This window comes from Notolepis coatsorum (assembly GCF_963971535.1).
Source record: "Notolepis coatsorum genome assembly, chromosome: 8".
In the NCBI taxonomy this organism is placed as follows: Eukaryota; Metazoa; Chordata; class Actinopteri; order Aulopiformes; family Paralepididae; genus Notolepis; species Notolepis coatsorum.
In genome coordinates, this window is record NC_140172.1 from 140009500 (window position 1) to 140081588 (window position 72089).

The 72089-nt window shown below is 43.8% G+C and overlaps 2 protein-coding genes across 2 annotated transcripts; one reads left to right on the forward strand and one right to left on the reverse strand.

The window, feature by feature from the left end:
* Positions 1 to 250: 250 nt before the first annotated feature.
* LOC311233608 (uncharacterized protein) lies at positions 251 to 12052 on the forward strand (the record flags this gene model as incomplete). Its single annotated transcript, XM_084320575.1, has 3 exons — positions 251 to 447; positions 6481 to 6688; positions 11813 to 12052. 3 exons carry the CDS (start codon positions 251 to 253, stop codon positions 12050 to 12052), a joined length of 645 nt encoding a protein of 214 aa, XP_084176701.1.
* Positions 12053 to 21512: 9460 nt separating this feature from the next.
* Positions 21513 to 56386, reverse strand: LOC311233609 (V-set and immunoglobulin domain-containing protein 1-like; the record flags this gene model as incomplete). The annotated part of the gene is made up of 7 exons (XM_084320576.1): positions 21513 to 21633; positions 22375 to 22516; positions 23660 to 23776; positions 27051 to 27206; positions 41349 to 41556; positions 52762 to 52925; positions 56113 to 56386. The coding sequence occupies 7 exons, from the start codon at positions 56384 to 56386 to the stop codon at positions 21513 to 21515; spliced, it is 1182 nt and encodes a 393-aa protein (XP_084176702.1).
* Positions 56387 to 72089: the final 15703 nt, after the last annotated feature.

Below are 72089 nucleotides of genomic sequence, written 5' to 3' on the forward strand. Positions count from 1 at the left end.
AGCTGGGAAGTTGACAATGGTGATGGAGGTGGGGGTGGAGACAATTATCCCTGGAGAGAGACAGCAGGGGCTAAAAGGAGTCATTTACGGGGTTTGCGGTGAGTTGACCGAGGAGGACATTAAGGGTCATATCAAGGGAGGAATTGTCAGTGGTGTCTATAGATTCAAGGCAAGGGAGGGGAGCTCAGGAGCGCCAGTAGTGGTAACATTTGCAGACGCAGTGTTACCAGTCAGGGTGTATATAGGGAGCATGTCGTACGCCGTGAGAGAGTATGTAAGGCCACCGCTGCGCTGCTATAAGTGCCAGAAGTTCGGGCATATTGCAGGGGCTTGCAGGGCGAAACAGAAGTGTGCGAAGTGTGGCGAGGGTCATGAGATCAAGGAGTGCAATGCAGAGGTTCCCAAATGCTGTAACTGTGGAGGGGAACACCATGTAGCGTTTCGTGGGTGTGCATATGTTGCTCAGGCCAAGGAAGTGCAATCTGTGAGGGATCAGTACAAGGTGTCATATGCCGAGGCAGTTAAGTCAGTTGCGACTGTGAAAGAGAAGGAAAGGAGACAGGGGGTGAACAGGGTGCAGCAGGGGAGTCAGCAATCTGCTCCAACTCTGTCAGCCGCGCCTCCTATTATTTCCGATGCGTCTCGGTCTGGACCTGGTCTGCCAGCCGCGTCTCAGGATGAGGTGATGATAATGACCAAGACAGCGTTTCTGGCTTTCATGGTAGAGGTGGTGGCGGGAGTGAAGGACAGTGAATCAAAGTCTAACGTCTGTCTAACGGTGGCTAATGCAGCTGAGAGGTTTTTGGGGGTAGGGATAAGGCCAGAAGAAATCCATACTGTACTGGAGAGTGGGGTGCTGGGTGAGGGTGGGCAGCGGCCGGGCAAGGGTGCTGCACTGGGGGCAAAGGGGAAGGAGAGGAAAAGTGGGGTTGAATGGCAGAAATGCAGGAGTGGAGGGGCAAAGGAGAGGGAGAAGAAGGAGAATGAGAAGAAAAGTGGGGGTGAACAGTCGTGTGCACTAGGGGCAAAGGAGAAGGGGAAGATAAGTGGGCAGATAGGCAGGGGGCGGACGACAGACAGGGAGAGTGAGGGGGACAGCAGTATGGAGGAAGAAGAAAGAGGATTAGATCACTGATGTTCTGTATTCTTCAGTGGAATGCCCGGAGCCTGATCGCTAATGGACAGGAGTTAAAAAGATTTGTGGAGGAAGTCATAGTGAAACCTGAGTTAATTTGCATTCAGGAGACGTGGCTGAAACCTAGCCTTGAGTTTGTTATTCCAGGATATGAGTGTTTAAGAAAAGACAGAGTTGGTAGAAGAGGCGGAGGGTGTGCAACTTTCGTTAGAGAAGGGATCCAGTATAGGGCATTGGACATAACATCTAACCTTGAGTGTGTGGCAGTGGAAGTTTGGAGTAATCAGAGCCATAGTCCCATAACGGTGCTTAATTTATATAATCCGTGTAAACAACTTATTTTGCCTGAGTTTGATGAAATTATGCAGAAGGTGAGAGGTCCAGTTATATGGGTCGGTGATTTTAATGCTCGTAACCCATTGTGGGGAAGCAATAGTAAGGACAGTAATGGAGTCGTGGTTGAGGAGATCCTGGATAAGCATGAGCTAGTTATGATAAATGATGATAGACCGACTAGGTTTGATGTCACAAGGGATACTTGCAGTCACATAGATTTGTGTTTTGCCTCCTCGGGTTTGGCTAGGGTTGGAGAGTGGGAAGCGCTGGATAGTAATACTATGGGAAGCGACCACTGTCCTATTCTGTGCAAATTTGGAAGGGATCTGATAATAGAAATCGAGGAGAGGGTGCCCAGGTATAATTTTTCTAAAGCTAATTGGGAAGAGTTCTTGGAGGCGGCCCGAAAGTGGGTAGGAGAGATTGACTCTGAGGGGAGTGTAGACGAGTGGAATGCTTCTCTTAGTGAGATGATACATAGGGCAGCGCAGGGCACAATCCCTATGAAGGAGGAACCCAGAGCTAGAAGGATGGTTCCCTGGTGGAATAAAGAATGTGACGTAGCTGTAAGGAATAGGAATAAAGCATACAAGAGGGTGAGACAGTATCCAGGGTTGTGCCAGTCAGTAGAATATAAGAGGTTAAGGGGAGTAGCACGAAGAGTTATTAAAGATGCTAAAAAGAGTAGTTGGAGGAAGTTCTGTGAAACACTAGGCCCTGAGACTTCTGTGAGGCAGATGTGGGCAGTCGTACACAGAATGGCTGGAATATATAAAAAAAGCTCGATTCCAGTGATTCAGAAGGGGGGGGTAGAAGCAGTAACCAATAAAGAGAAGGCAGACATGCTGGTGGAGGCATTTCAGGCAGTGCATAACTCTGGGAGTCTGGGGGAGGAGAGAGGGAGAAAGAGGTCTGAACTGCTATCGCAGAATGAGTGGAAGTTGAGAAGAAGCTCAGAAAATAATAATCTGATTAATTTGTACTTTACAATGAAAGAGTTAGGGGATGCTATCCAGGCTGGTGCAAATACGACGCCTGGCAGAGATGGATTATCCTATGAATTATTTAAGAATTTGGACGAATTTGTAATGATTGAAATACTGGGTTTGTTTAATAATGTGTGGCTAGAAGGCTGCTTGCCAAACGAGTGGAAGCATGCCGTCATCATTCCTATTTTGAAGCCAGGTAAAGTAGCGGCTGACCCAGGGTCTTACCGACCCATAGCCTTGACGTCTGTATTGTGTAAAATTATGGAAAGGATGATTACTAATAGATTAGTTTACTTTTTAGAAAGTAAGGATCTTTATGTTGGGTATCAGAATGGGTTTAGAAATGGCAGGTCTACAATGGAATCAGTAGCTGTTCTAGACCAGGACATTAGACAGGCTTTTGACAATAAGTGTATTTTTGGATATTGAGAAGGCGTATGACTCTTTGTGGAAAGAGGGGCTGCTTTTGAAATTGTATGACCTAGGAGTTAGAGGGAGATTGTTTAATTGGATAAAGGATTTTCTATTAGACAGGACGATCCAAGTACGTGTGGGGGGGCAAACCTCAAAAACTGTAAAAATAGAAAATGGCACCCTGCAAGGAAGCGTGATTAGCCCGGTCCTCTTCGATGTGATGATTAATGACATTTTTGGGCAAATTGGAAAAGGATATGGGTTGTCTTTATTTGCGGACGATGGGGCCATATGGAAAAGAGGGAAGAATGTTGAGTATTGTTTAAAGCAGGTACAAAGAGCTCTGGGGGATGTAGAGGAATGGGGAGACAAGTGGGGTTTTAAAATATCCGCCTCTAAGTCTAATTATATGATTTTTGGTTTTAGAAAGAGGGTGCCTAGGGGAAGGCTGGTTATGTATGGATCTCCCTTAGAGAGAGTAAAGGTGTTTAAATTTTTGGGAGTTTGGTTTGACGAAAGATTGAATTGGGCTGTTCATATAGAGAAAATCCTGGCAAAGTGTGAAAGAATAGTGAATGTGCTGAGAAGTTTGGCTGGGAGTGGGTGGGGAGCGGATAGAGAGACCACGTGCATGATATACCAGGCGATGATCAGGTCAACAATTGATTATGGTTGTTATGTGTACGGCTCTGCGGCCAAGTTTAATTTGCGAAAGCTGGATGTGCTTCAGTGCAAGGCTTTGAGAATCTGCTGTGGAGCTTTTAAGACCACCCCTGCTTCAGCACTATTGGTGGAAATGGGGGAGTTGCCCCTAAACCTGAGGAGAGTAAAGTTAGGGCTACAGTACTGGGCAAAATTGAGTGGGACAAGTCTGTCCTTCCCAGCTAGGTGTTTACTTTCAGGAGATGGGGATAAGTATAAACCTTTTTTGGCCAGTATTGATCAGTGGGCCAGGAAGTTGAGACTGCATCAGGGGGGAGTGGCGGAGCACACTCGGTGGCTATCAGTGCCATTTTGGCTATTGCCTGATCGAGTCATTGAACTTAGGTTCTTGAAGGAGGAGGATAAGGGCGAGATTGTGGAGGAAATAGAGAGGTTCCTTCTGGAATCAGGGGCTCTGGAGGTGTACACTGATGGCTCTGTGGATCCTGAAAGTGGGAGGGCAGGATTTGGGTGGTGGGTGCCTTGGTTAGGGATCGGTAAGGGACAAAGAATATCCGATGGCAGCTCAGTATTTGTGACAGAGTTGCTTGCCATCCTCTGGGCATTGTGGTGGGTGGAGGAAGTGGGACCAAGCCAGGTGATTATATGCTCTGACTCGGCTGCTGCACTGATGGCTCTGAGTGCAGGTGGGTCTAAAGCTCGCCCTGATCTCATTCAGGAAATAATGTTGGTTTTATATAGGATTGCGAAGGCAGGCTGGTCAGTGGAGTTTTGTTGGGTCCCGGGACACGCTGGGATTGCGGGGAATGAGATGGCTGACTCCCTTGCCAAACAGAGCCTGGGAAGGGAGGAAGAGATAGGTATTTCAATGGGAAGAGTAGAACTCAGAGATAAGATAAAGAAAGGAGTTGAGGCTGAGTGGCAGGATGAGTGGGAAAGGGGGACCAAGGGAAGGCACTATTTCTCTCTGCAGCCTCGGGTCAAGATCAAGGTGGAGGGATATGGGTCAAGGAGTGATAGGGTGAAGATGTGTAGACTGAGGCTGGGGCACTGTGGGTTGAACAGTAGCTTGTTCATTGTGGGCAAACATCCAGATGGGGTGTGTGAATGTGGAGAGACTGAAACTGTCGGGCATGTCTTCCTAAAATGTGAAAGGTATAGGAAAGAGAGGGAAATCTTTTATAAAAGTCTGGTAGAGCTGGGAGTATCTTCCTTCTCTCTTAAATCATTCTTTGGCATGGATAATGAGAACCACCAGTTGATCACAGAGGCAGTGCTGACATTTCTGCATGCTTCAGAGTTGTACCAGAGGATATAGCGTTAGTGTATGTATTAGTATTGGACAGGCAAGAGGAGCAGAGAAGAAGGAGAAAGTGTGAGTTGAAGAGGCCTAAAGATGGAACACCACTAGTGTAGTATAAGAAATCCCGCGGAGGGGGGCTCAGACAGGAAGTAGCAGCAGTAGCTGCACTCCAATGGACAATGTAGGTGATGACAGGGTCCAGTAGAAGAAGAAAAAGAAGGAGAAGAAGGAGAAGAAGAAGAGCCCATAAAAAGAATTGCAGAGGGCAGTAATACGCCTCGATGCGTCTACTCTGCCGGAAATTCAAATAATAAGAAGAAGAAGATAGATGGAGGGTTCCCCCTCTTGGGGGGGCCCTCCAAGAGAGGAGATGATGTTTGTATTGTGATTGTATGACAAGAAGAGCAGAGAAGAAGGAGACAGAGACGATAGAAATGTGTTTTGAAGATGAGAAGAAGAAGAAGAGGAGTGTAAACTTTCTCAAGTGTGGACGAAGCAAGAATTGTGGAGGGCAGTAATACGCCACGATGCGTCTACACTGCCGGAAATTCAAAGAAGAAGAAGAAGAAGATAGTCCACAATGGAGGGTTCCCCCTCTTGGGGGGGCCCTCCAAGAGAGGAGATGATGTTTGTATTGTGATTGTATGACAAGAGGAGCAGAGAAGAAGGAGACAGAGACGATAGAAATGTGTTTTGAAGATGAGAAGAAGAAGAGGAGTGTAAACTTTCTCAAGTGTGGGCGAAGCAAGAATTGTGGAGGGCAGTAATACGCCACGATGCGTCTACACTGCCGGAAATTCAAATAAGAAGAAGAAGAAGAAGAGCTCAGTGTGCATCTTGAAACAGTGCTGAGCACTACTGAACAGATAGACTAAACAACATAATTGAAGCCTGCATTTCTAGACCAGGGTGCCTTGCCTACCGTTTTGCTGTGGAAAGAGCCGGCAAGTTGATTTACGGCTTTCAGGTGTGGAGGAATTTTGTCATGTGTCGAGTCGGCAGTGATTTTGGAGACTGGGAAAATACAGTTTTCTTACCTTTTAGTAGTGACGTGAATATTTAGGAAAATAGCTTTAGGATCACTTCTGTAAAGAAAGACTTCGCTGTGGAAGAGAAATAAATCATTTGGATATCTTTGTTTTACACCGGAGCGGCTGTGCACATTATTTGTCTTTATCAATGAACGTACTACTAACGAGTAAGCAACTTTAACCAGTAGAGTGGAACGTCTGCCCTCATAATCAGTGTAAAAGACGCCTGCTGTAAAAGACTCCAGATAAAACCCACAGCTCATACTGAACGAGTAGGACTAGCTCTAGACAAACACAGGAAGGACTAGTGATCAAACAGTGACTTCAACCAGCTGCTGACTGAATCTAAGTAAGTTTATAACAAAAGTTAAAGTAAACTTCAGGGAGCTTTCCAGAGGAGGGAGTGTTACTGAGTGACTAAATGGCTTTGTCTCATTGTGAAAAGGATCTGTCTTGTCCCGTGTGCTGTGACATCTACACAGATCCTATTGTCTTGATGTGTAGCCACAGCTTCTGTAAAGCCTGTCTGCAACAATACTGGAGAGACAGAGAAGACAAGAATTGTCCACTTTGTAGGAAAATCTCTTCAATGTCAAATCCTCCTCGTAGCTTGGCATTGAAGAACCTGTCTGAGGCCTTCAGGGAGAGAAGCCAGGGCGCTCCAGCAGGTTCTGAGGTGCTCTGCAGTCTGCACGGTGAGAAACTCAAGCTCTTCTGTCTGGATGACCACCAGCCCATCTGTGTGGTGTGTCAGTCCTCCAGAAAACACAAGAGCCACAACTGCTGCCCCATAGAGGAAGCTTCGGAGGATCACAAGGTATGGCAAAATCATTATTATATTAATTTATTCAATATTTAATTATACTCAATAAATACACAGAGTAATTATACTAATTTACAGTGTTATCACGTTGTTAATGAATACAGAAACGTTAGACAATCAGAACAATTAGATGGGATTAGATTCAGACACTGATGTTGGAGTTGATTTTTTTTGTCCACAATGTAGGAGCTGTAGGAGTCAATGGGCCTCATTCACGAAGCGATATAAGATAAACAGATTTCCTCTTATTTTGTTCTTAACTAGCATTTTGTTCTTACCTGGGATTCAGGGACAACGAGAGGTTAGTGAAATTAGGTACAAGAAGACCAAGACCCGAGTGAACTGGCGCGTCCCACAGAAAGGAGAGAGGCACCGGCTGTCCGAGTCAACAGACAGCTCGCCAGAGAGGGAACGTCACCTCGCCGATCCCAGAGTACAGCCCGGGGCTAGGGGATCCAAAAAAGGAGGGGTGATGTGGATCAGAACGATCGATCCAGCGCCACCAGTCCTTGAGATACCAGAGATGGATGAGCCACTGGAGATATTCTTGGCCAGCTATGAAGTCATGGTAGAAGGCTGTCTCCCAGATCTGGCAGACAGCCCAGATATGCTGGAGATACATGCCCCTGACCATGAGGACGGTTACTGGGAGAACTGGTGCTGAAATATACCGTAGGGGCCAAGAAGAAACTGCAAAATACAAAGCAACCTCCAGAGGGCGACAACGAGTGATTTATAACCACAGATGAATTATAACCATTACCATGTATGACTGATTAAAGGAATGTATTACTTTTCAGTATACAATGGAAAGATGATTATAAAATGTATTGTAATCAGTATAACAGAAACATGATTAATGAGTACAGAACTGTATCTACTATACCAGTGGTACTGTATAAGGGTGATGTGAGATGTAATGAACTGAACATGCAGTAATTTAAGCAGAACGGGGCCATAACTGAGGGAAGTCATGACCATTTATGACCATATATCTCCCTGCTCAACCAAGGGTAATTGGCGCACGGCTATGTTCCTTGTACGGGGAGGAGGGCTCTGTGGCTGTCCTTAGAACAGGCTGTCATCCCCACCTGTCTGAAGAAGTCCACCATCATCCCTGTACCCAAAAAATCTACACCCGCTTGCCTCAACGACTACCGCCTTGTAGCTCTCACCTCCATAGCCATGAAGTGCTTTGAGAAGCTAGTGAAGGGCTACATCTGTTCCTCCCTCCCCATCAACCTGGACCCCCTGCAATTTGCATACCGCCCTAACAGGTCCACGGAGGACGCCATAGCCCATGTGCTGCACACAGCAGCATCACACCTGGACAAGAGGCAGGGGAACTATGTGAGAATGCTGTTCATCGACTACAGCTCAGCATTCAATACCATAGTCCCCTCCAAACTCATAGCCAAGCTCAGGGACCTGGGCTTGAACTATGACCTCTGCCAGTGGGTCTTGGACTTCCTGACAGGCAGACCCCAGGTGGTAAGAGCAGGCAACTGCACCTCCTCATCCATCACGCTCAACATAGGGGCCCCCCAGGGCTGTGTTCTGAGCTCCCTCCTCTACTCCCTGTACACACATGACTGCGTGGCACAGCGGAACAACAACACAATCATCAAATTTGCTGATGACACAGTAGTGGTGGGCCTGATCTCTGCCAACGACGAGAGGGCCTACCTGGAAGAGGTAGAGAATCTGTCACAGTGGTGTCAGGAGAACTGCCTCTCCCTGAACGTCAGCAAAACAAAAGAGATGATTGTGGACTTCAGGAGGTCGGGGGTCAAGGACTACAGCCCCCTCAGCATCGACGGGGCACCGGTTGAGAGAGTGAACAGTTTCAAGTACCTCGGAGCCCACATATCCGAGGACTTGACATGGACCACACACATTGACAGTGTTGTGAAGAAGGCACGACAACGCCTCTACTTCCTCAGGCGCCTAAGGAAGTTCCAAGTCAGTCAGAAGATCCTTAAGAACTTCTACTCATGTACAATAGAGAGCATCCTGACTGGCAACATCACCTCCTGGTTTGGGAATAGCACTGCACAAGACCGTAGCAGACTACAAAGAGTGACACGTTCAGCCGAACGCACAATTGGAGGGGGGCTTCCCACCCTCCAGAACATTTACAACAAGCGGTGCAGGGGTAAGGCTAAGAGAATCATCAAGGACTCCAGCCACCCGAACAACTGCCTCTTTGAACTGCTGCGGTCAGGCAAGCGATACCGGAGTCTTAAGGCGAGCACAGAAAGACTCAGAAGAAGCTTCTATCCCCAGGCCATCAGGCTGCTCAACAAACAATAAACACTATGCAACAACCATCAAATGCACACAGCACACACACCCACACACACACACTCACTTTAAACAAACAACACACTGCAGCACCCACTCTCCACACTTTAGATCACCTAAACACACTTTATATTTATTGGTAAAGGATTTGCACTACAACTCGTACACCTTACTGTAAATTGTACCTAAATTGTTCCTCATCCCATTTCTGCTTTGCACTATATAGTATTGTATATTAGAATAGAATAGAATAGAATAGAAATACTTTTATTATCCCGTGGGAAATTAGACACTGCAAATTGCTCAACATTTAAACATTTAGACAGGACAGGTCACAAATTAGAATAATAACACAAATCAAATCAAGTTGCCTAGGATAAGAGTAGAGTAAAATAAAATAGGATAAAATGAAATGAAATAAAATATACAGAAATAAATACAGTAAGAATATACTGAGCATACTGAGCATGGGGTAAACAATTTGGTCAATATAATTATAATTTAACTCTAACTAAATGAAATATGAAATATATATTCCAGTATTCAGTGTAACTAGGTGCAGTATGCTTTAGGTAGTGTATTGTCCTCCTTGGATTCCAATAAGACTTAGATCAATGTCTGGCAGCCGTCGCTGCCCCCTGTTGTGGAGCCTGGAGGCCGCTAGTCGCGTCCTCCTGCCACTATTGAGCTGCCGCTCTGTGCTCAGTGATGCAGTGAGGCACAGTGATGCATTATATAGTCTGATGGCGGTTGGAATGAAGGACTTCCTGTGCCGTTCAGTGCTGCATTTGGGTAGTGTGAGCCTAGCACTGACATTGTAGTAGTACATTACATAGTACATTGCATAGTATATTGTATATTGTATGGTAACTCAGTTACTTCTATTCTGCATCGAACATTGTAAATATGTGTATGTCTATACTGAACACTGTGACCTCTATTTTTACTTCTATTTTACATGCTATACTATTTTATTCATACTTATCTTGTCTAGCACTTTTCTATATTGATTCGAGTTCTATTCTCTGATCGACCTGAACTGTGGCTTTTTACCCATATATGCAAACAAAATAAAAGCTTGAATAAGATTAAAGATCATTGCTTTTATAATAATAAAAATCATTGAAATTGAACTTCACTCTTTTTACCCATTGAAGGGGGTTCTTACTGGTGATGTAAAGTGATATGGTATAGCGTGCACGTTGACAGGTTCTCAAAGGTTACTCTTAACAAGCGAACATTTCCCCGACCGCATAAGTATACATGTGGTCACTGCCATTCCGATACCCACACCATCATATTCAATCATAAGTAGAGAGCTGTCGTTAATTCTGGTGTCCTCAGTGACCTCTGGATCCACTGGCTATTTATCGAGAGACGCTGAGGTTGAAAAGGGGAAAGACCAGGAGACGGAGACAGTTAGAGAGTCGGACGAATCTCTACGCCGCGCAGCTTAAACACCGGGAGGAGCTGGTAGGCAGGAAGCCCCCAGTTCCCCGGCGCGGACCCTTTAAACAGAGAGCTGTTTAGTAGTCTTGTACAAGGCTTAATAACTGGGATTGAACACCCTGCACAATTAGGACATATCATCAACCCACCAATCAGTTCAATCAAAACGCGCTACATCAGCCACTAGCAGCCACTGCCCTGCTGTCCAAACACTCCTGCTTTCCAAGTGACAGCTTACGCATCGATGCACTTTGTGAAGGCATTTCATCTTCTGCTTCAGTATTTACATTTTCCTTGCATCTTCTTGCAAGTGACAACTGTTGTCGTATTTTCTGTGAGGCTTTTACACACAGGTCCGCGTTTTGACAGGCGTTTTGACAGGTCCTGCGAAGGTGTCTGTGTGTGTGTGTGTGTGTGTGTGTGTGCGTGTGTGTGTGTATGTGTGTGTGTGTGTGTGTGTGTGTGTGTGTGTGTGTGTGTGTGTGTGTGTGTGTGTGTGTGTGTGTGTGTGTGTGTGTGTGTGTGTGTGTGTGTGTTTATTTATAATAATATTTTATTTTCAGCTTTTATAGTTTCACAAACACATCAAGACAAATCACAAACACAAATAAAATAAAAAATAAATAAAAAGAACACAAACAGTATGTTGCCAGACACTGTCACATCAATGAACAAACATACACCATGTCATATGCTATACACTAAGCACGCAAGGGGCTGATTCTCTGACATATATACACATACATATATATATACATATATATATACACACATACATAGTGTTGTCGAAAATATCGAAAAATCGACACATATCGATTCTGAATACCCAAAACTGTTTCAATACTCATTTCCCGAAATATCGACACCTAATCATTTATAAAAAAAAGATAAAATAAAAAAAAAAGGAAGTTGCATTGTTCACTTCAATACCCGCAATAGTACAGCAGTCCACACACACACATGTGCATTCAGTTAAGTCGGAACATGACTGCAATACAAACAGTTCAGCCCGTCAGGCACATGCAACACAGACCAGTGTTTACATCTGTCTGCCTGAGAAAACACCATGCTCTGCAACAAAAAACGATTGAAGTGAGATGAACAGTTATTTCCAAATGTATGATCTAAAGATAAACAAAGGGTTTCAAAAGTGCCATATCTATCCTCTCCTACAGTACCAGAGAGAACTGTGTGTGTTTATTGAGTGGAAATGATTGTATTAGAAACATGATGGAGAAGAGATAGAATACAGTTATTTTTATGGAAATCAATATCTCTCTTCTCTGCGGCTCTGAAGCTAAGCCCACAGCAGGACTGATTCTTGAATGTTCTTCCAGAGCTCAGTGCAACCTGCCTCATCCACAGCTGGTCTCAGGAGCGCTGATAGACGAGGCCAAACACCTGGGCAACCTGACCTTCAGAGTCTGGGAGAAGATGAAGGAGAGGGTCAAGTTCACTCCTGTCACTCTGGACCCAAACACTGCAGCACCCTGGCTCTCTATATCTGATGATCTGACCAGTGTGAGATGCACAGACACATGGCAGCAGCTCCCTGACAACCCAGAGAGGAACATGATAGGCTCTGTTCTGGGTTCTAAGAGCTGAAGCTCAGGAGAACACAGCTGGGAGGTTGAGGTTGGAGACCATCCTCACTGGGATATAGCCATAGGTGTAGCTAAAGAGTCATTTGACAGGAAGAGTGATGAGCTAACGATATCACCACAACATGGTATCTGGGCTCTATGTTATCAGAGTGGTAAGTACACTGATGGTCTGGGTGAGATCCTCACAGTGAAGAGGAGCCTCCAGAGGGTCAGAGTACAGCTGGACTATAACGGGGGGAAGCTGTCCTTCTACAACCCTGAAGACATGACTCACATCTACACTTATGAACACACCTTCACTGAGAAACTCTACCCATTCTTCTGTATAGGACCGGCTGGTGATGCCAAACACCCTGATATACACATCTGCCAATCAGAGGTGTCTCTCACTGTGATATAGTCATGATAGTGAGGTGTGTAAATAAAAAAAATAAAAAAAACACAAACAAAACAAACCCACTGCAATTAGATAAAGCAAATAGACTCCATCATGATCTAATAATAGATAATTATGCTAGATAATTTAATTTAACATCAATTCATAATGTAAACTTATTCCCCAACGTCACAACAACCTCTCATTAGATCATTTACCATAGTACATCATTTACCATAGTATATCATTCACCATAGTGCACATAATTTACCATAGTACACATAATTTACCATAGTACACATAAAGACTGGACTACTGTAACGGACTCTTCATCGGGATTCCTGGCAAGAGCATCCAAAAGCTGCAATACATACAAAACAGCGCTGCCAGGATCCTGATGAGAGTCCGTAAACACAAGCACATAGCCCCCATCCTCCACTCACTACATTGGCTACAAAATCCTGCTGTTCACCCATAACTGCATAAACGGACATGCACCCCTCTACCTTCAGGAACTCATCACTCCACAATCCTCCACCATACCCTCAGATCTGCAGGTAGCCTGCTCCTTCAGGTCCCCAATACCCCGCTCTGCACCATGGGTAACCGAGCCTTCTGCACGGCTACACCACGCCTGTGGAACAGCCTCCCCATCCAGCTGAGGGCACCACAGAGCCTGGACTCTTTTAAAGCAGGCCTGAAAACCCATCTATTCCAAAAGGCCTTTGATTGCTAGCTTTTTTTTTTCTTTTTTTTCTTGTGACTATTTTTGTCTTGTGCTGTTGTCTTTATTTTTCTGTTCATACTATGTTTTTAACTATGTTCTATTTTTTTTTTCTATTCTATTCTATTATTATTAATAATTATTTAATTGTTTTAACTATGTTTTAACCCTGTAGCACTTTGGGATCCTAGTGAACGAAAAGTGCAATACAAATACAATTTATTATTTTTAATTATTATTATTATTATTATTATTATTATTATTATTATTATTATTATTATTATTATTATTATTATTATTATTATTATTATTATTATTATTATTATTATTATTATTATTATTATTATTATTATTATTATTATTATTATTATTATTATTATTATTATTATTATTATTATTATTATTATTATTATTATTATTATTATTATTATTATTAATACATTATTATTATTATTAATAATAATAAATTATTATTATTATTATTATTATTATTATTATTATTATTATTATTATTATTATTATTATTATTATTATTATTATTATTATTATTATTATTATTATTATTATTATTATTATTATTATTATTATTATTATTATTATTATTATTATTATTATTATTATTATTATTATTATTATTATTATTATTATTATTATTATTATTATTATTATTATTATTATTATTATTATTATTATTATTATTATTATTATTATTATTATTATTATTATTATTATTATTATTATTATTATTATTATTATTAATTTACCATAGTACATATAATTTACCATAGTACACACAATTTACCATAGTACACATAATTTACCATAGTACACATAATTTACCATAGTACACAGCATTTAACATAGTACACATCATTTACCATAGTACACACAATTTACCATAGTACACAACATTTACCATAGTACACATAAGTGACCATAGTACACATAATTTACCATAGTATACATAATTTACCATAGTACACATAATTTACCATAGTACACATAATTTACCATAGTACACATCATTTACCATAGTACACACAATTTACCATAGTACACATAATTTACCATAGTACACATCATTTACCATACTACACAACATTTACCATAGTACACATCATTTACCATAGTACACATCATTTACCATAGTACACACAATTTACCATAGTACACATACTTTACCATAGTACACATCATTTACCATAGTACACATAATTTACCATAGTACACATCATTTACCATAGTACACACAATTTACCATAGTACACATACTTTACCATAGTACACATAAGTGACCATAGTACACATAATTTACCATAGTACAAATAATTTACCATAGTACACACAATTTACCATAGTACACATAATTTACCATAGTACACATAATTTACCATAGTACAAATAATTTACCATAGTACACACAATTTACCATAGTACACATCATTTACCATAGTACAAATAGTTTACCATAGTACACACAATTTACCATAGTACACATCATTTTCCATAGTACACATAATTTACCATAGTACGAATCATTAGATAATTTACCATAGTACAAATCATTAGATCATTTACCATAGTACAAATAATTTACTATAGTATAAATAATTTACCATAGTACAATTATTATCAATTACAAAGTAAATTACAATAATAGTGCAAAGATATCAAGGATATAGTCTAAATTATATACTTCAAACAAGCTTGACTTAATACAAGTAGAAAAAGGAAGCATGACTTTATCACAGAAGTAATCACAGAGATAATCACAGAGGTAATCAGAGATAATCACAGAGGTAATCACAGCTGTGCTGGTATTCAGTTTAGCAAAGTGGCTTCCTATACAGAAACAGAACCAGCTTTCATTTGATTAGAGAGTTTGTCGAAGCAGTTTTCTTATCAGCCCTGGATTATGGTGACGTGATGTATAGGTATGCTGCGGCCTCAACCCTTAAATCCTTGTACTCTGTCTATCACTTTGCCCTCAGATTCATCACTAATGATAGATACGACACTCATCACTGTCCTTTATGAGAAGGTTGGTTGGTCCTCTCTGATGGAGAGACGCAACAAACACTGGTATTTGTTCATTTTTAAGGCCCTTGTTGGTAAGCTACCTCCATAACTACATCATTATTGGTAAGCTACCTCCTTTAAACTACATCATTATTGGAATGGAATGTTGGAACGGAACCTATGAAACCCATTCTAGTGACTGGCTGGTTGGTCCCCTGAGTTTGCTCAGAACAGGGTAAATCTGCATTTAGCTTGAGCTTGAGTCATTGAGCTTGAGATTCTCCCCTCTGTTGTAGAGTTTAAAACCTTCATCTCCAACCTTTGTCAATCAAGTTGTAGCTACATGTTTTAATTGATTTGTTATCCTTGCTTTTTGCCTCATCTTGTCTCTTTGTTGTGATTTTATATGCTTTTTTGTTGTTGCTAATTTCTCTATGCACACTCGACGTGAATGTAAATGAGGGAAACCTCAGTTGCCTTTCTAGTTAAAATAAAGGATTGAAATGAAAGGATTTAATAAATAAAAGATAATTTCTTAAATTAAGCAGTGTTCCCTTTTAACTTAACCTTCCTCCATCACAAGCAGGGATATTTAGTCTTCAACATATGTTGTTCACAAGACAAGTGCTTCGCTCAATATGACGACAACTTCAGTTCGGTCCATTCGGTATAATATCGCAGTGAGATCGCCAGACAACTGTCTGCTCTCATTCTGGGTGTAGGTGTCCCTCTAGTGGTCAGTTATCTGTGTTGCAGCAGCTTAGCTAAACAGACACAATGAGTAAGAATGACCATCTAGGTCAGAGCCTCAGAGGTTTTATAAAAAAAATAAAAAATGATATAGCATATAGAAGTATAATATAGAATAATACATTATATAAATGTATACATGTGTGTGTGTGTGTGTGTGTGTGTGTGTGTGTGTGTGTGTGTGTGTGTGTGTGTGTGTGCGTGCGTGCGTGCGTGCGTGCGCGCGTGTGTGTGTGTGTGTGTGTGTGTGTATATAAATGAATGAACCTAAATATGTAGTTTGACTGATAGATACACGAAATGGGTTTATTTATGTTGATTTAATTTAGTTGTGTTGATGTTTCCATTTGAGCAAAATGGGTATATTCTGTTTTGTTTTACGCAATAAGTCTATCGGTGTGCTGTATGTGTGTAGGGGCAGGTATATATAAAACAAATGATTCTTCCTGTTCCTTTCGGCCATGGAATTTGGTGGATTATATTAATATGTACTGTTGGACTGTGGTAATTCCATGTACGAATAAATAAATGATGATGATGAGGTTTCACCCACCCTGCTGTTATCCCCCCCGTATAAAATGTTACACCTAAGCCTGAAACAGTCTGCCTGGGTATATTTAGTTGTTATTGCTGTGTAATTGTCAGAAAAGGGCTGTTTCTAGCTTTTTGGGGGCCCTATGCGAAATGTTGTTTGGGGGCCCCTATTTTGTGAAACTATGGTGGGGGGATTCCAAACCCTTTAAGGTGGGCATGCATTTAACATTTAAATGCATCAATCTGGTGCACTTTAAGAGGAAAAGAGGCTAGATCCGTGAAAAAAAAACTTATATATTTTCAAATTCAAATCAAACATCTCAAGTTGACCCCAGCAATGACAGAAAATTATAATAAATAGGAAACACTGGGGCTCCCCTACATCAAGAAACTCCTGAAAACGTACAGGATTTACCTAATCTGCATTATAACATCTCCTAAATGCACATACATGAGACAGATACTGCATTTTCCTTACATTTCTGACTTACAATCTTGAAATTTAAATGGAACTATTTAAAGGTGACATGCATTATAAATGACTTTTTTCAGTGTCTAGCATTGTATTATAGTAATAGTAGTTAGTATCAAAATACCATATTGGCGGATTGCTCTCATTCAGCTCAGACCTTTTCCTGCTCGATTTAATTAGGTCATTCTGATTTGACTCGCATCGTGACGTAACGAGGCGAGGATGGAGCGGATAGTGATCCTATTGGCTCTGTGGTTGTAGCGGCCATAGTGAACACGCGTCGCGCTGTTGTCTCTCTGTCTGTCTCTCTCTCTCCCCCTCTCTATCTCTCTCTCTCGATTCGGGAACATAACTAACGCCCCGTCTATAGCGCACAGTGGAAGACTTCCTCAAATGGGAGAGGGAGAGAGAGAGAGACAAGGGGACTTGCTAATCTCACACACGCAGCTTTGTTTACACAGTGCTCCGTGTGTGTCTCTCTCTCTCTCTCTCTCTCTCTCTCTCTCTCTCTCTCTCTCTATCTCTCTCTCTCTCTCTCTCTCTCTCTCTCTCTCTCTGCCACTCGCAGACTGTGTGGATGACTGTCACTCAAAGTGCTTATGGGCGGAGCCAGGCTTTTGAGTACTTGATTAGAAATATAAAACAATGAATTTCTTTTAATAAAACCTTACAGAGGGGTTCCATAGACTCACAGGAATTGTGTAAAGTTGCCCAAATAGTGCTAGGAATAGCAATGCATGTCCCCTTTAATACAATATAGAATTAAAGCCCCATTTGTTGCCTGTCGATAGCCCTTTCAGGTGACAAAATCCGAAGATTGTACAATCTTGAAGATTGTAGACTCTGACGCTGGTTTAGGGATTCCATTCCCTCAGTGGTATAGAGTATAATGGCACTAAGGCTTTGTCCAGACTGCTGGCAAATATGATTTGTTTCTCAAACTAATCACACCATGTGTGCAATGGGGGAAGAAGTACACAGTTCCTTTACTCAAGTAAAAGTAGAAATACTCAGATAAATGAGTACTCTGGTAAAAGTCCTCCATTACAATTCTACTTAATTAAGTAAGAGTAGAGAAGTATTTGCTATTGAATGTACTTACATATCTAAAGTAAAAGTACACATTCTACATGACGTCTGTGTATCCATTGATCTCTATAGGTTGTGTTAAAGTGGTATGTGGTCCAGTTATGCTGCTCTGATTACGTCCTCTTGAAGTTGACAGGCTTAAAATGCGAAAGTATATAATCTTCATACATTTTTTATTTTGTATATATTATGTTTTCGGTGCTAAATCATTTTCTTCAAAATAACTAGTAACTGATGGGTTCAGATAAATGTAGTGGACTAAAAAGTACAACATTTCCCTTGAAATGTAGTGGAGTAAAAGTATAAAGTTCCCTAAAATGAAAATACTCACATAAAGTGCTATAAAATTTACTTAAGTACAGTACCTGAGTAAAAATACTTAGTTACTTTCCACCACTGCACGTGTGATGCCTTTGTGTTTACGTTCATACCATAGCAGTTTGATGTTTAAGCCTTGATTATGCACTAAAGTAGAGCTCTTTTATTTTGCCTCAAATAACGTGAACAGATAAATGGATTCCAGAAGATTGGAGACCTGTCTTACCTTTTGGGATGTTATCGCTCATACAGCAGCCCATTAGAGAACAGGATTAGATCAACATGTGGTTCTGTTGTTCTACCAGTGTTGCAGATCGATTCACTTTCAGATCAATCAACTAAATTCTTCTAACTCTTTTTGTCATGAGGTTTCCTATGACAGTATTTTGATGTGCGTTGGAATATTTTGGTTTTGATGTTTTTTTTTTTCTTATCAAGAAAATTACACTCCCTGACTGTGAAATGAAAGTACTGTAAATGGACCACATTCCATGTAGCGTTCTGTCCTGCTTCTACAATTCACCATGAGCGGTCTAATTATCTTCCACTCACCATTTCGGTGTGTGATTAACCGTTGAAAAAGTGCTGCTTCATGTTGATAAATCATGTTTGAAGTCATCAACCAAAAAAGTGTTTTTGCCTTTATGTGTTTCATAATATTCATCTTCAAAGAACATGAAGGGAGTATGTAATACTCTCTGATGATGGAGTTATGTTTGAATATGTATTAGAACAATGCCAGATCAATAAAGACACTTAGAATAAAAAAGGGATGCCTTGGTGCTCTTTTTTTAAACAATCACTACACAACATAAACGTCATCAAAATGGAATAGGTGGTAAAACATTTTATATTATAAAAGCCATGTATTTAAACAGCAAATGTGCAACAAGAATTGAAAATCACATAATATGAATCTTAAAATGAGGGCAGCAGACAGGGCTGCACCTTGAGCCCAACATTATTTAACACATAAATGATTTTCCATTAGACCAGTCTACTAAATCAGGCATCACTCTTTATGATACTCAACGCAGATGATCTGGTCTGTGGTCAGATCCCACAGATCAAGAGTTTACAACAGAGTCTCCCCGGAGCCCTATTTTCTGAAAATCCGCCTAAAATACAGTAAAGTAAATGGAATATTGCTCCACTTTACAGGGTCCTTTTGCATGTTATTGGTATCTAGGGACATCTATGGACCTCAGTGAATGTATTACCAGTGTCAGAAATATTGTGTCTATTACTAGGCTTGCTTAAATTGTGATGAAACAAAGGAGAATATGAATTATGATTTGTCTTTGCATCTTTGACAGTGAATAACACCATGCTAAAAATGACCAGACATGAAAAATTGCCACTGATCTCGTTCAATACCTTCTTGAGATCATGTGTACAAAAATCTAAGGAAATGAATGAAGGGAAGATGATTAAACAGAAGGTTTTGTAGATACAGTACTGAATTCTCCCATCCGGACCAATGCAATTTGAAATATTATTATAGAATATAGAATAGCAGGGTTATAAATGACCTTATAGCCAATTCGCACATTTATGGATTGTGCCAAATCTTATCTTTCAAATGCCCGAGTTCAATTTGGATTTAGTATCACCAGGCGTGCAGTAGTAATGTATGTACAGTAGGTTTATTATTCTGGCCAGAGCGCCATTTTGAAACTAATTTCAAATCTGATTGTTGCTACATGCTAAAAATAGGGGAAACAAACTAACTGTGCTCCAATATATGCCAATAACATTAAGTTTTGTGGTTTATTATCCCGAGTAATAAGAGATATTAAATAAATTCATACAGAAGTAATTTGCTTTTTTTTACCTACAGGCCCCTGTGTAGGGTGTTTCTGAAAGATTCCAACGCTCATTGAAAGCTCTCGATGTCCTCTTCAAAACTTCAATTCCCGATGGTAAATTTTTCAAAATGGCCGACTTTCGCGAACTAAATAACAGAAAAACGAAAACTAAAATATATCTAATAACACTTTAACCTATTAGTAAACTAACATATTGATGATAATATACAGTATAACTGCTGTTGTGACATGGTTATGATGTTTATACTTGAATACGTTTGGGAAAAAAAACTTTTGTCAGACAGTCTGGAGAACTTGATTTATGACATGATGTCATTTGCGGTCCGCGCCCGGACTGCACGGGCGGAAGAGGTTAAGCCCGGTACCGGGCCGAGATTTATTTCACGTCACAAATAGATCAATACAGTCCATAGTAAGTGATGTTGTGTTTCTTTTTTCAAATGTAGCCAAGAGTAAAGACCCTAACCCTATCACAACAGCAGTCAAAGTGTATATTTTCAGCAATACGTTTGTATAGCAATGATTTTAAGTGTTATTAGCTGAATATGAGCTTATACAAATCTCATAAAAGACCTTACAGTCAATATGGAGAAAACTATGACATTCTAATTGAAAAATTATAACAGATAACAAATGCTAAGTATAACAACATATCATGCATGACTGGTGTTCTTATATAGTATAATTTGCATCACAACACAGCAACAGTGGCTCAGGAGGGAGAGCAGTCATCTGGTAGTTGGAAGGTTCCCGGTTCGATTCCCGCTCCTCCTGGGCAGCGTGACGAAGTGTCCTTGAGCAAGACGCTTAACCCCTAATTGCTCCCGATGAGCCGGTCGGCACCTTGCATGGTCGCCCCCGCCGTTGGTGTGTGAGTGAATGGATGAATGTGAGGAACATATAATTGTAAAGCGCTTTGGATAAAAGAGATATATAAACACAGCCATTTTCCAATTTACCATGAAATAAATCTAAATAGTTTGTGTACGGTCGGTATTCAGCAATTTCAGCCATGTATGTATATGTTAACATTCATTCGATTGTGACAGGCAAAGAAAACATTATCTAAAACTTCAAGTTGTATTAGTGGGATACTAAGTCTATAGGCACAAATATGCGTGTATAATATCCAGTGGCTGAAGTCACTGCATGAAACATATTTAATAAAAAAATATTGTTTTCATATGGAAATTATATTACTGTCATGGAAATAAAATGTTATAGCAAATTCCCTATGGCTAGCTAATGCCCTTCCTCATGCAGTTTTGAACATGACCACAAAGGGGCAGAAACGTTGCATTGCCTCAGTCTAAATAGAGGTTTCTGGCCGGCCCTTTTTCTTCTCTTTTTTTAGGCCTCAGCCTCTTCTCCCTCAGCATGGAGATGGCTGGGTGCAGTTGCCATGGGGATACCTTCTGAAGTCACAGCGTCCTGGTAAGCACTCCCCCTGGTGGCATTCTGAGGCATTGCTCTAATGGAAGGAGAGAGACCTTATAATAATATTGAACTGCAGGCAAACTGCTACTAGATTAATGCAGACCTTGGTGGAATAGTACTTTGCAAATTATTCCCTAGTGTTTGTGTTGTGTGATGGTTGGAGTTTAGTCCTACAATGTCAGAACAATGCTAATAGTGTCAGGCAAGTTGTCAATCACATGTAGGTTAACCTTCTGTAGTGTGGTAGTGAAAGGTTTAACCTTCTGTAGTGTGCTAGTGAAAGGGTTAACATTCTGTAGTGTGGTAGTGAAAGGTTAACCTTCTGTAGTGTGGTAGTGAAACGTTAACATTCTATAGTGCGGTAGTGAAAGGTTTAACCTTCTGTAGTGTGGTAGTGAAAGGGTTAACCTTCTGTAGTGTGGTAGTGAAAGGTTTAACCTTCTGTAGTGTGGTAGTGAAAGGGTTAGCCTTCTGTAGTGTGCTAGTGAAAGGGTTAAAGGTGCACTACGCAGTCTCGGGGGAGGGGCATTTGTTTACATTTCGTCACCTTAAAATAACGGCTTAAGTCACTTTTTGAGGAAAATTCTGAATGAAGTCATCTCTTCATGATGCTGGCCACCTCTGGTAAAAAACCCCGCCTACATCCTTAAGTCAACCTTCTGTAGTGTGGTAGTGAAAGGGTTCAAATGAAACCGTATTTCCGAAGTACTATTTTGCCCAAGTCCGACACAGTTGAATAAAAAAAACAATAATAAGTGAACATTCAAAGCCTCACTTCATCTCGCTGGCCGGCACCTTGACCTCTTTGTATCTGTGCTTCTTCACTCTGTGAGCGATGAACCAGACCACCAGGCCGATGAGCAGACAGCCGAGCAGAGCGCCGATCACCGCACCGGCGATGATGCCGTCGGTCAACTCTGGAAAACCAGAGGTCGTCACGCCAGTGAGTGTCACACCCAAGTTCAAAGTTTTGTTTTATTTATAAACATTCCACATATTACAAAGTGTGGATATCAAACAGGGAAGGTAAAGACGGTTTTAAACTGTTAAACAGTCATCCAGAACTATTTTATTGCACTACACTATTGCATCATTTTACTCTGTCTATTGAATTCTATTCTACTCTTTTTATTATTGTCTATTTTAAAAACTGCAATAGAATCAAACCATAAACAAGGTGGCCTATATTGGGATGTTAGATCCTAATGTGAAAAACTGTGATTTTATATGTCTGCACTTTAGGTGCTCATTTTGTGCTGTGAAGCACTTTGAGCTGCATTTCCTGTATGAAAGGTGCTATACAAATACAGTTTATTATTATTATTATTATTATTATTATTATTATTATTATTATTATTATTATTATTATTATTATTATTATTATTATTATTATTATTATTATTATTATTATTATTATTATTATTATTATTATTATTATTATTATTATTATTATTATTATTATTATTATTATTATTATTATTATTATTATTATTATTATTATTATTATTATTATTATTATTATTATTATTATTATTATTATTATTATTATTATTATTATTATTATTATTATTATTATTATTATTATTATTATTATTATTATTATTATTATTATTATTATTATTATTATTATTATTATTATTATTATTATTATTTTATTATATTATTTGTATTTGTCACATAGTAGGTACATGTACATTACAGTGAAATGCTTGGTTCGGTATGAGCCCCCTGAGAATTATACTTCATACAGTAAAAATAGAAAGTCCGACCACTATACAAAATATACAATATACAAACCTAAAGTACAACCTAAAGTACAACACGAGGAACAAAATGCAGACAATGAGGTACACAAATGCAACTTTTCTTTTGTAATGCAAAATGCAAAAATGAGGTATGGAGGTAGTGCACAATCTTTTGTAATAAAAAGATAAACATATGGTGTAGTGTTAAAGTGTTTAAAGTGTCTTTTATAAGTGTAACTGCAATTACTGTGCCGTGTGAGAAAAGCAACCTAGCGATAAGAGAAATAGAATAATAGCAGGAACGTGAGACCTTACCGGGACTGAGCTCCACGGTGCAGATGTTCGATCCCACCACGTTGGAAGCGTTGCACTGGTATTCCCCAAACTCAAACTGGGAGATGTTCCCGATGTGCATTATTCCAGTTGTAGTAACTAAAGGAAAGAGGACACATGTGTTTGACCTAAGCATACAGAAAACATACAATAATAGACACACCTGCGGGCACCAGGGTGGCGCACCATGTACAGCACTGTGGTGCAACACGGCCGGCCTGGGTTCGACTCCTGGACCCGGCGACCTTTGCTGAATGTCTTCCCCCATCTATCCTCCCATACTTCCTCTCTCTCTCTGCCGGACTGCCCGTAAAAAAAACAATAAAATATCTAACAAAAACACAATAAAAAAATTATAATAATAGACACACCTATATCACACTGTTTTAAAAAGTCTTACATTTAATTATCAGATTTCTAGACCTTAAAAAGGTCTTATTAAAGGTGATATAGATAACATTTTTATGTAGAGTAATACTTTTTATTTTATTATATTTTAAATAATACATCGACAGAGCTTTTAGAAAGGTGCAGAATAAAATGATTGCTTTTCCCAAAGAATATTAATTAATTCATGAATTTATCATTTAAAAAACGTTTGCGGGGTCCAAGATGAATGTTGTTGTTTACATGTTGCATGCATGTACGTATCACCCTAGTGTGGGGTGATAATCGTGAAAGTTAGAATTTGATGACGCTTATTTGGGAAATTATTAACAATATTAGAGGTTTTAGACCAAAACCAACAAGACCATGTGTGGGCACTGACTAGTGTTTTGTCTGCTAATACTAGTGTGTATAAATAATTTCACTTCATTCAGAATACTTTGTTAACAATAACAATTTAATAAAAAAATTCAGAAAACATAAATTTTTTCATTATTATTGAGTCACAGTGGCATGGAAACGATTTAGGAAGATGCCAGCCTCTCAAGACTTTGCTGGCATTTCTCATATTCCAGAGTGGTTCGGTCACTCCTCCTGCCTAGGTATACGACATGAGGGCATCTCCAAACTCCTGTGCCGTTTTCATCCTCCTCTTCCCATTGGGCAGTGTCACCTGGATTCGGAAGATGGGGTCAACAGGCAGAAGCATGGCGCTCTCTCTGGCAAACTGGACCTCCCGCTTCATCCTCTGCCGCTTAGCATTGTGTCGTCCAGAGTTTCATCCATGAGGAACTTCTCAACTTCTCCACTGTCTGTGAAGGGGCCACCACTAGATGTCAGCGTGTCCAGCATGTCCAGTCTTTTCCTTTCTTTTCTCTGAGCCATCTCCTGTTTCAGTTCTGCCCCGTTCTCAAACGTCTCCTTCATGTGTTTACTCCATTTGAGTTTGACCTCCCTTTTAGCTTGGGCAGCTGCCTTGAAGCCCCTGAAGGAGTGATAGGCTGTCCAGCCCTCAGCTCCTGGCTCTTCTGCGAGATGATTGGCCTGCTGACTGCATTCAGTGTGCCTAGCTTTCTCAGTCTGTAGTCCATGTTGCCACATTGTCTTTCCATGCCAATGTTGTGCACAGGGGTTCCATCGATGTTACTCGCCTGCTCGCTCACGGGGTAGTCCATTTTAGGGTTAGGGTTAGGGCTAGGCTAGTGGCTGAATGTTATCTATATAATAGCACCTGATTGGATAATTGACATGCTGGTGCTCTAGTGCGACATCTAGTGGCTGAATCTATAGCACCTTTAAATATGATTTTGATAGGTCTTAAAAAAAAATTTGGATTAGGAAGTTACTTATATGTCTCGATAAGTTCTCTGTATCTCGTTTAAATGTGTTTGGGGGAAATATCCAGGCTGCAAAGTAAGCAGTACGATAATAGCCTGGATTTACTTCTTTCATAGTACTTTTCCTTCATACTTCTTTGCCAGTATGGCTGTGAAATAGGTATTAAATTCTATTCAAAGTGGTCTTAAAAAAACTCTTCAAAAGGCTTAAATTGACCTTGTAGAAACCGGCAGGAAGCCACCAGATAAATGGTGTCTTCTTCAACAATTTGGGTCATTCTACCACTGGGTGCAGTTTGTACCAACAACCCCAGGCAATATTCCAATTGAAATATTCATAATTATCACACTACAGCTGGTTCAGGACTGGGCTGAGTTCTGTCCTTGAAGTCACTACAGTCGCTGTTCTGAGGCCTGACATCAAGGTGTGCATTTCAACCTGGAGACCACACATCGATTAGATCAATTCGATTCAAACTAATTGTATTGTACAGACTGTATTATTCATTTATTGTAAAGTGGAATAGTAATATACAACATACAGGTGATTAAACTGGGTATAAAATATATAAATGAGTACTACTGATACTACTGACTTCGAGCGACATTGTACTATTGTACTTATTTTATGCCTATTCTTAAGTCTGCACGTTTACATTGCATTACTTTTATTGTCTTTTATACCTATTCTTATGTCTGCAATTTATGCATTGTTTTTTTATTTTGTCAATTTGAGTGCTCGTTTTATGCCTATGTTCATTTTATACGAATTGCTGTGGTGCACTCTGGACTGCGGTCCATGTGTGAAGAGTACTATATAGATAGTTATTAATATGTATTATTGTTATATTGTAGAAATGTGTGCATTGAAATGTCTGTAAAGTCTCGACGACATTGTATTTTCGAGAATAAATAAAGGTTGATGATGATGATACACATTGTACACATTATTGTACATGCTATCATACAGAGTTATATGGGTTAAATGCAGGTGTATAAGTAGGTATATAGAAGGATTGTATGCAGGTATATTCAGACAGATATGGATATATATTTATATATATGCAATAGATAAATATATAAATGTATATATATATATATATATATATATATATATATATATATATATATATATATATATATATATATATATAAATGTATATATATATATATATATATATATATATATATATATATTAGTGCTGTCAATATTTAAAAAAAAATTACTAATTAATCTCACAATTTTCTGTAATTAATCTAGATTAATCTAGATTAAAAATAGCATTTTTCTACTTAAGACCGAAGCTTGTAACAGATATTTACTTGAGTAAAATCATGGAATTAATCTAAAATCAACACAAAGAAAGTATATTTAGATTCAAAGACTATTTTAATAGCTTTCTTTGAATACATGCAGTTTCTCTCCTGTGAAATACAAATGTTCAACAAAACCTCAGCTAGACCTCTTTCTTATATCCGAACAAGCAAATATACTGTTGAAAGTTCAGAACGGTGAAACATTTTCACTCCATAGATTAATCTAGATTAATTTATTTTAAAGCTTTAAATAATTAAAATTAATCTCCAAAGTTAAAGCATACATTTTGACAGCCCTAATATATATATATATATGGTATATTGTAACTCACCAGTGCCCCCTACAGTCATCCTGGCCTTCTTCTGGTCCAGTCTGACCCAGGAGTACTTGGGAGGGGGACTCCCGTGTTCACTGTGGCAGGTCAGGGTGACCATGTGGCCGGACTCCAGGTCTCCGAAGACAGAGCAGTAGGGAACAGAGGGCCGCTCTGAGGAGAACAAGGACAGAGAACAGGGACGTTTACAACACTATTACGTTTTGTCTTGAGGTGAGAGGACGGCGAAAGTGAGTGACAGTGAATGGTAATGGCTGCATTTATATAGCAGCTTTTATCCAAAGGCAAGCGCTTTACAATTTTGTTCCTCACATTTTACCCATTCACTGACACATTCACACACCGACGGTGGAGGCGACCATGCAAGGTGCCAACCTGCTAATCGGGAGCAATTAGGGGGTTAAGTGTCTTGCTCAAGGACACATCGACACGCTGCCCGGGCAGAGCGGGAATCGAACCGGGAACCTCCGGATAACCAGACGACCGATCTACCTCCCGAGCCACTGTCGTGCCCCTTGGGTCGACAGTGAAAACAACCGACGTCAGTATTTATGCCCACATATCAAATTGGACTTTCCAAGAGAATTTGGAGTCAAAACGGTTATGTTCTGCAGACATGTTCTCGTATTTAACCCTTTCACTACCACACTACCAAAATGGTTAACCCTTTCACTGCGACAATACGGAAGGTCAACCCTCCCACTGCCACACGACAAAGGGTCAACCCTTTTACTACCATACTACAGAAGGTTAACCCTTTCACTACCACACTCCAGACGGTTAACATCGATCTATCTCTGTATTTCTTTACAAGTGTTGACACTATGAAATCCAGTGAGGTTAGTCGACCCCAGCTGTGTGATCCTGCATGCAGGGCGAGGGCTCGGTCACAATCCTGCTCTCATTTCCCACGCCACCGACAATGGGGAAGTTGCAGAGGTTACCATGGAAACTACCCATGGATACCGAGTCCTGCGAGGTTGTCCTGGTAACTCCTGAATGAGAGGATTCACAGACGGCATGCGATTCAGGGTCACTATTTCAGGGATTTCTTTCAGGTTACGACAAGGTGGCACTTGCTGGTCTACATGCAATATTCATGTAGTGAACGTGTCCATCCATTCTTCTAGATATGGTCAAAACGAGTAGGCGCGCGGGGGGGGGGGGGGGGGGGTATGGTTGTTTGCTGAATCACAGGGTCATTGTCACACAATAAATCACATTATATATATAAGGGTATTGGAGCAACATGCACAGGGGCTTTGTTATATATTCAGATTCAAATAGTTTATTGTCTATATTTATTGTAACGTATAACCGATAGGGCGTACAGACCCTCATCTGCACCTTTGTTTACACTGTTCATTTTGTCTCATCTTTTTATATTCAGAGTTAATTATATTGTTTACACTGTTTATTTCGTTCTCATATTTTTATATTCAGACCAAATTTTATTGCCTATATTTATGTCTTTCTACTATTACCCTGCCCATACCTGTACCTCCCCTCTCCCCTCCGCATGCTGCTATGACGCCCGAATTTCCCCCAAGGGGATCAATAAAGGAATATCTTATCTTAACTCTTTCTGCGCCAAACCCGAGTATAGTCGGGTTTCGTCGCCAACCGTTGAGCGCCAAAACCCGAGTATACTCGGGTTTTGATCCTTTGATATTTTTTCTCTGATCCCCATTCTAACCACGGCGCGGACCTCCCTGTATCTCCCTTGCACCGCTGCCTATGTTAAAATTGCAATGACGATCGAATCCTGCCAGGTGGCAGTATCACCTACCTTTTGAAAGAACTCCTCCCCCTTAGAGGACAGAGCGGCAGAGCGATCGCTCAGAGATTTTATCGCCTCAAACCTATTCCCTGTATACACATATACATGAGTAATCGCGATGGGGATAGGAGCATTGGCAAAAAAATTAAAATAAAAAATAAAAAATTTGGCAACATATTTTGGGTAAAATGCCTCGTTTCATAAATGTGTATTGATAACATAGTGCTGTAATTACATTTTCTAATAAATATGCATGATCAAGTTCAAGAACGTGTGCTTTTATTTTGATATTCCTTAATTCCACGTTGAAATTCCACGATACATTAACACATTGGGTGCCAACGACGAGAAACCTCGTTGTTGGCCGCCATGCGTAGTGTGCCAATAACGAGACATCATCCGTCCAGCCTCACGTTATCATTGGGAATGGCTCTGATCTTGAAAATGGCAAATACCGCCCCCTATCGTCTCCCGGATGGTATTGCACCCATTGGAATGGAGTCGATGGGAATGCATCAGAAAAAAAAACTCCGGGGTCCACATTTTACTTCTGAGGCATGTAACCTGAGACTATTGCAGTATTGCATCCACTGAGGGCACTGGAAGAAGCGTCGATTATGTGTCTCGGATTATAACGTTGGATCAATAAACGTGATAGATATTTGGAATGGCGATCAGGAATTGGATTAATCTTTTTGCAGAACATCTGATCTGAGGTAAGGACTTTATTTTACCAGTATTGGGGTAATCAGATGTTTTTTTCACAGCGATCACAATGTGTCTCCTGTGTGTGTACAGTGTGTGCGTAACGTTAGCGCCAGGCATGGCATAGATAATCGATTTTTCAGCCCGCTTCTCTAGCGTGCATAAGTACATATACTATCGATAATCTAGTGTTTATTTGAAAACTATTCATAAATCAGCCGGAAAATGACAAAGTGTTGTGTGTATTCCAGTAAAGGGCTATTCCTGCGGAATCTTTATTTTTATTTGTTTTATCTCCAAAATTATACTTGTATTCAAAACGGTATAAAAACGGAAATGTACTGATGAAAAAACAATCTGTTTCGTACATGTTGACTGGAAGCAAGTCATTGATAAGCGATGGGTGTATTAGACCCATAGCCTTAATTTAAGATATAGTTTAAGCATTCGCAAATGTGCTCGTCCTCCAATTGATTAGAGTGGTGGCACACACGCGATAGATTGTCATTCATCGTTAAGTGTGGGGTCCCCAAAAAAAATCCTAAATAAAATGGGGTCGCGGTATGAAAAAGTTTGAGAACCCCTGTTCTAGAGGATGTTTTTTAAAGTACTCATGGGGTAACTGTTACGGTGTGGGGGTGTGTTGGAACCCAAACGCAGAACAGAACCTTGAGAGAGCAGGCTGGAGACGACGAGGTGACAATCAAAGAGCTTTTACTTGCAATCACAGGAAACACAGGATACAGGGAGCTTCACGAATGCACAGGATACAGAATACAACCAGGATGACGAAACAATGAATCCACAAGGAAGACAGGGGGGAGCACACATATATACACAGACATGAGGGCTGATTGGAAACGAGGGACACCTGGGGGGGAATCACAGACTAGGCTAAAGACTAAACAGATAAACACAATGAGACAACACTAGACAGTAACCACAAGATACACACACACACACACACACACTGGAGACATAACACTAGACCAGACAAGGGAAAACAGCAGATAACAGATATGCAGGGATGGACAACATGACAGGGAGTACCCTAAGAATTAAAGACAGACTGACAAGGCACAAATGAATAATAACAAGCAGAGGCAGTAGAGGCAGTTGTCCAGTAGGTGGGGGTATAGGACTGTGCATGAGTCTCTGGATAGGCAGGGCGGAGAGAGCAGGGCAGATTGTAACAGTAACCTTATTATTGGAAACGATAAAGAATTATTTATGCATAATTTCACAGAAGATGTTTTACCTTTGAACATATGCCTCAATAATCCAACAGGTAACCTTGTAATATGTTTTGCTTTTGTTGATCTAACTAAAATAAATGAAATGTTAATGTTAAATGTTAGTTAGTTTAAAAGTGGTGTACTTCATCATGTACAACAGTCTTTAGGTTGCTTTTGTTTATCTAACTAAAATACATGAAATGTTAAATGTTAGTTATGAATAAAGATACATACTTTTATTAATATTATCATCATCTACATTATTTAGGTTGCTTTTGTTTATCTAACTAAAATAAATTAAATGTTAGTTATGAATAAAGTGATGTAATTTTTAATAGTGGTGACATACATACTATATCAAATTATAGACCTTTATTACATGGCGTTTTAACATTAGCCAAAATGCTTGATTGTGATTGGTCAATAGCGCTCCGTTACCCCTAGCAGCGGTCAATTATTTCTCGATAACTGACCGCTGCTATGGGCAACGGCGCAATAATGACCGCTGTTATGGGAAACCGAGCGCTATTGACCAATCACAATCAAGCATTTTGATCGCAGTCACGAAAGCTATAACCTCGTTCCCAGCTTTATCTCGCACAGCTGCACTACATCATCAGGTGCAATCACGTCCACACCTGCCGATGACAGAGGAGCAACAGAACAACTGCGTCTGCATTTGATCTCATCTTGTCGATGGTGTAAAATGAATTAGGTATATTGTTATTAAGTTAGCCATGTAATAAGCGGGATAATGTATAGCTATACTCGTCATTGTCGCAAAATAATTGACCTTCACTCGGCTGCGCCTCGGTGTTCCAGAACTCCGTGGCGGTCAATTATTTTGCGACAATGACCTCGTAGCTATACATTATCCTTTACATAACATTGCTACCTCAATTTTCAAAGATACTCGAACAATTATTTGTAAATAGACTTGATGGCTTTATTGAAAGATATGGATTATTGCGTGACCATCAATATGGTTTTAGGAGCAATAGATCAACACCCTTAGCAGTGAAAGATTTTGTGGAAAATATATCAACAGCAATTAATGAAAAACAACCCTCAATAGGTGTATTTATTGACTTACGTAAAGCATTTGACACAATTGATCATTCCCTGCTTTTACAAAAAAATGGAACAGTATGGAATAAGAGGTGTCACTCATCATTGGTTAAGAAGTTATTTAAATAATAGGTTTCAATATGTAAACATTAATAATACAGAATCATATCTTAGAAGAGTAACTTCTGGTATTCCACAGGGTTCCGTATTGGGACCCACGTTATTTATACTTTATTTAAATTATATTTTTACAGTATCGAATATTTTGAAGATTGTTATGTTTGCTGATGATACTAATTTACTTTGTTCAGGGGAGGACTTCAAAGAATTATTGAAAACAGTAGAAAGGGAATTGATAAAGTTAAAGAAATGGTTTGATAGGAATAAGTTGTCTCTTAATGAAAACAAAACAAAATGTATGGTATTTGGTGGTGTTCCTACCGACTGTGAAATTAAACAGAATTTAAATGGTACCGAAATTGAAAGAGTATAATGGAACAAAATTCTTAGGTGTGATTATATATCACAAACTCTGTTGGAAGCCACATATACAACATAGGTAAATTAGCCAAATCTGTTGGCATTCTGTACAAAACAAGGGAGCGGTTAAATCAGAAATGTTTGCATGTATTGCATATATATTCACTTGTTGTGCCATGATACATGTCATATTGTGTTAAGGTCTGGGGAAATGTTTATAAAACAAATATAGATCCTATTATTAAACTACAGAAAATAGCTATTAGAATAATAAACAAAGCTAGTAACCTTGAATCAACAAATCCATTATTCATAAAGTGCTGCACATTAAAATTTGTAGATATGGTGTACATAAAAACCTTGGAAAAAAATGTTCGTGCTAAGAGTAAAAGCCTACCAGTTTGTATTCAATGTCTCTTTCAACCAAGAGAAGTAAAGTATAATTTAAAAGGCTTGTGTATTCTTAAAACATGTAAAAAGGTAAGAACTAATGTAAAAGCTGTGTTTAAATTTTGGGAGTTAAATTATGGAATAGCCTTACTGATGGGTTGAAGTTGTGTACTTCTCAGGGGAGATTTAAAAAAGCCTTAAAGGATAAAATAATTCAGGAGTAACCGTTTTGAGTAAAACATCAAACATTTGTTTTTTTCTTTTAAAACAATTTATATCTTGCAGCATATTTTAAGTTTTTCTTTCTTATATTAAAATATATTTTGTTTTTTAAGAATTTGTAAAGGATAGGCAAAAATAATGCTTCAGCCTATTCCCTTTTTTCGGTCATTGATTTTGGATTTTGTGTGTGAGCTTGCCTTGAATATGTACATTTGTGATTTTCTATTTTTTTAAATTTTTTGCAAGTCCACACGGGTGTGTTTGATTTGTCTGTAAACAAGATCGTAAAAAATAAACTTCATTCATTCATTTTAAAACGTGTTATTAACACTTTAATCGCCATGGGTTAAATTCATAATTTACCATCCCTCGCCAGCTCTATTTGTCTATGGAGAAGTTCCCCTTCTTTGCAGGGCTATAACTTTTTAAATTCTATTGCTAAATTGCCATTATTATGGCCCATTCAATGTCCTATATGTATTGTTCAGTGTGTAGCAACGTTAAACTTTTTCATTCACATATTCATACTAAAATATGGTCTAAAGTATAAGTATGTTTTTATCGTTTTCTGCAGCTTTCTTCAGAACGTGATTTATAGCCCCAAATGCATTATATTGATGATCAAATACAGTTTGGTAGAAATCTGTGCGAGATAAAAAATTTCAACTGCACGTACTTCTAAAAGTTTCTACGCATCATCTGATGATGACCGGATGGGCGGGGGATCGTTTATAATTCCGTGGGCAGCGTTAGATGATTCATCCAGAGTGGGTCATAATTTATGTTCATCAGATCAGTTAGTATAGAAAACGTTAGAAAATAACGCTGAATCTTACCGTGGCTTCCTCGCGCCGCTGGCAGATGAGCGTGGAACAGATTTTTTTCTATTATGGGATGTAGAAATGCCAGATCCATTTCCAGGTTGTATAATAGTATATACGTCCAAATAACGTTGTTTATTGAGTTAGGGCGAGCGATCTATTATCCAGTGTTTCAAGATGGAGTCGCGGGAGCTATAGCGAGTGGCCGGACCACATATGGATGAGCACTACCGGTTCAAAGGTTAATATCCGGTTGGCGATCTGCCGATCGCCACCAGATGGCGCTCTTGAACCGCTAGAGAGTTGAGAGGAGATCAGCAGTGTGTCTCAGGGCTCCGGAAAGGAAATATGATTTCGATGACAGATTTTTGAAATATTGACATCAAAGACGAGTTACGGCGTCTTCGGCAGAATGAGCATAGCTCGGAATGACGTGAAAACTCGTCCGCAGTGATCATAGTGTTAACTCATTGACCGCCGGGGATTAGACGGGTCCCGTTGTAGCTATGCCACGCTTTAAAAATAGGAGTGTGTCACGTTGTTTGTAGAGCTATATCTATATTCTATATTATAGCTATGGGAACAACAGTGACTTTCTTCCGTCCAAGATGCAAAAAAGAGATAATTTTTCCATCACACGTTATCTTGTGGTGAATATAAGTATAATTTCAGAGTGGTCTGGGGTAATTCCCAAAAGCCTGAGTTATAGCCTTATACGTGAATTCTACTATAAACGTTGCCGTTTCTTGCCTGGACACGCTACTATTCCCAAATCAAATGTATATAATAGGTATTATGTTTCATCATGAATGCATGAAAGGGGGGGGCGGGTTGTTTCTGATTCTTTGATTGCCAGTAACGGCATTCGTATTGAACACAAAAACGCTGATCAGCTGGATCGGTATAAAAACATTGCACTATCAATGTAACTGAGGGGTACAATTCCCTGACTGTATTGAGAGTATGGTATTATTAAACCACTACTTAGTTATGTACTTTAATTACTGGCCATACAGTACACGGTATATATGGTGAACACCCACACAATAACACAGCTTAACAAAGAAAGTCCTGTTTAGAATATTTATTAGAAGAGCAGCAATAGTAGATTACAGTATTGAGAATTAGGGTCGCGCTTGTATGGCAAAGAATATGCATAAATAGGTCAAGAGCGTAAGTCCATGAGCATATTACGATGGGGATAATTAATACCACCTGTAGCATAAGAATTATATAAGGCACACTCGTAGGTCAGCTGGAGATACTAAGGGGGTTCCCTCCGGTTGTAAGCCAGCAGGGGAGAGGAATGTTCGGGAGCAAAAGTCTGGATCAACGAGGAATCAATAAGCTCCAGCTACGGGAGGCGGTACATATACTCCCCTCGATCGGCAGACAAAAGCAGCAGCTATAATCCAAGTATGCTCGACAGCATGGATGAAAGCCAGCCAGCCTCTTCCTAGAGACGGGCTCGAGTGATGCTCCTCACGGGTAGATCCCACACAGCAGTGGGGTAGACGGTTCTCTGCTCCAGCAGCCACAGTACCAAAAGCAATATAATCCAGCCGGAAAAGGCTCTGTATTCGCCGGTGTAGATTCTCCTGTGCACGGTACTTCACATTTAACTAGGTCGAACTTGACGTTATTTCACTAAGCTCTGACACTTTTACTATCCTATTCGCACGCGGTTCTAAGTGCTCTATTTAGACGCAAGGTTGCTCACTTCACTTGGTCGTTGACTCGTGGTGAAGGCTTCAACTTGTTGGGTTAACTAACTGCTGTATCCACCTGCGACGTATTTATACGTAAGGTGAATAATCTAGTGCCAACCTCAGTTCTGTCTCGTATTACTGCGCAAACCTGGGCATGTTGAGACATGTCTTAGCGGTGGCTTTGAACTAGACATTGGGGGTATGGCCGTTGGCGCCTAGGGGGTCGCTGTCCAATAGGAGAACGAATATTATGGTCTGGCCTGTACCTAGGTAAAGGGATATTCCGTGTATATGTACAAAGAATATACAAGGGATATCAGACGATATACAAATATTATACAATATATCTCAAATAATAAATATATATATTCGGTTTAATCTGACCCTTTGTAACAGCCGCCTCCTAATTAGTCCGCACCTAATTAGATAAGCAGAGACAGATTAACCGTCTTGTCCACTACTCAATGTCCGTTGTGAGGAGTAGGGCAATTCACAAAGTCAGTGGGTCATCAAGGGGGTCAGGGAGCCTTGGCAACTCTATCAGCCTCGCCACGGGTCAGGTGTATGTCCGTCCCTGGACAATAACTTCTGCCGCTCTGACCTTTCCGTCGGCACCAGTGATCACTTTGCTTACGCGGCCGGCCGGCCACGCAGCTCGGGGTAGTGACTGGTCTATGATCATGACGACTGTGTCCACTTTTAAGTTGTCCCCGTCCTTGACCCGCTTCTGACGGGCTGGAAGGGATGGTAGGGGGGTTAGGAGGAAGCGGGCCTGAGACTGCTTTGATCTGTGCTTGGCTGTGCCTCCACCTCCTCCGTCTGTTTCTCTTGTTTGGTCTGTACCCCGTCTGAGGAGGGGCCGGTTCCGGCCGCCCCATCAAGGAGTCGCTTGGGGTGCTGGGTTCGAGGTCAGCTACGTCTGGAGCGTAGCTGAGGGGGGTGGAGTTCGGAACTCCCTCTTGTGCCCACGGTTCTCTCACAGGCCTCTCGCCTAATGTCAATAGCCTCTCAACGGGCTGTACGGGATAGTGGCCGGTGTCGCTCACCTTTGTGTGTAGGCAGCGTGTAGACGTGGGTTGACTGTCAAGTCCGTAAAGGGGGCCCTGGAGCGTCCACCCCAGTCGGGTCTGAACCGCGACTGGGCATCCTTTGGGTCCGATGTGGGCCGCCTCATTTGGGAGAATGAGGTCCGCGTGGTCGGAGCCGATGAGCAGGGTCGGTGTGGCGCCGTCGATAAGCGGTATAGGTAGTCTGCGTAGGTGCACGTACTTCGCCATCAGCTGTGGGATGGGGTAGGTGTACTGTGACAGGCCTATGTCGTGGCTGGTGAAGACGTTGGTAATACTATACTGCTTCTCGGGCTGGTCCACCGCTGCTATCTTAAAGGAGACATTTTCACCCTTTATGGTCTTCTGGTCTCTTCTGATGGTACGTATTGTCATTGTTCCTTTGGCACCCCGCAGGCCCAACTGGGCTGCGGCGGAAGCGAGGAGGAGAGTCTTTTCAGACCCATCGTCTAGGACGGCATAAGTGTCCAGGACCTTGTCCTCGTAGCTCAGGAGCACTCTGACCACTTTGATGAGCACTCGGGGGGTCCCGCTATGCTGGTCTATATGGAGCACTCCTGTTGGTCGGTTGCCTTGGATCTTCTGGTGGGCCCCGCACAGTGCTGCGCGGTAAGCGGCGCCCGCCTGGGCCGCCTCACGCCACTGGTCAACTTGGACGGGGTTCAGTGTCTTATATTCGGCGCACTGTGCCAGCCAGTGTCTGCCGTCGCAGTAGGTACAGTAGGGGGCGGTCTGGTGGATCTTCGGTACTGGTGCCACCGCCTCGGCCTGGTACATTACCGCGACGGGCCCACTTTGTTGTCCTGGCGGACGCCTGTTGATGTCATGCAGGACCTCCAAATGGGCGCCGCCGCACCTGCTGCACTTCTTCTTCAAACGGCACTCAGCTGCCATATGGCTGCGCGCGCAGCGGAAGCAGCGGCGGTGGTCTTTGATCCACTGACTCACCTCGTCCGTGGTCAGCTTCTTGAAATCGTCACATTGATACAGCCGATGTTCCCCTTCACAGTACTGGCATTCAATCTTCCACTCCTCTTTCGTCGAGGGGGTGTTGTGGTTCTTGTGCTGCGGTACTGATTCGGCTTGGTGCATAACGGTCACCGACCGGCGGTTATCATTTGATCCCCGAGGTCCTGGTCTTGGGCTTGGTCCACTCCACACGAACGTGTCCAGTCGTAGGCTGCTGACCTCCCTGGTGAGGAAATCAGATAGGTCTAGGAGGGATGCCTCTGGGCCGTTGGGGTCGCGGTGGTCTCTTTGCCGCCTGAAGCGCTCTTGTCGGGCGGGAGGGAGCTTCTCTAATATCCTTTCTACATTAGAGTTAGCATACAGTTCATATATCCCTTTCTCCTTTTGGGACCCCAGCATCCCTACCAGGGACTGTACCTTGATAGAGAGGTCATCCAGTGCTCTATTGTCTCTGGCTGGGGGGAGGCGGTCGATATCTCTTATTTCCTGTATCACGTAGTCCCATATGCGTCCATAACGCTGGTCGAGGGCTACTAGAGCCGCGGTGTATGGGGTACTTGAGTTGGAATATGCCAGCGCTATATTATGCGCTCTGGGCACCTTCAGGTGCTTGAGGAGGATAGCATATTTGTACGTCTCATCGGGGACGTTGGACATCATAGTCTCTAAGCACATCCGTAGTTCCGTGTACTGTGCTCTGTCCTCGCGCGTAAAGTCTGGGAACGTCGGTGTGCCAAGGTACGATGCCATGGATGGCTGGCACATCGGTGAGCGTTGGGGAAGAGGCCTCCTGGGCGAGTCTCCCCGTACGTGTTGTCGTGGGTTGGTACTTGGTGGGTACCAGGGGCCGGGTACCCAGGTGCTGTTCCTCGGTGCTGACGGTGCGTCAAACTCACCCGTGAGTTGAGTCGGGGGTTTGTAGCGCAGTGACTCGGGGCTGACGTCTGGGCTGTACTGGGCCTCCTGGTCCAGAGTACGTTGCTGCTGGTCGGGGCTGTACTGGGCCTCCTGGTCCAGAGTACGTTGCTGCTGGTCGGCTTGACATTCCTCCTCTTCCTCTTCCTCTTCCTCTGCTAGGTCCTGGAGTCTTCTGGTCAGTCTCTCGGCGACGTAGGCCGGTTCTTCCCGGTTGCTGGGTCTCGTATGGACCGGCCGGGGAGGGGGTTCGGAGACGCAGACAGGATCCTCCTGTTGGCGGGGTCCCGGGTCGCTTGGTCGGATAGGGGAATGTGCCCTAGACCCGTGTCGTGATGATCTCCGGGAGCTCCGTGCGGAGAGAGGGGGTGTCGCCATGGCAATCAATTGTTCCATCATCTGCGCCTGCAGCCGGTCGCGCTCTGCCTCGCGCTGGGCATGGGCGGCGTCGCGCACTGCTTCGCGCTGGGCATTGGCGGCGTCGCGCTGTGCATTGGCGCTGGCATGGGCGGCGGCGCGCTGTGCATCGGCGCGGCCTCTTTCAATGTTCTCTTCCGTCTGAAGGCGTCTGGTCTCCAGTCTTATGCGGTCGTCTTCACTCCTTTGTTGCGCCTGGAAGCGCTCTCGCTCGATTGCAGCATGTTCGCGCTCGCTCGTCTGTTGAGCCTGGAGGCGTTCTCTTTCCATGGTAGAATGTTCGCGCTCACTTAGTTGTTGCGCTTGAAGTCGATCGCGTTCTGTGGAGGCTGCCAGGGTGGCGATGAATGCCTGCGCCAGCATCTTGTCCGCTTCGCTGGGGGAAGACACTGACGGAGGTGATCGGCTTCTGGCAGTGCTTGTTGAAGATTTGTTCTCTGGGCGCGCCTCGAGATCCGTCTCCTGGGCGCGCTTCTCTTCTGGTAGTGGGTCGGGTTCTGTCCCTGGAGCGCTTTCTTTATCCTGGAGCTCTCCGGGGACGTCCCGTTGACATTGTCTGGGGGTATAGTCATGTCATGTCCCCCCTGGTCCCCCCCGTGGGCTTGGTCAGTTTCGTTAGAACCCACTGGGGTCTCTACTGGTAGGGTCGTCTGGTCGGTAGGATTTGACATGCTGTGACTATCCGCTTTATTTATTTTATCCGCATTTAACGTCTTTATAAAGCTAGGTATTAGACTGACAGCGTATGCCTCTAGATAGGGAGGTGGCTGACGTCTGCGCTGCGGGCGTTCTAGCTCGGGAGAGCTGCTTGGGGAGTGTTCACCGCTGGCCATGGTTAATATCAATATTATATTTAGATATTACACTGATTACCCTCCGGCTTGAAGGACCAATTGTAACTGAGGGGTACAATTCCCTGACTGTATTGAGAGTATGGTATTATTAAACCACTACTTAGTTATGTACTTTAATTACTGGCCATACAGTACACGGTATATATGGTGAACACCCACACAATAACACAGCTTAACAAAGAAAGTCCTGTTTAGAATATTTATTAGAAGAGCAGCAATAGTAGATTACAGTATTGAGAATTAGGGTCGCGCTTGTATGGCGAAGAATATGCATAAATATGTCAAGAGCGTAAGTCCATGAGCATATTACGATGGGGATAATTAATACCACCTGTAGCATAAGAATTATATAAGGCACACTCGTAGGTCAGCTGGAGATACTAAGGGGGTTCCCTCCGGTTGTAAGCCAGCAGAGGAGAGGAATGTTCGGGAGCAAAAGTCTGGATCAACGAGGAATCAATAAGCTCCAGCTACGGGAGGCGGTACATATACTCCCCTCGATCGGCAGACAAAAGCAGCAGCTATAATCCAAGTATGCTCGACAGCATGGATGAAAGCCAGCCAGCCTCTTCCTAGAGACGGGCTCGAGTGATGCTCCTCACGGGTAGATCCCACACAGCAGTGGGGTAGACGGTTCTCTGCTCCAGCAGCCACAGTACCAAAAGCAATATAATCCAGCCGGAAAAGGCTCTGTATTCGCCGGTGTAGATTCTCCTGTGCACGGTACTTCACATTTAACTAGGTCGAACTTGACGTTATTTCACTAAGCTCTGACACTTTTACTATCCTATTCGCACGCGGTTCTAAGTGCTCTATTTAGACGCAAGGTTGCTCACTTCACTTGGTCGTTGACTCGTGGTGAAGGCTTCAACTTGTTGGGTTAACTAACTGCTGTATCCACCTGCGACGTATTTATACGTAAGGTGAATAATCTAGTGCCAACCTCAGTTCTGTCTCGCATTACTGCGCAAACCTGGGCATGTTGAGACATGTCTTAGCGGTGGCTTTGAACTAGACATTGGGGGTATGGCCGTTGGCGCCTAGGGGGTCGCTGTCCAATAGGAGAACGAATATTATGGTCTGGCCTGTACCTAGGTAAAGGGATATTCCGTGTATATGTACAAAGAATATACAAGGGATATCAGACGATATACAAATATTATACAATATATCTCAAGTAATAAATATATATATTCGGTTTAATCTGACCCTTTGTAACAATCAAGCTAGAATTGATGTCAGATAGTCCTTACCTGTGATTGGGAGTATTCCAAAAATAATATTCCAATTGTTTGATCGCCATCTGGTCCATCTGATGTCCATCTGGTCCACGACATAACCCACCACAACATATGGATCGGGAGCATTTGACGCGCTTCAATGCAATCGGGAGAACCGCTCGACTCGCCCGACCCAGAAAACTGCGCCCGGAGACATTCGAGTGTAACACAGGGTCTTGAACAGGGTTTACTGCACTCTCGATACTGCCACCTGTGAGGATCTGGCCGGTACTGCACCCTCAGGGTCGCAGTAAGCCTTCTAACAGCAACATATGGGTCCCTGACATTGAATAGAATATTACATTCGAAAAAAAGGAAAAATGATCAAATAACGTATGTAAACGTTGTTGGCGGGGAATGAGTTTAAGGTGGATAAAACTTACCAAAAACATTTACAATGATACTGGCCTCAGAATTCCCCTCGATATCAGGCAGGTTGTGGACGGTACAGGTGTAGACTCCACTGTCTGATGTCTGCATGTTGTGTATGACTATTGAGGCGTCTTTAGTCGTGTTGGGCTGTGACGGAGGCTGAAGCCGGTCCTTATACGCCGCTGCGATGACATCCAGGCCTCCCTGGTAGTAATAAACCTGCAATTAAAAAGACAATGCGTAGGCGGTCAGGTGGCGTAGCGGAGATTGCGCTCGTCACCAACGCAGGAGATGCTGGGTTCGAGCCCAGCTCTCGGCGTTGCTACCAGCTTGGCTGGTCGTTCATACTAATACAATTGGCAGTATTAGGGGGTGGGAAGCTGGTGGGTGGGAAAACTGGCGTTGTGGACAGCGACGCCTACAGGTCAGGTCTCGGCGCTTGCTCAGCGGGGGCAGGACCTGGTGGAGATAGCGTGCCCTCCCACGCGTTACACTTCACCAATGAGAGTCCTCGCTGCCAAGTGAAAAGACGTCACTGGCAGTCACTGACGTCACTCTCTGTGCGTTCAGTAGAATCTGGCTCCATGTTAGCCTAGCTTAGCACAATGAATGGAAGCGGATATGGCCGGTTAGCCTTTGAGAGAGGTGTTAGTTGGACAATGCCTAGGCTAACCGGCCATGTCCACTTCCATTCATTGTGCTAAGCTAGGCTAATGTGCAGCCAGATAGCTTTTCTACTGAACGCACAGAGAGAAAACTGGTATCTATCTTCTTGTCTCTTTCTGGAGAAGACGGTAAGCTAATTTCCCAAAATGTTGGTGTGTTCCTTTAAGTTAAGTTAAGTTGTACCTTTATTAATCTCCTTGGGGAAATTCATCCTCCTGCATTTAACCCATATTAACTTGTTAGGACCAGTGGGGCACTTTATTGTGACATTTGCACTCTGGTTGGATGCCAAACGTCTTTTCATTGTACTGTACTTGTGCTGTATGAAGACAATACATTTAAATCGAATCTAATATTTCTTAAATTAAAATGTGACGCCTTCATAGCACATGCAACCCCAACATCATCCATCTGGTCAGTCTTTCAATTTATTGACCACTTCATCATTAGTCCTGAGATACGTAACCAAGTACAACTTCCAACACTGACGATGCGCTCTCTCAGGTACTACACAACACCCTCTCTCACCTAGACAGCCAGAAGGGGGGCTATGTGAGACTGTTGTTCATTGACTATAGCTCAGCTTTCAACACCATAGTCCCCACCAGACTGGTGGACAAGCTGATTGAGCTGGGTCTGAGCTCCGCTCTAAGCGCCTGGATACTGGACTTTCTAAGTGAAAGGCCTCAGGCGGTCAGGGTGGGGGGTCAGACCTCCAACACCATCACCTTGAGTATCGGGTCCCCCCAGGGCTGTGTTCTGAGCCCCCTGCTGTATTCACTCTACACACATGATTGTGTGGCCAAGTTCAGCTCCAACTCCATAGTGAAGTTGACACAGTGGTGGGGCTGATCTCTGACAACGACGAGAAGGTCTACCGGGAGGAGGTTGATGTACTGGCACGCTGGTGTCAGGACAACAGCCTGCTCCTGAACATTGGTAAAACCAAGGAGCTGATCGTGGATTTTAGGAGAACACAGCAGGGGACACACACACCACTGTGCATAAACGGGGCTACCGTGGACAGGGTGAGCAGCTTTAAGTACCTGGGGGTCCACATCTCAGAGGACCTGGCATGGACAACACACATAGACTCAGTCGTAAAAAAGGCGAAGCAGCGCCTCTACCACCTGAGACAGTTAAGGAAGTTCAGAGTATCGGGGAAGATACTCCAGTCCTTCTAGTCCGGAGCTGTAGAGAGCATCTTGACTGGAAACATCACTGCCTGGTATGGAAACAGCAAGGCACAGGACAAGAAGGCCCTACAGAGAGTGGTGCACTCAGCTGAGCGTACTACAGGGATTGCACTACCACCCCTGCAGGTCTTATATAACAAGAGGTGCAAATCCAGAGCCTGCAGAATAATGAAAGACCCTCACCACCCCAACAACAGCCTGTTCAAGCTGTTCAAGCAAACGCCTGCGCACACCGGCAACTAGGACAGAGAGACTTCGGCTCAGCTTCTTCCCCCAGGCCATCAGAGTCTTGAACACTGAACTCTCCACACACAAGCACACATGAGCACACACACAACACACATACTGTATACGCTCACACACTAACAGACACTTTAGCACGAACACACACACACACACACACACACACACACACACACATGCTGCACACGCTCACACTCAACGGTCACTTTACACGATGAAAAGGTCACTTTAAAAAAAGAACGGGAGTGGTTCTTGTATAGTAAATAGATGGATATAGCAAGATAGCATAAGGATATATAGTATAACTGTATATTGTAAAGTATAGTATTGTATAGTAGTGTACAGACTACTATACAATAGTAGTTTAAAAAAAAAAAAAAAAAAAAAAAAAAAAAAAAATCTAACCCTAACTAACCATACTGTCATGCACTTGTCCTAATAAACTAACCTACACTGTAGCACTCAACACTTTGATGAACATTGTTACTCAGCTGATAGAGTTGTGCTCTTCCTGATGGCTTGTCGTACAGAACTTGTAAGTCGCTTTGGATAAAAGCGTCAGCTAAATGACTAAATGTAAATGTAAATGTACATAAGACCCAGTGCCTCATCCGTAGCTAACACTGTATTGCATTATCGCAGGACCTTAACATGTCTTTACCATGCTTTTTGTAAACTTTATGTACATTATACCTGTTATGTCTTATTCTTATTACTTGTATTATTGCACAATCGCTGCAGGCATGACTACCCGCATTTCACTGTATGCTTGTATGCCGTGACAAATAAAACTCTTGACTTGATTTGAACACTATCTTCAAATGTCTTCCAACAAAATCATCTACACGCAAAATCACTTGACGATCGATCAATCGATCAAATTAATATACAATCATTACTGTTGATGAATAATAAGTTAATGTACAATCATTAGGCTGCTATCCATCCAGTATAGGCTACGTTTAGAAATCAGTTGTTTCTTGTGTCTCTGTCCTATTGCCCTCAACTCTACAAGCTGAACTTAAAATCTACTGCAAGCTGAACTTAAACGCTACTGTGGGCTGCAAGCTGAACTTAAACGCTACTGTGGGCTGCAAGCTGAACTTACTGTGGGCTGCAAGCTGAACTTAAACGCTACTGTGGGCTGCAAGCTGAACTTAAACGTTACTGTGGGCTGCAAGCTGAACTTAAACGCTACTGTGGGCTGCAAGCTGAACTTAAACGCTACTGTGGGCTGCAAGCTGAACTTAAACGCTACTCTGGGCTGCAAGCTGAACTTAAACGTTACTGTGGGCTGCAAGCTGAACTTAAACACTACTGTGGGCTGCAAGCTGAACTTAAACACTACTGTGGGCTGCAAGCTGAACTTAAACGCTACTGTGGGCTGCAAGCTGAACTTAAACGTTACTGTGGGCTGCAAGCTGAACTTAAACACTACTCTGGGCTGCAAGCTGAACTTAAACGTTACTGTGGGCTGCAAGCTGAACTTAAACGTTACTGTGGGCTGCAAGCTGAACTTAAACACTACTGTGGGCTGCAAGCTGAACTTAAACACTACTGTGGGCTGCAAGCTGAACTTAAACACTACTGTGGGCTGCAAGCTGAACTTAAACACTACTGTGGGCTGCAAGCTGAACTTAAAAGCTGCTGTGGGCTGCAAGCTGAACTTAAACGTTACTGTGGGCTGCAAGCTGAACTTAAACACTACTGTGGGCTGCAAGCTGAACTTAAAAGCTGCTGTGGGCTGCAAGCTGAACTTAAACGTTACTGTGGGCTGCAAGCTGAACTTAAACGTTACTGTGGGCTGCAAGCTGAACTTAAACACTACTGTGGGCTGCAAGCTGAACTTAAACACTACTGTGGGCTGCAAGCTGAACTTAAAAGCTGCTGTGGGCTGCAAGCTGAACTTAAACGCTACTGTGGGCTGCAAGCTGAACTTAAACACTACTGTGGGCTGCAAGCTGAACTTAAAAGCTGCTGTGGGCTGCAAGCTGAACTTAAACGCTACTGTGGGCTGCAAGCTGAACTTAAAAGCTGCTGTGGGCTGCAAGCTGAACTTAAACGTTACTGTGGGCTGCAAGCTGAACTTAAACACTACTGTGGGCTGCAAGCTGAACTTAAAAGCTGCTGTGGGCTGCAAGCTGAACTTAAAAGCTGATGTGGGCTGCAAGCTGAACTTAAACGCTACTGTGGGCTGCAAGCTGAACTTAAAAGCTGCTGTGGGCTGCAAGCTGAACTTAAACGCTACTGTGGGCTGCAAGCTGAACTTAAAAGCTGCTGTGGGCTGCAAGCTGAACTTAAACGCCACTGTGGGCTGCAAGCTGAACTTAAACGCTACTGTGGGCTGCAAGCTGAACTTAAACGCCACTGTGGGCTGCAAGCTGAACTTAAACGTTACTGTGGGCTGCAAGCTGAACTTAAACGCTACTGTGGGCTGCAAGCTGAACTTACTCTGGGCTGCAAGCTGAACTTAAACGTTACTGTGGGCTGCAAGCTGTACTTAAACGCTACTGTGGGCTGCAAGCTGAACTTAAACGCTACTGTGGGCTGCAAGCTGAACTTACTCTGGGCTGCAAGCTGAACTTAAACGCTACTGTGGGCTGCAAGTTGAACTTACTCTGGGCTGCAAGCTGAACTTAAACACTACTGTGGGCTGCAAGCTGAACTTAAACACTACTGTGGGCTGCAAGCTGAACTTTCTCTGGGCTGCAAGCTGAACTTAAACATTACTGTGGGCTGCAAGCTGAACTTTCTCTGGGCTGCAAGCTGAACTTAAACACTACTGTGGGCTGCAAGCTGAACTTAAAAGCTGCTGTTGGCTGCAAGCTGAAATTAAAAGCTGCTGTTGGCTGCAAGCTGAACTTAAAAGCTGCTGTGGGCTGCAAGCTGAACTTAAACGCTACTGTGGGCTGCAAGCTGAACTTAAAAGCTGCTGTGGGCTGCAAGCTGAACTTAAAAGCTGCTGTGGGCTGCAAGCTGAACTTAAAAGCTGCTGTGGGCTGCAAGCTGAACTTAAAAGCTGCTGTGGGCTGCAAGCTGAACTTAAAAGCTGCTGTGGGCTGCAAGCTGAACTTAAAAGCTGCTGTGGGCTGCAAGCAGAACTAAAAGGGGACCTATTGTGAAAATGTCCTTTCCCTGTGTTTGCATTTACAGAACAAGGGCTTGTCCCAACACTGAGGAAATGTGTGAAGAGATCTTGATAAAATGAGCATGTACAAAATGGCGGCTTGCTCGTAAATCCTCCACCTAAAGGTTGAACCGAAAATATGTTTCCGACAACATCTTTAACGACAAGATTGCTGTGCTATTGCTGGATCTTGAGTCATATTTGATCTGCAACGTTTAGTCTGTTTGATCTGAATTCCATTTCGACGGTACAGGTTAGTTCAAGCTCGTTACAGCCACAGAAACAGCCCGTTGAGAACAGGACTGAAACAGAGAGGTTGAGTCTTTTTCTTCCAGCAAAACACGTTTAAAACATGTTTAGTGGTCCTATATTAACTTGCTGAAAAGGACTAAAATATGTCCCCTTTAAAGATGAATGGCACTTTGCCCAACATCTTTTTCAAATGCAACTAGGCAGATTTGGTGCAATAGTTGAAGCTGCCTGAAAGGGCCAAGTCAGTGTTAGCATGTCAACGCTCAGGGGTGTAAAGTACTTGAGTAATTGTACTTCGTTATACTACTTAAGTACTGTTTTGGGGGATTTGTACTTTACTCAAGTATTATTAGGTTTGTATACTTGTACTTTTACTCAATTACATTTCAGAGAAAAAAAACTCCTTACATTTAAAATGCAGACCTACAAAGTACAAATCTAGCAGGTCCAACCATTTTAATTTGTATATTTGTTTCTCTGGCCAAACTAACGTTAACGTTATTAATCCTGCGGCCGCACTTTAAAAAATAAAAAACAGCCAATCAAATCCCCATCAATGGAAAATGAACCTGCCAATATATTGGTCCTTGTGCAATAGACAGTCAGAGTGACAAGCTACAGAAGACGGCCACAAACGATAGTGATGAAGAGGACGACGAAACGGAACATTTCATTGCCCGGGAATAAAAAAAGTTTTAACTTTAACTTTTTAGTACTTAAGTACATTTAAAAGTAGAAACTTTTAAACTTTTATTCAAGTGTGTTTTTAGCCAGATACTCAGACTTTTACTTGAGTAGGATTTTGAGACGGTACCCATACTTTCACTTAAGTATAATTGCTGGGTACTTTTTACACCCCTGACAACGCTACAGCATGAGGACCTTACTTCAGATACTGTAGTTCAAACAGGAAGTTGACTAGCGTGGCAATTTAATTGAGCAGTTCCTGGTCTTGACTATAACAATGCTGTCTGTATGTCAACGCATCCAATGGTGCATAGAGTGTAACCCTTTCACTGCCGCAATACAGAAGGTTAACCCTTTACTATCACACTACCGATGGTTAACCTTCTGTAGTGTGGCAGTGAAAGGGTTAACCTGCTGTTGTGTGGCATTGAAAGGGTTAACATTATGTGTATTGTCACAGTGAAACGGTTAACCGTCTGGTAGTGCGGCAGTGAAAGGGTTAAGGACCATAAAACAAAGGTGCCTTGTTAAAGTGTAGCGTTAAGTAAAATAATAATAATACATAAATAAGATAAGATAAGATGTTCCTTTGTTTATCTCCTTGGGGAAATCTGCGCGTCATAGCAGCATGAGGGGGAGGGTGGAGGGGAGGTAAGTAAGCTGAACTTAAACACTACTGTGGGCTGCAAGCTGAACTTAAACACTACTGTGGGCTGCAAGCTGAACTTAAACACTACTGTGGGCTGCAAGCTGAACTTAAACGTTACTGTGGGCTGCAAGCTGAACTTAAACGCTACTGTGGGCTGCAAGCTGAACTTAAACACTACTGTGGGCTGCAAGCTGAACTTAAACGTTACTGTGGGCTGCAAGCTGAACTTAAAAGCTGCTGTGGGCTGCAAGCTGAACTTAAACGCTACTGTGGGCTGAAAGCTGAACTTAAAAGCTGCTGTGGGCTGCAAGCTGAACTTAAACGTTACTGTGGGCTGCAAGCTGAACTTAAACACTACTGTGGGCTGCAAGCTGAACTTAAAAGCTGCTGTGGGCTGCAAGCTGAACTTAAACGCTACTGTGGGCTGCAAGCTGAACTTAAAAGCTGCTGTGGGCTGCAAGCTGAACTTAAAAGCTGCTGTGGGCTGCAAGCTGAACTTAAACGCCACTGTGGGCTGCAAGCTGAACTTAAACGCTACTGTGGGCTGCAAGCTGAACTTAAACGCCACTGTGGGCTGCAAGCTGAACTTAAACGTTACTGTGGGCTGCAAGCTGAACTTAAACGCTACTGTGGGCTGCAAGCTGAACTTACTCTGGGCTGCAAGCTGAACTTAAACGTTACTGTGGGCTGCAAGCTGTACTTAAACGCTACTGTGGGCTGCAAGCTGAACTTAAACGCTACTGTGGGCTGCAAGCTGAACTTACTCTGGGCTGCAAGCTGAACTTAAACGCTACTGTGGGCTGCAAGTTGAACTTAAACGTTACTGTGGGCTGCAAGCTGAACTTAAACGCTACTGTGGGCTGCAAGCTGAACTTAAAAGCTGCTGTGGGCTGCAAGCTGAACTTAAACGCCACTGTGGGCTGCAAGCTGAACTTAAACGCTACTGTGGGCTGCAAGCTGAACTTAAACGCCACTGTGGGCTGCAAGCTGAACTTAAACGTTACTGTGGGCTGCAAGCTGAACTTAAACGCTACTGTGGGCTGCAAGCTGAACTTACTCTGGGCTGCAAGCTGAACTTAAACGTTACTGTGGGCTGCAAGCTGTACTTAAACGCTACTGTGGGCTGCAAGCTGAACTTAAACGCTACTGTGGGCTGCAAGCTGAACTTACTCTGGGCTGCAAGCTGAACTTAAACGCTACTGTGGGCTGCAAGTTGAACTTACTCTGGGCTGCAAGCTGAACTTAAACACTACTGTGGGCTGCAAGCTGAACTTAAACACTACTGTGGGCTGCAAGCTGAACTTTCTCTGGGCTGCAAGCTGAACTTAAACATTACTGTGGGCTGCAAGCTGAACTTTCTCTGGGCTGCAAGCTAAACTTAAACACTACTGTGGGCTGCAAGCTGAACTTAAAAGCTGCTGTTGGCTGCAAGCTGAAATTAAAAGCTGCTGTTGGCTGCAAGCTGAACTTAAAAGCTGCTGTGGGCTGCAAGCTGAACTTAAACGCTACTGTGGGCTGCAAGCTGAACTTAAAAGCTGCTGTGGGCTGCAAGCTGAACTTAAAAGCTGCTGTGGGCTGCAAGCTGAACTTAAAAGCTGCTGTGGGCTGCAAGATGAACTTAAAAGCTGCTGTGGGCTGCAAGCTGAACTTAAAAGCTGCTGTGGGCTGCAAGCTGAACTTAAAAGCTGCTGTGGGCTGCAAGCAGAACTAAAAGGGGACCTATTGTGAAAATGTCCTTTCCCTGTGTTTGCATTTACAGAACAAGGGCTTGTCCCAACACTGAGGAAATGTGTGAAGAGATCTTGATAAAATGAGCATGTACAAAATGGCGGCTTGCTCGTAAATCCTCCACCTAAAGGTTGAACCGAAAATATGTTTCCGACAACATCTTTAACGACAAGATTGCTGTGCTATTGCTGGATCTTGAGTCATATTTGATCTGCAACGTTTAGTCTGTTTGATCTGAATTCCATTTCGACGGTACAGGTTAGTTCAAGCTCGTTACAGCCACAGAAACAGCCCGTTGAGAACAGGACTGAAACAGAGAGGTTGAGTCTTTTTCTTCCAGCAAAACACGTTTAAAACATGTTTAGTGGTCCTATATTAACTTGCTGAAAAGGACTAAAATATGTCCCCTTTAAAGATGAATGGCACTTTGCCCAACATCTTTTTCAAATGCAACTAGGCAGATTTGGTGCAATAGTTGAAGCTGCCTGAAAGGGCCAAGTCAGTGTTAGCATGTCAACGCTCAGGGGTGTAAAGTACTTGAGTAATTGTACTTCGTTATACTACTTAAGTACTGTTTTGGGGGATTTGTACTTTACTCAAGTATTATTAGGTTTGTATACTTGTACTTTTACTCAATTACATTTCAGAGAAAAAAAACTCCTTACATTTAAAATGCAGACCTACAAAGTACAAATCTAGCAGGTCCAACCATTTTAATTTGTATATTTGTTTCTCTGGCCAAACTAACGTTAACGTTATTAATCCTGCGGCCGCACTTTAAAAAATAAAAAACAGCCAATCAAATCCCCATCAATGGAAAATGAACCTGCCAATATATTGGTCCTTGTGCAATAGACAGTCAGAGTGACAAGCTACAGAAGACGGCCACAAACGATAGTGATGAAGAGGACGACGAAACGGAACATTTCATTGCCCGGGAATAAAAAAAGTTTTAACTTTAACTTTTTAGTACTTAAGTACATTTAAAAGTAGAAACTTTTAAACTTTTATTCAAGTGTGTTTTTAGCCAGATACTCAGACTTTTACTTGAGTAGGATTTTGAGACGGTACCCATACTTTCACTTAAGTATAATTGCTGGGTACTTTTTACACCCCTGACAACGCTACAGCATGAGGACCTTACTTCAGATACTGTAGTTCAAACAGGAAGTTGACTAGCGTGGCAATTTAATTGAGCAGTTCCTGGTCTTGACTATAACAATGCTGTCTGTATGTCAACGCATCCAATGGTGCATAGAGTGTAACCCTTTCACTGCCGCACTACAGAAGGTTAACCCTTTACTATCACACTACCGATGGTTAACCTTCTGTAGTGTGGCAGTGAAAGGGTTAACCTGCTGTTGTGTGGCATTGAAAGGGTTAACATTATGTGTATTGTCACAGTGAAACGGTTAACCGTCTGGTAGTGCGGCAGTGAAAGGGTTAAGGACCATAAAACAAAGGTGCCTTGTTAAAGTGTAGCGTTAAGTAAAATAATAATAATAATAATACATAAATAAGATAAGATAAGATGTTCCTTTGTTTATCTCCTTGGGGAAATCTGCGCGTCATAGCAGCATGAGGGGGAGGGTGGAGGGGAGGTAAGTATGGGCAGGGTAATAGTAGAAAGACATAAATATAGGCAATCAAATTAACTCTGAATAAAACTAAAAGGTGCAGATGAGCGTCTGTATGCGTTCATATGTTACAATAAATATAGGCAATAAAAACCTTAATCTGAATATATACCATGAGTAAAGAGTGAAGATCTGAATGTAAAAAATCAAAATCACTTCTTCAATCAACATCTGAAATGAAAAAAATAAAAATAAACTAACCTTCTTACTGTCTTCTACTATCATGCACTCTCCCTAGTATACTAATATGTCTCTACTACTATGCACTCAACACTGCAGCACCCAACTTTCAACACTGTTTGATGAATTACTTAGCTGAAAGAGTTGTACCCTTCCTGCTGACTTGTTGTCGTACAGAACTTGTAAGTCGCTTTGGATAAAAGCGTTCAGCTAAATGACTAAATGTAAAAGTAAACATGGTAAACATGGTTGTAACATGGTGTTATTCACCGGCTAAGATGCAAAACTGTATTCATAATTTATATTCTCCTTTGTTTCATCACAATTTACTCAAGCCTAGTAACAGACACAATATTTCGGACACTGGGAATACACTGGGAATATGATCGTTGCGATCGATGTGAAATCATTGTAGGATCAAAGTAGGATTGATGTCCTATAGTTCTTACCTTTGCTAGGAGGTATCCCAAAAATAATATTCCAATGGTCTGATCGCGATTTCCAGTATTGGAGACTCGAGGTCTCAGAATGAGTCCCAATGATACACCGAGGTCCGTGAGACTGTATAGAATATTAAAATCGAATAAAAGAAAAAACTATGAAAATGATCGAAAATCCGAGTATAGTCGGGTTCTGGCACTCAACCGCTGGCGAGATAACCCGACTATAGTCGTGATTGGCGCTGAATGTGTTAACAGGCTAAGTAATTTTTTTAGTGCCTATGTCCTCAGCCAATCAGAACGCTTGTTACCTTAAAAAATCCCCATCTGCCTAACTCACCCATGTGACTTGTGCATTTTAACGTTACATACACAGATGGCGATCGCATGACTTGAAAAAATGCCTAAGTTACAACATATTTAGAAGTCACCTTGTTTTTTTACGCAATGGTTGTTGTGTTTTTGTATTTTTGAAAACTTGTTGATACACCTTGTGGAACTTATTTTCAAAATATAAATGAAAAACACATTTGCTGGAAAATTCGTTTTTTCATCTTTTCCAAAAATCGTGAAAAATTACTTAGGCAATTATCGCGTGAGTGAGGCTAACGATATGCACCTGCTTAGGGATCAGGTTGGAGTGCAGAGCCACAAAGTCCCACTGGATGGTGAGCCTGTTGGTGGGCGCGGAGGTGGTGAAGCTGCAGTGGAGAGACGCGCTGCCGCCCACTGTCACGTTGGCCACCTTCTGCGACGTCTTCACCGAGATGAGGAGGACACGTCCTGCCCACGAGGGAGGACACAGATAAATAAAGTGTTTTACAAACTCTGTTCACACTTGGGAAATGGTTTCAACCCGAAACAAACAAAGACGAAATGCAAACAAAATGCTAAAATTAGGTAGAGATGTAGGGCAAATCCTTTAGTAATAAATAGATAAAATAATGGTGTAAAAAGTGTTAAAGGTGAATGTAGATACGTAGATAAATAAAGTGTTTTCCAAACTCTGTTCACACTTGAGAAATGGTTTCAACCCGAAACAAACAAAGACGAAATGCAAACTAAATGCAAACTAAATGCTAAAATTAGGTAGAGATGTAGTGCAAATCCTTTAGTAATAAATAGATAAAATATGGTGTAAAAACTGTTAAAGGTGAATGTAGATACGTAGAAAGTAGATAAATAAAGTGTTTTCCAAACTCTGTTCACACTTGGGAAATGGTTTCAACCCGAAACAAACAAAGACGAAACGCAAGAAAAATGCTAAAATTAGGTAGAGAAGTAGTGCAAATCCTTTAGTAATAACTAGATAAAACATGGTGTCCAATTTTTTAAAAGTGTTAAAGGTGGATGTAGATACGTAGAAAGTAGATAAATAAAGTGTTTTCCAAACTCTGTTCACACTTCGGAAATGATTTCAACCGAAACAATCAAAGACGAAATGTGTGTATAAAATGGTGCCTAAAATCTTGAAGTTCAAGTTTCAAGTTTCAAGTTTTGTTTTAATTTGTCAGATAATAAGGTACATGTACATTATAGTGAAGTGAAATGCTTGGTTCTGTATGAGCCTCCTGCGATTTTGCTTCAGTTCATACAATAAAAAAAGTTAAAAGAAGAAAGACCAAACACTATACAAAATATACAATAGGCCTATACAAACTAAAGTACAAATTGCAAAAATGAGGTAGAGATGTATTGCAAATATTTTAGTAATACATAGATTAAATATGGTGTAGTGTTAAAAAGTGTTTAAAGTATCTAAAGTGAATGTTAAAGGTGAATGTAAGTAGAAAGTAGATAAATAAAGTGTATACACTTGAGACATGATTTCAACCAAAACAAACAAATACAAAATGTACGTACAAAATGGCGCCTAAAATCTTGAAATCATGAAACGTGCCCTTAAGTATTAATAATAATAAAAATACTAATAATACAAATTAGAAGATTTACCTATTATGCTCATGAGCACCAAAAAGCTCAATGTGGACGACATCTTCTGGAGAATTCCGGTGTTATACTCAAAGATATCACAGATACTCGCTAACGCTGCCAATTCTCTCCTTCCGATCCTCACCTCCTGAGAGCAACGCCCAGTGAGAGGATCTCGACTCTACGGCATCCTGAGGTGAGGTTTCTGCGCTGTACGTCGTGGACTGGACTGGTATTGTGCCTGTTGATAACACAAAGAACTGTTTGCATATCTGTGTTTGCTAGACTGGGTGTGAACATTGCTGTTTTCTTTAAATGATTTAGCATTTTTATTTTTATTTTTTTTGTCAAACTGGATGTGCTTGAGAAAACACCACATAAGTCATTTACCAATGTTTTATACTGGTATACATTTTCTGTATATTTTATTTTATATAGATTGGAGTTTTAATATTTATAACTGACTGTTAAAGGAACATGTCAACATTGTCTGAAATGTGCTTATCATCTTCTGCAGACAAGCAGATAGATACCAATTTCCTCTCTGTGCGTTCAGTAGAGAGATATCCGTCGGCGAGCTAGCCTAGCTTAGCGCAAATCAATGGAAGCGGATATGGATTGGCTAGCCTCTCCAGGGAGGAAACCGATGTTAGCTTTAGGCTAGAGCCGTGTTTACTTGTTTCTTTAATAGTTGTCATACAGAACTTGTTGTCACTTTCACACTGAACGGTCAGTCTTCTACAGTAGCCTCTTAGCTCTACTGAGTATATTATTCTAACAGAACAAAAGACGATTTAGTCAAACACAACAATTGGCACTAATTATGCAGTGCTTTTAGCTGTGGCTCAACAGTTCTCCCTCTGCATCTTGTACTGTAAGCCACTGTGGGTTCAGGGCCTCTGACAAACAAACTCACGTAATTTAATCTCCACCTGGCTTTTATCGCTGAGCCAGAGAAACAATGCAACTCTCTGCTTATCTCCGGGGAGTTCACTCCCTGGTGCGGCTAACTTATCAAAAGGCACTTTCACCCCTGGCACTCTGCCCGCACCCAGCGGCGTAGCGTATGCCCACGTTCGGTGGAGGAAGGACAATGAAATCGCTTGATTAATGGGGGCTAATTATGAGAAGGAGACGGGAGTAATTAAAGGTGTGAAGGACGCTGATCGGGGGCGACATGAGGGATGAAATGCACGGGAGACTCCTGGAGCGATGGGAACGGCCCTGAAGGTGACGGCAACATCACCGCTTTGAATCCCAGCGGGACCAGCTTGTGACAGTGGCAGTGGTGGAAGAAGTACACAGTTCCTTTGCTTAAGTAAAGGTAGAAATACTCTGATAAATGAGTTTTGACCAGTGACTCTGGTCAAAGTAAAAGTCCTCCATTCAAATTCTACTTTTTAGTATTTTGCTATTGAATGTACTTAAGTATCTAAAGTAAAAGTACACATTCTACATGATGTTTGTGTATACATTGATCTATATAGGTTGTGTTAAAGTGGTTGTTATGTTGGAAGAATCAGACAACACGTAGTTTCAGCATGTCGGTGTTTACTGAACTGAAGACACATGCATTGTAACGTACACCAGAACATCAACGTCAACGTCACGTTCGGCCATATGCCGTAACGTGAAACTCAACAGAATAATACGACACTGTCGCAATAGTTAGAACACTAGTTAAAGTGCTGGCACTCGCTAGAGTACCAGACGTAACATTTCCCCCCCCTTCACTCAACCTAGGAGTGATACTCAGTCTCAAAGTCATTCAGGTGTGCAGGCCTGTTGCGCGCTCGGAGTGGGCGGGGCCCGGGCACTGCAACAGCCAATGGCGGAGGTCCCGCAGCCTCAGGCTGAGCCGCGGGTGCTGGGGCTGCAACATCATCAAATTGTCTGTCCTGCAGAGCTATAGCCGCGGGTGCTGGGGCTGCAACATCATTGAATCGTCTGTCCTGCAGAGCTACACCCGCGGGCACACCCTGTCCCGGGGCAGCGGGAGCCTGCACCCTGCGCAGTCGGCCAGCATGCCAACGCGTACCATCAGCCAGCCTGAATGAGGCCGGGCCAAGCTGCTCTCTGACCTGGACCGGGTCAGACCAGAATGACCAGAGCTTGTTGTCCCGGTGGGGTCGCCGAATCCTGACCCAGTCTGAGATGGCGATGGTAGGTGGTCTCGCATGTCGGGTCCTGTCGAAACGGTCCTTCATCCGGCGCTGGCATGCGTTGACTGTGGCTTGAAGCGGTTGGGCTGGAGCCTGAGCCGGAGTAGGGTGCAGCCTGTCCAGGGGCAGCTGAAACTCGCGCCCTAGCATGAGGGAGGCTGGGGAGACGCCTGTGGTGGCGTGTTGAGTAGCCCTGTAGTGCAGGAGCGTCTGTTGGAGACCGTTGATGAATGTGCACCCTTGTGCCAGGTGGGCCCTGATGCCATTCTTCAGGGATTGGTTCAGCCGTTCCACCCCCCGTTCACAGCCGGGTTGTAGAACGACGTGCGGATATGACGTATACCCTTACCCCCCAGGTAGGAGGCCAGTTCGTGGGAGATCATTTGGGGGCCATTGTCTGTCGTGATCCTATTGGGCAGGCCCCAGCGTGTGAACAGGGACTCGAGAATCTCAATCAGCACCCCGGCTGTGACTGAGCCCACGGGCGCCACCTCAGGCCACTTGGAGTGGAGGTCGTAGATCACAACGAGGAAACGCTGGTGATGCGGTACCCCGTGCAGTTCCCCACAGACGTCGAGCTGCAGGTGCTCCCAGGGTTGGGACGGCCAGTCCAATGGCTGCATGGGTGGGGGCGGGGCTGGGGCCCTGGTCTTCCCGCTCAGAAGACAGGCAGTACAGTCCTTGACCAGGATCTCGATTTCCCTGTCGATGCCTGGCCACCACACCAAGTCACGACACCGCTGTTTGAGCCTGACTATGCCCAAGTGGCCCTCGTGCGCCATAGCAAGGATACGCGCCCGAAGGACACTCGGGACCACAGTACAGAGCCCACGAGCGACGCAGGAGTCGTTCCAGCATGACAACTCGTCCCGGAGTCTGCTATAGGGAAGCAGCTCGTCAGGTGTCCTTGCCGGCCAACCCTGCCTGATGTAGGTTGAGAGCGCAGAGAGGACAGGATCAGCAGACGAGGCGTCCTGGAGCTCCTGCAGCGACACTGTCTATTGGAGGGGAGTGTGGAGGAGCTGGACCAGGTCATGCTCAGCCTGATCCCGATCGGGAGTCGAGGGCGGGGCCGTGGGGGGACTGGGGATGGCGCGTGACAGTAGGTCAGCTACTACGTTGTCCCGGCCCGGCGTGAACTGCAAACCGAAGTTGTACTGCTGCAGGCGGTCAGCCCAGCGGTGGAGGCGGAGCGGTTTGTGGCCAGTGCCTGACGTGGCAAGGAGGGTAGTGAGAGCCTGGTGGTCCGTCCTAAGCGTACAGAGTACCTCTGTTCTGTGGGGCTAAGGGCCCGTGAAGCGAAAGCGACCGGCCTCTCCACACCCCCGTGCAGCTGTGACAGTACCGCGCCAACGGCTGCGGCGGAGGCATCACACGTGACGAGGGTGGTGCTGTCTAGGTCGAAAAATGCCAGGACTGGTGATGAGGTGAGCTGGGACTTGAGGAGGCGCACAGCCTTCGAGCAGGCAGGCGTCCAGAGCCAGGGCTCATCCTGGTTCAACAGCTTCCGCAGCGGTGCAGTTGTGTCGGAGTAGTGTGGCAGAAAGCGGAGGTAGTACGCCGTCATGCCCAGGAAAGAGGCCACCTGGGCCACTGAGGTGGGCTCTGGGACACTGTGTATGGCCTCTGTGTTTGACTGGAGCGGGTACATGCCGTCAGCCGAGAGGCGGAACCCAACAAAGTCAATGGTCGTGGTGGCAAAGACACACTTCTCGCCGTTGAGTGTGAGGTGGTGCTTCGCCATCGCACTTAAGACACTGTGGAGGCTCGCGTCGTGACTCTCTGCGTTGGCCCCGTGCACCACGATGTCATCGAGGTAGATGGCCACCCCGGGGATCCCGGCGAAGACGGAGGCCATGATCTTTTGGAAGCAGCTGGGGGCAGAGCTTAAGCCAAAAGCCATGCGTTTGTAACGGAACACCCCCCTGTGGGTGATGAACGCGGTGAGGTTTCGGCTCTCTGGGTGTAGTGGTGTATATATATATACTTCTTTTTCTTGTTATTTGTATTACATTTTATTTTATTATATATTTTTCTATTGCATTTCTATGCCATCAAATAATTTTGTGAGAGTACTTTTCTACAGATTGTGAAAATGTAACGTCCAGATATCCACTGAAAAACGTGTCCCTGTCATGAGCCTCTCTGTTACCGCACATCACTCCCTTTATATATATATAATGAAATATAACAAATGAAATGAATAATGAATAAAATATAATAAATAAATGTATATATTGAATATTATTAGGGTTTTTGGCTACTTTAACCCTTTCACTACCACACTACAGAAGGTTAACCTTTCACTGCCACTGTAGTCTGCGTGGTAGTGAAAGGGTTAACCTTCTGTAGTGTGGTTGTGAAAGTGTTAACCCTTTGTCATGTGGCAGTGAACGGGTTAACCTGTATTGTCTCAGTGAAAGGTTAACCGTCTGTAGTGTGGTAGTGAAAGGTTAACCATCGGTATAGTGTGGTAGTGAAAGGGTTAACCTTCTGTATTGTCACAGTAAAAGGTTTAACCTTGTGTCGTGTGGCAGTGAAAGGGTTAACCTTCAGTAGTGTGGCAGTGAAAGGGTTAACAACATTTGACTTGTAGGACAGCTACATTTCCCTTCAGGTGATCTCTGTTGGTTCCACACGGCTTCTACCCATGACACGACTGTGAGAACAGAGAGTAATCGCAATGTAAATAAAAGCTTATCAACCTATGACTCACATGGCCCGAGCACTCAAACTGACCATTCAGTCGGGAAACGCTAGCCTGTGGCTCTGATTTGTACACCAGTTTTAATATGAATCAGTTATTATTACCATAATGAACCACAAAAAAAAACGTTAAATTAATCTTTGCACATTCTATGATAATGAGGTGGCTGTGCTCTCGTACTGTACCATTATTTTGTGCACGATACAATTCAATAAAAAAATATATAAATGCAGTCCATTTGTGGTGAGGAGAGGAGGGAAAGCAGAGGAAGAATTTTTCTTTTAATAGAAATTTAAACTCGCCAAACTTACCAAATATTTCTTTAATTACAAATGTTTTACATTCATATAAGGGGTAGGTGAGTAATACGGTTCTTGGACTGGATCTGTAAACTGGGCTGGATCTGTAAACTGGGCTGGTTCTGTAAACTGGGCTGGTTCTGTAAACTGGGCTGGTTCTGTAAACTGGGCTGGTTCTGTAAACTGGGCTGTTACGAGGTGGTAGGTGTGTAGGACCCAGGTGCAGTGCAGAACAGATAAGACGAGAGGCAGGTGTTGGTTCTCAAACAAAGGATTACTTCTTTATTTGATTATGTAAAGCGTACACGCCGACAACAGCGTACAAACAAAAGGGGAGAATACTTTGTCTCCAAAAACACGTTTGTACACGATGACACAAGGGAAAGCAAAGGGGAGTTCTTCTCCAAGAACACGTCAAAGGGAATCTACGTACGACGACGATGCTGCATATACAGCAATATAACACATTCACATAACGGGTTGACACGGCAGTCAAAGTGACACGATAACTAAGAACAGTAGCGAACATACTTATGGCAAGGAGCGATAAGACTTACTCACATAGGTATTACTCACGGACAGTCTGATGGCAAATGGTAAATGGCTGCTTTTTTATATAGCGCTTTTATCCAAAGCGTTTTTATCCAAAGCGCTTTAAAAAATGTTACTCACATTTTACTGGGTACTGGAGACAATGACGCCACGAGGAAAGAGAGGAAGACACGCACTTAAATACCAAGGCTAATGAAGATTGGCAACAGCTGGCCAGGCCAGTCCAAAACAAACACTTAACCATTAGACAAAAAGCAATATACCAAACAACACTAACCAGGGAAACCAATTCACACCAGGGTGGGGAAGTTCAACAACAATACACACAGTGACATCCCATTAATCATCCCATTAATCAAAGTAAGCATGTGAGTTAATAAGGGCAGAATCAATGTCTGCACCAACTGGCTCCTCTGGCCACTAGAGGGAGGTAGGGGACCACTGTCAGGAGGTAGGGGACCAGGTAGGCGACCATTGTCAAGAGGGAGGAAATGTTCACTGTCATTCTCATAACCGGCCCAGCAAGGGCCGGCCCTGGGGACGTTACACCTCTCCAGACCCGGGCCGAATCAACCCGCGATACCTTTATGTCTGGAAGGAGCACAAGCGTTTGAAAGGCTGGTTACTATGAACACATAAATCCATTGTTTATAAAGTCTCATATTATGAAATTTAATGATTTGGTTTATTATAAAACTATGCAAATAATGTACAGAGCTAAAGCAAAGTTACTCCCAGACGGGGTGCAAAGGTTTTATTCAATACACGAAAGAAAATATGATTTGAGAGATATTTGTAAATTTACTGTTCAAAAAGCTAAGAAAAGGATTAAAATAAGGTGTATTTCTATTATTGGGGTTAACTTGTGGAACAATGCTGATATACAGTTAAGAATGAGTAATTCGCTTTTGGTTTTTAAGAAAATGGTATGTAAAGCTATTTTTGAAAACTACAAAGGTGAATAATACTGTTTTTTAGAATACTGCTTTGGAGTCTTAATTTTGTTAAGAATATAGGACAGGCATATATATATATATATATATATATATATATATATATATATATATATATATATATATATATATATATATGCCTGTCCTATATTCTTAACAAAATTAAGACTCCAAAGCAGTATATATATAAGCGCTTCAGTCTGTACCTTTTCAGTCACTGTAAAATCAAATATTGTTAAATGATTGTGTATATTGTATTGTGTGAGATGATGACTGAATAAACTACTACTAACTGTGAAACGCCCAGAGATCATTTTCCCGCTCTTACACCGGCTTATCGAGCAACCAGATAAAGACCTGTCTCGGTTTCACCTTGTGACGTAAGAGCTGGGTGTGTTGGCCAGGCGTTTCCAAGGAACATGTAACTGAGGGGTACAATTCCCTGACTGTATTGATAAGTATGGTATCATTAAACCACTACCGCTTTATGTACTTTAATTACTGGCCATACAGTACACGATATATGAATATGATGAACACTTCCCACAATGAAATCGGTTCCAGTCAAAGGTATTAATCAAGTATTTAATGGAGCAAAAGGTACATAGGATACTTTACATTATTCTTTGAATGCACTTGTAAGGCAAAGGAGTATGCGTAGGCAAATCAATAACGAATGTCCATTCTCTGGTTACGCAGGAGGTAATTATACAACCTGAATCTTAGGGAATTATATCTATGGTACACTAGTGATAGCGGGAGATACTGGAAGGGGTTCCCACTGGTTGTAGGCCAGCAAGGGGGGTAGAAGATCTGTCGGTAGTAGGACGTCTGGTCAACGATGACTAGGGAGACTTCAGGTACAGAAGCCGGTGCAGTAGTCTCTTGATCCACAGACGAATACAGCTTGGTTCTCTTGTAGACTGTAGCTCTACAGTGAAGAAAGCTAGGCGGCCTCAGGCTCTCTGAGCGCCGACTCGACTTGACTCCTCTCGGGGTAAATCCAACACGTGCAGGCGTCGGCGATTATCCGCTCCATAAATCATAGGACCAAAGCAAATATATTCCAGCCGCAAAGGCTATGTAGTCGTCGGGTAGATTAATCCAGTGTACATGTCCATACGGTTCTCGCCTAGGTCTCCTCGGGTGAAGGCGCCATGCGGTCGGCCCAGCCTGGATAAGAACTCTAGCTAATACGAGGAAGCGTTGGAGATGCTGGTCACTATAGAATTCTAACCGCACGATACACTATACACAAATAGACTATTAAAGACTCAATAGAAATATGTCGCACTCGACGGTATAGTGCCAAACTCTGACAATTCAGTTATTAATTCGCACGCGGTCTCGATGCTCTACTCTGAGGCCAAACAGGCCATACTTCACCGCACGTTGTATCGTGGGTGAGGCTTCAACTTATCGGTAACATGCTAAGTGCACGAAGGGTACGGAGGTAAGGGGCTAAGGGTCTTCTACATTCACCTGCGCCGTATTTATACGCACGGTGCACAAATAGTGCCACTCTCATTTCTGTCGCCGTATCCCTGGGCAGGGCCGGGGCAAGTACAGACATGTCGTGTCGGTGACTTTGAACTTGGCTCCGGGGGCCGGTCCCTGGCGCCGGTGGACCGCTGTCCAATAGGAGAATGAACTATTATGGGCTGGACTAAAGGGATATTCCGTGTATATGTACAAGGAATATACAAGGGATATCAAACGATATACAAATACTATGCAATATATATCAATAAATAAATATATATATTCGGTTTAATCTGATCCTTTGTAACAGCCGCCCCCTAATTAGTCCCACCTAATTAGCTAAGCAGAGACAGATTAACCGCACTGTCCTCTACTCAATGTCTGTTGTGAGGGTCAGTCAGTTCACAAAGTCATGGGGTCATGGTCGTCATCGATAGTATCGGGGAGCCTTGGCAGTTCTATTAGCCTCGCCACGGGTCGGGTGTAGGTCCGCCCTTGGACGAGCACTTCAGCTGCTCGGACCTTTCCGTCGGCACCGGTGATCACTTTGCTTACGCGGCCAGCCGGCCACATAGCTCGGGGTAGTGACTGGTCGATAATCATGACGACTGTTCCTTCTGTCAAATTGTCTCTCTCTTTTACCCATTTCTGGCGGGTCTGTAGAGACGGTAGGTAGTGGAGTAGGAAGCTGTTCCAAAACTTGTCAGCCAATACTTGACTGTACCTCCACATTCTTCGGCCGTTCGCTTCTTCAGGCCTGTACATTGTCTGTGGTAGCGCGGGGTCCAGCCGCACCATCAAGAGTGTGTTGGGGGTGACTGGGTCGACATCTGCTACATCGCTTGAGACGTAACCGAGGGGCTTTGAGTTCAATACTCCCTCGATCTCCGTGAGGACTGTCATTAGGACTTCTTCCGCCACGGTCTGGGCCCCAAGCACGGCGTACAGGGCTGTCTTTATTGAACATACTTCTCGTTCCGAAGTTCCACCGAAGTGAGGTGCGTTCGGGGGATTAAACTGGAAGTCAATCTGGGATGGAGCGAGGTGGGTCTTAAGTTCTGGGCCCATAGCTTGGAAGCTCTCTCTCAGCTCTCTTTCTCCGCCTTTGAAGTTTGTCCCGTGATCAGACAACAATATAGACGGTTTGCCTTTCGCGATGTGAATCTTCGGAAGGCCATAAGGAATGAGTCTGTGCTCATGGTTGGAAGGAGTTCTATATGCATCGCTCGGGTGGTCATGCATTTGAATACAATACCCCACCGCTTCTCGGTGCCTCTTCCTTTCTTTATATACAGCGGGCCGAAACAGTCCATACCGGTGGAGTGAAAAGGCTTGTCGCCGAGTCGGAGGCAACAGGGAGGTAGGTCAGCCATCCGGGGTATACTGGGCTGCGCTCGCCACTTACGACAGTCTAGACAGGTTCGCTGGAAGCGCCGCACTGCTTATCTCCCTTGCAGTATCCAATAACGACGTCTGATCTCCGCGAAGACTCTCTCTGCCCCTGCGTGGTGCACATCCTCGTCGTATTTCTTTATGATCAGCTCTGTGACCTTGTGTCGGCTGTTCAAGACTATCGGGTACTTGACGTCATCCGGTAAGTCTGGGGCTCTCCGCAGACGACCACCCACTCTGATGAGACTATGGGCGTCGCTCTCGGGTGCTAGGTGGAGCAGTCTGCTGTCTGCTTTGCTCCCTGTAGACAGTCTAGCTCATCGGGGAACGAGTCTCTCTGGGCTCGTTGTAGTAGAAGAAGTTCTGCTTCTTCGTAGTCAGCTGCTGAAATGTCAGTAGTGGGCTGAACCTCTGGGTGGTGCCACAGAAATGTCTTTAGCTGCGCACTCTCTAGGGTGAGGCAATCGTCTATGTCGGGGTCTGTGGAGACGAGTGTGTTCAATCCACAGAACACAGATTTCTTGTTTTCGGCCTCCTCTTTACTCGCCTCCCGTGGGGTGGGTGTAGGCCACTCTTCTTCCAGGAGCTTGAGAAACTCTGGTCCGTCACTGTATGGGTTGTGACGGGTGAGGTCATCCAGGGACATTCCCCGGGTGATGACGTCAGCTGGGTTGTGTTTTGTGTCCACATACCTCCAGCTTGCTACTTCTGTTAACTCTTGAATCTCTGTGACTCTGACCCCCACGAAGACCTTGTATCTGCACGAATCAGACCGGATCCATGTGAGTACTGTCGTGGAGTCTGACCACAAGATTGTTCTTTGCACCGGAATGGTGAGTTCACGTTGGATTAACGTGGCGAGGTGCGCTCCTGCTAGGGCTGCGCAGAGCTCTAGACGCGGGATAGATTGTTGCTTTCGTGGGGCTATTCTTGAGCGGGCCAGGATGAAAGCAGTATGTATTTCTCCTCCCTCCTCTCGGGCACGCAAGTAGGCCACCGAACCGTAGGCTACTTCGGAGGCGTTGCTGAAGACGTGCAGGTCCATCTGGCACGTCTCCGGCCTCACTGTGGGTGGGAAGTAGCTGCAGCGTATGTTGACACCTGGGAGTGAGCTGAGTTCCGTCTCCCACTCTCTCCATGTGGATGCAAGGTGTTCGGGTATGGGGTCGTCCCAGCCCTGGTCCTTGTCCCATAACGCTCTTACAATCATCTTTGCCCTGGTGGTGTAAGGTAGAATACATCCCAATGGGTCATATTGTCTGGCGAGTGTTCTGTATACACTCCGTCTGGTGGTCGGTAGTGCAGTCGACCTTCCCTGCTCCTTGGTCAGGGGTGTGTGTTTATAATGGAGCGAGTCTGTTTTGAAGCGCCAGACTAGTCCTAATGTCATTTCTTGGGCTTCTCCTGGGATGGTCGCCATCCAGGTCTCGCTGCTTGCTGCCTTGTCCTCGGGGGAGAGGCTGCGCAATACTTGCGGGTCGCTGCTGGCCCACTGCCTGAGATCAAAGCCGCCTTTGATCAGGGAGGCGCGGAGCTTGAGTAGAAGGGCCTCGGCTTCTTCTGGCGTCGAGACGCTTTGCAGACAGTTGTCCACGTAGAAACTATTTTCTACACTTTTTCGGACCTCTTCATCAGCTGCTGGGTCCTCTGCGACGTGTTTTTGCAGTGCAAACGTAGCACAGCATGGGCTGCATGTGGTTCCGAAAGGGAGGACTTCCCATTGATAGATGGCTGGTTGCTCATCCCCGATCCTCTCTCTCCATAGGAACCGCAGCAGGGGCTTGTCCTCCTCCACTAGTCTCACCTGCAGGAACATCCCTTTGATGTCGCCGCTGATGGCCACCTTGTCTTGGCGGAAACGTAGTAACACGCCTAGTAGGGAGGGGCCGAGTGTTGGGCCGGGCAAGAGCTCTTTATTCAGATTTTGTGATCCGATCTGGTAGCTGCAGTTGAACACAATACGATCCTTGCCGTTGTGGTGGACTTTGTGGTGCGGCACGTACCATGATTCGGTCGTCTGATCGGCCTCTTTAATGTCAATTTTCTTTATGTGTCCCGCTGTGATTAGCTTGTTAATCTCAGCGCGGTACACAGTCTCTTGAGCGGGGTCTCTGGCTAGGCGCCGCTCTGTGTTCAATAGATACCGCTCCGTCGCTTCTTTTGGGGCGTGGAAAGTGGGCATACCCTCTCGCCTCAAGAGTGGAGTTGCGTATCTCATCACTCCGTTGACTTTGACTCTCTTTGTCCCTTGCTCGAGGAGTGCTATGGCGTAAATGTCTTCCTTGGAACGAATGTCTTTCTTTTCGTTCTTAAAGGGCATTGTCTCTAGTGTCCATAGCCTCTCGACATGCTGTAGGAGGGTGGTGTCTTCTTCTGTCACTCTGGAGTGGAGGCAGCTAGTGGCTGCTGTTCGGTTAAGAGACTTAGCGAGGGGGCCTTGTAATGTCCATCCTAGGCGGGTCTCGACTGCTGCAGGACAGCCTCTGGGCCCTGTGTGGACCCGGTCTATCGGGACTATGAGGTCTGCATGGTCGGAGCCTATCAGCAGGGTCGGGGTGGCACCGTCTATGAGCGGGATAGGTAGTTGACGCAGGTGCACATATTTATCCATCAGCTTGGCGATGGGGTAGGTGTACTGCGACAGGCCTATTTCTTGGCTGGTGAAAGCATTAGTAATCCTATACCGTCTCTCTGGCTGCCCGCTTGCTGCGATAGTGAAGGAGACATTCTCGCCCTTTATCGTCTTTAGATCTCTTCTTATTGTCCGAATCGTCATCTGGTTTTCGCTCCCCCGCAGCCCCAGCTGGGCCGCAGCGGATGCGAGGAGAAGGGTCTTCTCTGACCCGTCGTCAAGGACGGCGTAAGTGTCCATGACCTTGTCTTGGTAACTCAGTGTTACGCGGACCACCTTTAAGAGCACTCGGGCGCCCCCGCTGCTGGCGGGGTCAATGTACATAACACTTGCCTTTGTGCTGCTTGAGGGTGCGGGCTTTCTTCTGTTACTGTCGTGTAGGACATCTAGGTGGGCTCCGTCACACCGACTACACCTCTTCTTTAAGCGGCACTCGGCTGCCATGTGACTGCGCGCACATCGGTAACAGCGTCGGTTGGACTTTATCCATTGACCCACTTCGTCGGCGGTCATCTTCTTGAATGTGTCACATTGTGACAACCAGTGTTCTTTCTCGCAGTACGGGCACACCATCTTCCACTTCTCTTTCATCGAGGGGGTACTGTGGTTCTTGCTGCTCGGTACTGGTTCTGATTGGTGCATGACAGTCACCAATCTTCGGCCATCGTTTGCTCTCCTAGGTCCCTCTCTGGAGCTTGGTGTGCTCCGCACGAACGTATCCAATCGCAGGCTGCTGACTTCTCTCGCCAGGAAGTCGGCTAGGTCTAGGAGGGATGGCTCGGGACCGTTAGGATCACGGTGGTCTCTTTGCCGCCTGAAGCGCTCTTGTCGGGCGGGCGGAAGCTTCTCTAAAATCCTCTCAACATTAGAGTTTGCGTATAGTTCGTGCATACCCTTTTCTCGTTGCGCCCCCAGCATCCCTACCAGGGATTGTACCTTGATAGACAGGTCGTCTAGTGAGCGATTGTCTGTTGCTGGGGGTAGGCGGTCAATATGCCTTATCTCTTGTATTACGTAGTCCCATATGCGTCCATATCTTTGGTCGAGTGCTGCTAGAGCCGCTGTGTATGGGGTAGTAGAGGTGGCATAGGCCAGCGCTATATTGTGCGCTCGGGGCACCTTGAGGTGCTTCAATAGGATAGCATACTTGTGGCGTTCATCAGCTACATCAGCCATCATTGTCTCTAAGCACATCCGTAGCTCCGTGTACTGTGCTCTGTTCTCATGGGTGAAGTCTGGAAACGTCGGTGTGCCAATGTATGATGCCGTAGATGGCTGGCACATCGGGGAGCGTTGGAAGAGAGGCCTCCTAGGCGAGTCTCCTCTTACGCCTCTCGGTGGGCTGGTACCGGCAGGGTACCATGGCCCGCGTATCCAGGTGCTATTCCTCGGGACTGGTCGTGCGTCAATCTCACCCGTGAATTGAGTCGGGGGTCTGTAGCGCAGAGCCGCGGGGGTAGAGCCTGGGCTGTACTGGACCTCCTGGTCCTGTGGAGTACTGTGCTGCTGTCGGGCTTGACTCTCCTCCTCTCCCTCTTCTTCTTCCTCTGTCAGGCCCTCTAGATCCTGTAGTCGTCTATTTAGCCTCTCCGCGGTGTATACCGTTCCTTCCTTGTAGCTGGGTCTCACTGGGACCGGTCGGGGAAGGAGTTCGGAGGGGGGTATAGGCTCTCTCTGGTGGTCGGGCTCAGGGTCGCTTAATCGGTTAGGGGAGGGTGCCCTTGACCCGTGTCTTGACGAGGCCCTGGAACCCCGTGCGGAGGGAGGGGGTGTTGCCCTGGCGATCAGCTGCTCCATTAGCTGCGCTTGTAATCGGTCGCGCTCGGCTTCGCGCTTGGTGAGAGAGATGTCGCGCTCTGCTTCTCTTTGGGCACCGGCAGCGGCGCGCTGGGCTTCGGCGGCGGCGCGCTCTGCTTCGGCGGCGGCGCGCTCTGCTTCGGCCCGGTCTCTTACCATATTCTCTTCCGTCTGAAGGCGTCTAATCTCTAGACGTATGCGATCTTCGTCGCTCCGTTGCTGCGCTTGAATGCGTTCTCTTTCCATGGAAGAATGTTCGCGCTCGCTAAGCATCTGTGCTTGGAGTTGTTCGCGCTCGCTAAGCGTCTGTGCTTGGAGTCGATCGCGCTCTGTAGAGGCTGCTAGGCTGGCGAGGAATGCCTGTGCCAGCATCTTGTCCGCCCCGCTGGGGGAAGACGCTGGTTGAGGTGATCCGCTCCTGGCAGTACTCGTTGGAGATCTGTTCTCCTGCGGGGAGTCCTGGAGCTCTATCTCCTGGGCGCTCTCCTCTTCTTGTACCGGGCAGAGTTCCATCTCTGGAGGGTTATCTTCCTCCTGGAGCTCTCCGGGGACTACTTCTTCGGTCTTGGCGGGGGGTAAAGTCGTGTCAGTTCCCTCCTGGTCCCTACCGTGAGCTTGGTCAGTTACATTAGAACCCACTAGGGCCTCTGTTGGCGGGGTAGCCTGGTTGATAGGGTCGGACATAATTTTACTTTCTACTTTTTCCGCGTTTACCGTCTGTAGAAGGCTAGGTAGTATACTGGCAACGTAATCCTCTAAGTACTGAGGTGGTTGCCGTCTACGCTGCGGGCGATCTACTTTAGGAGGACCGTTTTGTGGAGTGTTCATCATAGGCCATTTCAATATTAATACCACTATATTAATATTACACTAGTTATTCTCCGGCTCGAAGGACCAATTGTAACTGAGGGGTACAATTCCCTGACTGTATTGATAAGTATGGTATCATTAAACCACTACCGCTTTATGTACTTTAATTACTGGCCATACAGTACACGATATATGAATATGATGAACACTTCCCACAATGAAATCGGTTCCAGTCAAAGGTATTAATCAAGTATTTAATGGAGCAAAAGGTACATAGGATACTTTACATTATTCTTTGAATGCACTTGTAAGGCAAAGGAGTATGCATAGGCAAATCAATAACGAATGTCCATTCTCTGGTTACGCAGGAGGTAATTATACAACCTGAATCTTAGGGAATTATATCTATGGTACACTAGTGATAGCGGGAGATACTGGAAGGGGTTCCCACTGGTTGTAGGCCAGCAAGGGGGGTAGAAGATCTGTCGGTAGTAGGACGTCTGGTCAACGATGACTAGGGAGACTTCAGGTACAGAAGCCGGTGCAGTAGTCTCTTGATCCACAGACGAATACAGCTTGGTTCTCTTGTAGACTGTAGCTCTACAGTGAAGAAAGCTAGGCGGCCTCAGGCTCTCTGAGCGCCGACTCGACTTGACTCCTCTCGGGGTAAATCCAACACGTGCAGGCGTCGGCGATTATCCGCTCCATAAATCATAGGACCAAAGCAAATATATTCCAGCCGCAAAGGCTATGTAGTCGTCGGGTAGATTAATCCAGTGTACATGTCCATACGGTTCTCGCCTAGGTCTCCTCGGGTGAAGGCGCCATGCGGTCGGCCCAGCCTGGATAAGAACTCTAGCTAATACGAGGAAGCGTTGGAGATGCTGGTCACTATAGAATTCTAACCGCACGATACACTATACACAAATAGACTATTAAAGACTCAATAGAAATATGTCGCACTCGACGGTATAGTGCCAAACTCTGACAATTCAGTTATTAATTCGCACGCGGTCTCGATGCTCTACTCTGAGGCCAAACAGGCCATACTTCACCGCACGTTGTATCGTGGGTGAGGCTTCAACTTATCGGTAACATGCTAAGTGCACGAAGGGTACGGAGGTAAGGGGCTAAGGGTCTTCTACATTCACCTGCGCCGTATTTATACGCACGGTGCACAAATAGTGCCACTCTCATTTCTGTCGCCGTATCCCTGGGCAGGGCCGGGGCAAGTACAGACATGTCGTGTCGGTGACTTTGAACTTGGCTCCGGGGGCCGGTCCCTGGCGCCGGTGGACCGCTGTCCAATAGGAGAATGAACTATTATGGGCTGGACTAAAGGGATATTCCGTGTATATGTACAAGGAATATACAAGGGATATCAAACGATATACAAATACTATGCAATATATATCAATAAATAAATATATATATTCGGTTTAATCTGATCCTTTGTAACAGAACACAATGGCCACCTCTCGGCCAATCATAACCACGCTTTCGGCCGAGCCGTTGAATAGGGCTAATGTGCATTGTTTACCTTTGCCCGGTTGCAGTGTTGGAAAATAAACTTTGAACTGGGGTTTGACCGACAGAGTGCATAGACCTTCCACAGAGGACTCTCAGTCTGCCCTCCCAGACAACTCTAGGGACAATTTATGTAATGCCTTGTCTCCACTAGCCAGGGTTTAGCCGCCCTGTGGCCTGTCTGGCACACAGTGAGCGTCTCCATTGTCCTGGACACACCTTGCTGGACCCCGGCCTCCTTTCACAACCTAACCAAAGCCGGCTGGGACTATATCATCATGGTTTAGCTTGTGTGCCACAGTTGTTGGTGTGAATATTTTTTTTAAAGGTTGCCTAGCAACCGGAGAGTTTACAAGAAACCCAACCAGTCTGAGATCTCAGCGCCTTAACCCCGGGAAAGTGCACTTGTGGACAAAAAGTACAAGGATGCACTTCTCGGGGGGGATGGTGACTGTAAACTACTGAGGAGTCGGTGGCAGTCCACCAGCACCTGCTAACGGTCGGACCCTTTAGCTCAGCTGGTTAGTGCGGCCGCCTGTGGATCACGGATTCAAATCCACTCGGTTACACAAGCCATGCTCAACATACTAAGACAGCGTCTGTCTGCCTCTTGTGTCCCCATATAGACATGACTCATAACAACTTCAGAAAGGACAGGCAAATCTCGGGCTTGAAGCAAACACAACGCCCCTCCGCCCAGTGGGACCTGGGAGTGTTTATGTCTGTTTGCCAGGTCTGTTGAGAAGCATGCTTATGTCATACACTTGTCAAAGCCAGGGCGAAGGCTACGTAATCTGTCTGTAAGTGAAGGAGATATAGGAAATTTTCGGTGAACAGTCATGACCCATAGAGAAAGATACCTTTTGCTTTTGGTGACCCTGTGGCCTCTAGTGCCACCATCAGGTCAAACTGAGTACAACACATCTGGACGAGTGAGAGCCAGATTGCCATACGATTTGCTGTGCACATTCATGACCTCGAGAGGAATAAACCTATTGATTCTGGTGACCTCACAACCTTTCCTGTAGCGCCCCCATAATGCTGTATCTCCTCACCCGTTAGTTGTGCGGTCACACATTTGCTGTGAATATTCGTGACCCTTAGAAGGAGAAACCTGTTGAGATTGGCAATATCAGCAACTCTTGTTTCTGTCATCTACCCAGTAAAATGTGAAAGTAACAAAGTAACCGTGCGTATTTGATACTGTAAAATGAGTAAGGGATAATGCCACGTATACATTAAACACATTTAGTGGCGAAAGGCGGAAGAAAAAGAAGAAGAGGAGGAGTGGACGAGGCAGAGACCAAAGACCTGACGCAACGGATGGTTGCCTCCGCCAGTCCATTACGTTAAGTTCTTTTTCTATTTGTTTTATTTAACTATTTAAATTTTTTTGCTATTGCATGCACTTATTTGTGTTTCATTACACGTATTATGTGCATGCTTATACCAACTGTTTCGCCTGTTTTATTGCAACACTACTATCACCAACATCTAAGAAGGGAGATCCACCCTTGAATGGCCCTTCTAAGGTTTCTCTCCTCCACATTGCCTCTCTTTCCTATTGCTAGGTTTTAGTGAGTTTTTCCTTACCCTCGCGTGGCGTGGGGTGTTGCATTCATTTATTTTATTTATTTAAAAAATGTTGGACTTCATAGTGTTGTTTTGTTCTTGATTTATTGTGATGTTTCTTCTTGACTTG